Source organism: Eulemur rufifrons, chromosome 1 (genome assembly GCF_041146395.1).
Source record: "Eulemur rufifrons isolate Redbay chromosome 1, OSU_ERuf_1, whole genome shotgun sequence".
NCBI classification, from domain to species: domain Eukaryota; kingdom Metazoa; phylum Chordata; class Mammalia; order Primates; family Lemuridae; genus Eulemur; species Eulemur rufifrons.
Window position 1 is genome coordinate 10,340,443 of NC_090983.1, and position 72,089 is coordinate 10,412,531.

Consider the following 72,089-nt stretch of genomic DNA (forward strand, 5'->3'; position numbering starts at 1 on the left):
GAGCCTGATCCAGATAAAACCTCTTTTGGCTGATCTTGACCTTTGTACAGATAAGCAAACCTGTTCCTTCTCTCATGAACTTTGACCGGAAACTAAACTCACCTAAGCATGAGAATCACCTGGGCACTTATAGAAGTACAGATTCTTGGACCCGGCATCTACTAAGTCAAAATCTGCAAAAAAATTTCTATTTTTAACAAGCAATATGGAAAAACACTATTTCAGGATCATGGCCCCGGATAAAATCTAATTAAGAGATGAAACCAGGTGGCTTGTTAACCACAAGAAGAATTTTTCTCCCAAGGTGCTAATAGAAAAGGTAATCATCTAATTTCTTTTAATGCCACCAGGATTAGCCCATTTTTTTTTTTTTAATTGGAGGAGACAAATAAAGAGGGATGGTATGTGGTACCTTGTTAAAACTGTCCCTGGTGCTTGAGTTTTCTCTGAAATTGAACATTTCTGTCCTCTTAGATTCAAAAATATTTCTCTAGGCATCCTAGAATTTTACTAAATCTAAATATTACATCAACATTTTAGATAGTATTCTCTTCTTGAAGACTTTTTTCTGATTATGAAATTAATATATGTACACAGAACAGAATTGCATAAAAAGAAAAACATGTTAAGAAGAAAACAAAATTTGCCCATTATCCAAAATCCTAGAATTAAGAAAAATTCTTTGATTGATGTTTCCCTTTTAATTTTTTTCTGTGCCTATACATATATATTTTTCTAAAATACTTAAAATCATACTATAAATACTGGTTATGTTGCTTGTAGATTTTCTCTGTATGTATGTATGTATATTCTGAACACATCTGATTAGTATTTTACAGAATAATTTCTTTTACCTTTTATGTATGGAATGTCCTCTGTGTGCAGACACTGTTTTAGGTGCTGGAGATAAGTGGTGGGCAAAGAGGAACAGACATGTGTCTTAGTGAACTTATATTATGGTACTGGGAGATGGTCAGAGGCCAGCTAACCAATATATAAGTGAATAAAATAATTACAGTTAGTGGAAGTATCCAGAATGATAACATCTGTGTGCCTCCTAGGCAACAAAAATGGTTCCAAATATGAACTTATTTAATCTTCATAACAACCTTACAGGACAAGTACTAGAATGACCCCCATTTTTCAAAAGTGAAAACAAAGGAACAAATAAATTGCTTACTAAGGTGTCTAACTACTAACAAGGTGTTATGAAATAAATAACTGGGAGGACCACCTGAGATTAGGTGGCCAGGAAAGTCCTCTCTGTGGCAATGATAATTTTTAGAGAGCTGCAATTTAGAGGACAGGAAGGGGGCAGTAGTATATAGCCTGAGCAGTGTAAAACCACGGATAACAGAGATATTTCCTGTGGCTATGCACAGAATCCTGTCGCTTGGGTTAATGCCCCCTTTAGTATCAGGATTGTAGAAAAATCTGGGTGTTCAGGGAAGGCATGGGGATGGATATTGTAGGTTCAAGGCTGTATAACTTTACTGATCAGTAGAGAAGTATTCCAATAATTTTAACAACCATAGGTGACACCAGCTAAAAAAAAAATGCATGCATATGCTGAGTATGCATGGTTATACAGTCATGTGTATTAAAATTATTCCTCCTGGTTGGATAGTTTGATTGTTCTTTTTAAAAAACTGTTACAAACAAGCAACACTGTCATGAGCATCTTAAGCCATACATATTTACTCTCTTATGCAATTATTTTCTTAGGATAAATTCTCAAGCTCCAGTGTTTGTTGGAAGCCTTCTGCAAGCCCCAGGCAGAACTCATGGCCTTTCCCTTAACTTCTACAGCATTTCTATTCCAGATAGTGCTTTTGTGAGTCTTTGTTTTTTAAAAAAAGTTTCTTCCTCTTTTTCAATTGTAGGTTAAAATTGTAGGATTTTTTGTGACTGAGTTTCTTTATTGTTTTTGGAGGGAGAAGACTTTTACCCACCTTTGTTGTAAAATGGAAAACCCTTCTTCATGGTAACAGACATTTCCACCCAGACGGCCTCATTTGCAGGCAGATGTCACCCTGCGGAGAGTCGGGCTGGTTTTTACGGTGGGGCAGGAAGGAGGGGCAGCCAGTCAAGCCCGGACAAGGGAACGGAGCAGAGTGGTGGCAGCAGGAAGTGAGGGCAAGCCCTGCCCTGGGAGCCCTGAAGGTAGAAACCGAGGAAATGGAATCCTCTCAACAAGTGAAAACCCAACATACCCAATCCAGGGAGCCACAGGAACTGGGTCACTGCCGTTGCCTTAGCTTTGATTTTACTAAAGGAGACAGACACCACGCGACCTTTCTACTTCCACACTCTGCTCCACCTGAGTTTGACAAAATGCCAAGGGCAGGCACAGGGTTAGGCAGAACAGAAAAAAGAGCATGCTGCCTCTCCCGTTAGGGGGATGGGGGAGTGGCGTGGGGGGAGCCAACGACAGCCTTTACGCTTTTCGGGGAGATTCACGTGTGTCAAGCTTCTGCCTTGAGATGTAAATTAATTGCTACCAAATAAATCAAGTGATATGAGACATTCATTAATTAAGAACTTTTGCCAGAACTATTCCACTGGATGAACTTAGGTCCATCCCCAAACCAGGGCTAAGACTGATGTAAGAAAGCTTCTGTAGCAGAAGAATTCATGTGAAGGAACTGATCTTGTGTAAACATGGAGTTTTGGTGGGCGATGTTAGAAGTGAATTTATGAATTCATGTGAGAAATCCCAAAGGACCCAGGATCAGCCTCCATTTGCTCTTCTCGGTCTCTTAAGTCTTTAGGTCCAATGCCTACCTAAGCCTGCCTCTAAATTTCAACACTCAGGAAGGAGCGCTTCTTTTCTTCCCTGGATTTGGGCCTCTGAAGCTCTAAACTCATTATGGCCTGAGTCTGAATGGATCTAAATTCAACACTTTCCTCATCACCTGGAATTTAGGTAAATTTAAGCTTAATATATCTCTGTTAAGATTATTGTTATTCAGGTGGAGGGGGAGGGGAGCAGGAACAAGAAAAATGAAAAAAAAAAATAAAACAAAACGTTTTCACACTAGCCTTTCAAACCTTGTGGCCATTTCCTGCTAGAAATGCCTTGATCATGCCTTGATGCTGATCATGAAAGGATTGGAGACTACATTGCGCCATTCTGGAAAATGGGCTGCGCTTTCTGTAACCACATCATTGGACCAGATTTATTCATGAACATTGCTTATCTGTCTTAGTTGAGTCAGAGCCATAGAAAGAACGTAAATTTGCCAAACCACCAAACCCGATGGATGTCAATGCTGCTGTGTGCTAATGAAATCATCAAATCACAGTTTGGAGACGCATTTGAGTTTTCCTAACTTGAGTGAGCCCCAGTTGGAGGTTGGACACTTGACAAAAAGTCAACCCAGTGAAGAATAGTTTATAATCTCGGGGATTCTAAGTTGTGATCTGCCGTTTCAGTCAGAGAAAACCAAGGTCTAGTCCAACCATCCTCCACAGACCTATGTGATCTCAGAAAACGAAGACCACACTCTCAGGAAGGTTTAATCCGATAGGTCTTTCTTGCCGCATCCAGGTTCCTTTCTCAGCCCAGGGGAAAACATGGATTTTGTTTCTGAGCAAAAGAGAGTAAGAGCCCTGTGACAGGCTCTACACAGATATGGAGAAGTTCTCCATTCCCATCCTATCCCCACTCCCTGTCCCTTTACCCAACTCTATTTTCCTTTCGTGTCATAGGTCCGTTTGGTTACCTGTGCTGTCCGCCCCCCGCCCCAGGCAATAAACCACATGAAAGCAGCAGGTTTATCCTACTTACCCCGGGTGACTGGAACAGTGCCTGACACACAGCAGCTGCTCAATAACTATCTCTTGGTTGAATGAATGAATGAGCAAATGAGTAGCAAATACAACTTGTATTCAATAAGCCACCAACAGATGTAACAAGGAAGAAAAGTGCAACACTGCGGTATGTGTCCGACATGCTGGGAAAGAAGGTGTCTGCATCGCAACAGAAGGTAACTCCTTAAACAAACTTTTTAAATGGAAGCCTTTTCGATACAAAAAAAAGAGTCTAAAATGTTCTAAGACTTTGATGATACCTTCTAAAACAGCCGAGCATACCGAGGGCCGTGAGGACTGCAAGAGCCAGTGTCCAGGTGCAGCTGCCACCACAGGAGCTGCTGTCTTCGTTGACACAGAAACACCCCTAAGCCAGAGGCCTGGTCGGATCCTTGAGACCAACTAGTTCCACGGTGTCACTAAAGACTGTGTAGCCCTGAGTAAGTTTCCTAACTCCCCTGACTCTCACTTTATTTATCCAAAAAAAAAAAAAAAGGGCACAAAAGTGGAGTGCCTACCTCGTGTTTGAATGAGATACATTCATTAGCAACCTTAGCAATGGCGTTAGCACATAAATGTGTAAACGGTCTAGGCGTTATGAATGACATCCCAGCGCTCATCTGCCTCTCATCCTTCCCTCCCAGCTCTGTTTTGTGCCTCCCACTCAGCTCCACCATGTCCCCTCCCCCCCGCCCCCCACCTGCGCTGGCAGCTTTTTTCCATTGTAAAGCAACTCCCTGTCCCTCCTCCATCTCCTTCTTTCCGTTGAATCCTGAGTTTACGGCTGGCCGGAACACTACTTCCCTGGGGTCTTCTCAAGACGAACGGGCTCTTCTCCCCGTCCCTCCCTCCCACCGCGGGGCCGGGAGTGGGTGGAGACCAGCCTGCTCTGCTCGCGTTTCCCTGCTGGCGCTTCGTTCTTCCTGCTCGCCTTCCGGGTCGCCTCCTGTGAAGCACGCGGATGCCATCAGACCACGTACTTCCCTCCCTCCGGCTGTCTGATTGAAGGTCTTGATCAGTTCTTCACAGTCCTGGAGGACTTTGGCACAGGCTCAGCGTGTCCTTTCACTCCTGTTGATGGCGTCAATTCAGGGGACTTTGTACCCGTGTGGCACAACGCCAATTACGCCAATTACGCAGTAGCCCGTCCCTCCGGCCCCCTCGGCACAATTCAATCCGACCCAGCCTCTACTTCCAGGTAGGGCTCAAAGAACATGCTGAATGACACTCACAGGAATGCAACTGACAAAACCCAGAAGGTGGAAAACTACAGAGCAAATTTCCTGGTTTCTCCAAAACAAATTGCAAAGAAAAGGGTGGGGGATGGTGACGAACTTACAGATTAAAAATAAAACAAATACAGTATGTGGACCTTATTTGGACCTTCAATCAAATCAAATCAAATCAAATAAAAAAACTACTATTTTTTTTTAACGAAGAGGCAAATGTGAGCATTGACTGGATATTGGATGATATTAGGAAATTAGTGTTGAATTTTAAATCCATGATAATGAAGTTGTGTGCTTTTAAAAGTTCTTATATATACATGAAATATTAATAGACAAAACAATTTGATGTCTGGGAATAGCGTCAAAGCAATCCAGGGGATATAGGTGGGAAGGAGTGAGCTGGGTGGTATGGAGGAAACAAAATTGACCATTACTTGGTTGCAGCTTGGTGGTGAGTAGATGGGGGTTTCTTATATGATTCTCTGCGCATTTGTATTTTCCCCAGTAAGAAGTGGGGTGGAGGGGGTCAATAGGGGTTATTCATCCACCCTGGGAGCCTTCCAACCCCCTAGTTAGAGCCGCACACCCACAGCCACACCCCTGGACCTTGGCTCCTACAGCTGCTCCAGCCCTTCCAGCCACCCACTGCCCTGCTCTTTGACCACATCCAGGCCTTTTATCCAAGGGCCTTTCTATTTTCTTCCAGTGTCTCAGACACCTCTGGGCTTCATCTCCTGTGTCTGGTGTAGACCCCATGGTTCAGCACTGCAGTCCCTCTCTGGACCCCCATCGCTGACTCTCTTGCCTTCTTGTCCTCGCACTGCAGCTAGATGCAGAGCTTAAGCCCGAATGAGCCTCACTCAGCGCTGCTCTATTCTTACACCCACTGCAGCAGGCTCACGCCAGTGGGAGCCACAGGAGCTTATTCATCCCCAACCTCAGTGTCTCTGTGTCCTTCACTGACTATCCCAAAGCTTCTCCTTGCATCTCAAAGCCCAGCCCTGTCCATTTGCACATCACTCTCAAAGATGTCAAGTCTTTCACCAAGAAAAGCAAGACCACCAGAGTCTCCATCAACTTCCTCCATCCCAAATTGTAGAATGTTCCCCATCTTCTCCCATTTTCTCCTCAGTGTATCTTGTTCCAAAGGAAGAGATACCTCAGTTGACTTGTGTTCTGGAAACAACTTCTCCCACCTCTCAAGAAAAGTTGAGCCACCATTTATCAACCTTTCAGAATCTCCAACTCTCTGTAGTATCTTCAGTCTCTAATCTCTCTTGCTCTCTCTCTCTCTCTCTCTCTCTCTGCTTTTATAATAATTTTCCATCTAAAAAAAGAAAAAAAAACCAGACTTCCCCTCCACTTTTATTTCCACTTACTTTCATCGCCAAGCTACTTGCCACCATTCACTCTCCAACTCGCTGTCATTGGGATTTTCTCTGCTATTGTCTCGCTGAATACTCCTAAAATCGCCCATGACCTACAGACTGCCAGAGCCAAGAGGTTATTCCATCCTTATCTTATTTGACCTCCTAAGGACAACTGACACCAATGAAGGGCACAGGGGAGGCCCCGAAGGATTCGGAGGCCACACTGAGAATACAGAGTGAGAGCCACATGTAGAGGCTATGGCAGTCTTACACAAGAGACTTTTGGAAAAAGTGTGTGACCAAAAACATCAGAAACATTCACATGATCAGAGAGTAATTCCAGGAGACAGGGCTAGACTCTGATAATGAATGAGTGGTGGATGGCTGTGTTCTCAGGAAGACTATACAAAGGGCTACCCGCCCTAAGAGAGCACAAAGGTGTCCTGTGCCCCAGAGAGTCAGGGGGCCTGAAGGAAGTTTAAAGGAGACCTTCACTGTTTCACGCTTGCTTGAATCTAAGAAGGAGAATGAGTTCATGAATTACTCATGCAGTTAAAAATAAGTTAAAAGACGGAAGATTCTAGTCAAAGGAGTCAGATACTGAAGCATGGATTCTGTACAGTTCCATATATGAGAAATGATGAAGGCAAACTAATCTATTGTGAAACAGGTCAGAACACCGGTTACCCTTGGGTTGTACAGATGGAAAGGGGAGGAGGGAGCCTTCCTCAGGGGTGCTAAAAACATTTAATATCTTGAAGGAGGCAAGGTTGTTACACAGGTATGTACATATACAAAAATTCACCAAACTGTACACTTAACATTTGTGTATTTTACTGCATGTAAATCATATCTCAATTAAAAATGAAATACATACACTTTCTAAAGTGAAAAAATAAATGTCTGTGGATTGGGAGTGACATCCCTAATCCAGGAACATGGTTAGTCCAGTGAAACTAGTGCATTAACTATTCAAATTACTAGCTGAGGCCCAGCACTCTGATCCCAGGCTAAACAAACCAGCTTTGTGATGCCAGCTGAATTCCTCAGGTGACTTACTCACCTAAGCTACCCATGTGCTTATGCCCACACGTTTGACACTTGGATGCTTTCATTGCAGATTAATAAATTGGCATTCTGGCCTGGAGAGTTCAGTCTCCAGAAACCCACTTAATAGTTATTAGTAGTCCTGGCCTTAAAAGATTCAGACACCTTCAAAGTGCTAACAAAATTTGCTCCTTTTCTGACTGTACAAGGCTTACCTGGTGGGGCCTTTCAGCAGTCAGCCAAATCTGCTGTCCTGTGACAATGCCTGTCTTTGGCTGTGCTGTTCCAAGAAAGAGTGACTGACTGGTGGAGGTAGCCAGGGGAGGTGTCTAGGATGACCCAGGCTGCACACCCCCAGCTCTTCCACACCTTTCCTTTCCCCATGACTCTAACTGAGGTGTCACCATTTCTCACCTTACTTGTTGCAGCTGTCTCTGGTATCTCTGTGTTCCATCTGCCTCACCTCCCCTTCCTCTGCCATGCAGAGACCACACCTGCTTTGACCCTTGCAGTGGTTCCCCAGTGCTCCCATGGTCAAGCTCAAACCACTACACGTAGTTGAGGTAACAGTTTTACTTAATCTGCAGCTACTCCACCCCCACCCCACCCCTTGCATACTTTCCACTTCATCGGTGTTGCTCAGTGGTGGCGTGACGGGCAGTCTGAGTGGGACAATTCATTGTGCAGACCTATCCTATGCACTCCCGTAGGTTTGACATCCCTGCCTCCTGCCCACTGAATGCCTGCCGTATGCCACCTTCAGACATTGTGACAACTAAACATGCCCCCAGATATTTCCCAACACTCCTTGCTGCCCCTTTTCCAACTGGCTACCTAATCCTGGTCCTCCATACCTCAAGTATTGGGCTCAACCTTAAGAAATTGCCATCTTTTTGGGTCAAGAGTATCAAATATTGGCTAGTTAAAATGGTTCAACTAGGTATTATTTCTTCTGCAAGCCCTCACTAATAATGTCCGATAGCACCCCGTGAGTTTCCTTATTAAAGTTCTTACCGCCATGTGTTGTCATTGCTGGTGTACCTGTCATTCCTCCCTCTTGCAGCATCACTCAGCCTTAATTGTCTAGAAGCAAGCAACCAAGTCTTAAATCACTTTATCTGTCTAGCACTTGGCACTATGCCTGACACATATTAGGTAACTTAACCTATGTTTGATGAATCAACGAACAGGATATTGAGCATACTTTCCCTGATGACTCAATGTTACTATTTGTGGGCACAAGGATGCTTTCGGGGCATGTTGAGCCTCTTACTCTTTTTTGGCTCTACATAAATAACCCATCACTGCCCTGCTTTATGCATTTACTTGTCCAAACTTTGCATCTTCTCATCAGGGTGCCCACCTCCGGAGACCCTTCGGAGAATCTGAGGCAGACTGTCTGCGGTGCTGGATGGAGACACTCTGGGAACTGTGATGCATGAATGTTGTGACAGTGTAACTCCATTGGTTCAGGTTTTTTCATCCTACTGCTGGATTCTTGCTATATTTCACGTTTGAATTCTCCCTTCTGGTTAGAGTGAAGTTGTCAATTTCTAAGAACCCTTTGAGTGGCCATTTTCCTTTTGGAAACTGCTTAAAGATGACTCAGGAGGACTTTAAAGTAGAGAAATGTCCCTATGCTCAGGTACCTGGGACCCTGGCAGTGACAGTGGTGGACTAAGTGATTTCTCAAGGTATTTTCTAAATGTTTATTGTGTCCCTGTAGTGACAAAGTATATTGGGACACTTTCTTATTTTAAAAAAAGTTTTTTTTATCAATAATCACTGTGCTATAGATCTCAGATATAGGATTTTTTTTTTTTTTTAATTTTTGGTTTGGATGACTTTAAACACACACACAAAAACACCCCAAACTTTCCATTACACTTCAGGTGGAATCAAGTTCAGGACCATGAGGGACAGAGATAGAAGGAACAGACAGACAGAAGTAAACAGAGAATGCAATTTTTCAGAAAATTTTTATATTTTCTGTACCTTTAAATGTTTTCAATACACATGACAATAAATGATATATAACTCAATCAACAAACAACTTTTTGGTTCTTTCTTTTATTTTTGATATTTGTTTCATCATCATTTTTCTCTTTTATAAGGTAATTACAACAATGTAAGAGATAAAACTGTATAAACAGAAGAATGTTAAATAGTTTTTTTTAAAAAAATAGCTGTTGCTTGCAAGAAAGCCCCATATGATCTTATCCCCCCAAACATAATTCTATACTTGCACTAAACCAAATAGCTTATAGGAAATTAGTATTAAATAGCTAAACACAGAAGACGTACAGCTATAAATAATTTAACATAAAATAGAGTTTGACTTCAAGGGGATGCTTAAACAAAGCAAACTATGATGCAATATGAATCAACTTCATTAATTGGACAAGTCCAGTAAGGCACAAATCAGATAAGTGCTAAACCCTCAACATTGTGCAAATGAAACCTCCAACCCCAGCTAGGTTCTTCTTCTTCCTGGGCTGTGTCCAATTCCATTCCAGAAGAGCATGAGTGTTTACATCCTCTTGACTCTTTGGCTGTAAAAGTAAAACAGAAGGAAAGCGTAAGCTGAGACAAAGTGACTGGATGGTGGGAATGGCTTTGGTACCTAAAGGTTGCTTCACATGCCCTTAATCTCATCTCCGGAGGCCAAGCAGGTCACTCCATGTGAGGAAATTGAGGTTTGCAGAGGATGGGCCTTGCCCAGCATAACTCAGCTAGTTAATGACAGAGACAGGATATAAACACTTATCTTGTATTTCCAAGTTCAGTGTTTATGGCACACTGGTGTTAGCTGCTTTCTGTTCATTGATAAAATGTTACTCTCTCTTATCATCAATGTAATCAGAACCACTGATCTCTTTTTTAACTAACGTTTATTTTTCAGTTTTTGACAAACAACCAAACATCAGGTAGTCTTTAAATTATGTGAATAGGAGGCATCTTTGCAATAAGAATCAAGCAGCTGATGACTATCTAATGTGTAGGGAAATCTAATACTTCATGTGAAAAATCACTAAAATAAAATAGTAACGATAATGATCTATAAATAGAAAAATATTCATTTTTTATTTTCATGGTCCAATTCAAATTTTTCCTTTAAAAATTCCACAACACTTAGACAAAAAACAAAAAACCTAGCAAGCCTGTGGTCCACCACTGTGCATGCTCTTCTTTCCTCATACATTTGGAGAGAGGTTAATTGATCATCTGTGTTCCATACCTGATGATACGCACAGCTTGTTTCACCCAAATCTTCTTTGGATCTGCACAAACAGCTAATTTTTTCTTTGTGTAAAAACTGAAAAATCAGAAAATTTGATTTGTGTTTAATGAGCTTTTAAATTTTTTTTCACAGAACATGTAATGGAAATTTTATATTCTAGTTAATTGCTCTACATGCTAGACATTTCAGCTAAAGAAGTGAAATAAAATGCAAAAAAAAATACTTCTGATAAAGCTTAATGCAAAATGAAAGTGATTCTCCCTGACTTTCTCTGCAGGATAACAAATGATTGTACAATGGCAGGAAGATAAAGTCCCAGAATTGTCATACAATTTTGCTTCTGGTGGTTACATGAAATATGTATGCATCTAACCAATAACTTATATAATTCTAAAATCTAATATCCTATATGAATCAAGAATATTATATGTGATAGTACAAATTAGTCTGAGATTTTACTGTCAGCCCCAACAATTTTCTGTAGAAGATGCTCATTTCAAAATATATGTCTTCCATATGTTCCTGAGATAGCATTTTGATAGCCTGTAAGTTTGTCTTAGAAAGTGGTTTTTGCCCTATGTTACATTCCTTCTTACAAAAATAACTAAGCTTTTGCATTGTCCCAGTGCTATTTAAAGTGAACTTTGAAGTAAATATGTATTACTAAAACAAAGCTCTCTTTGCCACATCAGTTATTTCTTAATGAAACTCCGAAAATCAAAACATTTTTATACCTGAAATTCCCATGCATTCATGATACAGTTGAATTAAAATCAATTAATAACTTACATGATAGCATTGATGTCACAAGCTTCATTGGCCAGCTGCTGTGTGAAGCCCACAATTAATTTAGGATGAAGGACACGTTCTGTATATCGGAGACAGCAGTCAAAGTTGCTTGCTGCTAAAAGAGAAATGAAAGGTATTGAGTCCATATGAATGAACTTATCCTGTGATCGCTATTACAAAACTAGCAGAAGTTGTGAAAAATCTAGTAAATTTAACCTACATGGTAAATAAAGTACTTAGTGGAAGAGTTTCAATGTCTTTGAAACCTGCATAAGGTCTTTGAGATCCATTTTAACATAGTTTCCAGTTCTCTTAAAAAATAGTTTCTGCGCTGGGAAGTTTTGGTTCAATAACAGTTCATAAACATGTGACTTCTCATAAGTGGAATATCTTTGGTAGGAAACACAAATTGACAATATTTCATTTCAGTTTACTATAATCACTCAAGAATATGGGCATCCCTCCCTCACCACTTAAAGAAACTCTTACAGAAAACCCTCCAATTCAGAAAATGAATAAACTGGCAGATTTTAATTTATTATTTGTCTACTGAGAATTGAGAAGCGGGGTTACAAAGGAAAATGTCATTTATAGGAACTAAAGCACTTTGAAATTGTAATATTAGTTAATGGGAATGTTTAATTTTGTTTGTAAAAGTCCAACATGTGCATTTTCAGGAATGCACCTGTTCCTAAAAGTAATATACTCTTCAGTAACAACACAATGGTTGGACACTCCCCTGAGTTAAATTACAACCTGCTGTAAAGCAAGTGATTAATATTATCTCAAAGTTGGCAAGCAATGTCCCCAAGACCTGGTGAGAATGATGAGGTCAGGTGCCAAACTTTACTAAAACTAATTAGTTGGGAGGTAAGAAAGTTGGAGAAGTGGGACTATCCTCTACATTTCAGAATGACCCCATTTATTGGTAATGTTACACAATTTACATCATGCCCGGAAACAGCATTTTGGCTTTATCCTGAAGTTCAAGGGTCTCTAAGAGCTTGAGACCCAAATCTGTTAGATTGACAGCAGAGCTGATTGGCAGCCTTAACCCTTCTCTCCTCCACTCACCAATGCGCTGACAACTCCCATCAATTCCTCTTGTATACTTTCTTACAGGCTTCCATCCCTTACAGACCCCCAGTTGAGCTCAAGACTTAGAGGAAAATGAAAATTGTTCTTCCTCCTGTGGCAGCTGAAAGAACACCACTTACCATCTGATTTACTGCAGAGGTGGAGCAGCAGCACTGTCATCAAAGCAGCCAGGAGCAAACTCTTGCTACTGCACGTCATTTTCAGCTCGAAGAGTAGATCTGCTCAGTGTTGGGTACCCAGTGCTTTGGGAGTGCTGCTATGTTCTGAGAGCAGCCTAGGAGGCTCTACTTATAGCAAAATTGGGAATGTACACAGAAGGCGTGTTCTCACATGGGGTTTTCCCCATTGATCAACCTGCCCCATCATGTCATCACAAATAAAACCCACAAGGAAAACTTCCTGCCTTTCCCTGATGTTGGGAAGGTGTGAAGGTCAAGGCAGGGGCGGGGGCATTTTGAACGGAAGAATCTTGTTAAATCCTTTGGATTTGGAAAGAGGAAAAGCAGCTCAGCCCTGTGATCCAGAAAAGGATTCTGTCCAATTTTAATTTAATCTCTTTTGTCTCTGAAAATAGTGCATTAACAGTGATACAAAGGTCAGCTCCACACAGGAACATTCCAGCACTCCTATTGTTACCCACTATTTGCTTTCCAGAACCAGTCAGGGAGGGGAAGGATGAGGAGAGATACCAGGCATACTCAAGCACACATTTACAATTGTGTGGCTGATATTCACCTGTCACAAAAAAGACCCTGAATTTCTAGACTAGCATTCAGAGCAAGGAATATAATAATGCTATCGTAGTGTGCCAAATTATAGTGAAAAATACCAACTCTGAAGTATGATTCAAGCTTCAGCTTCACCTTGATTTGATGCCAACTCTTTTAAGATCTTATACATTTACATGGCTGTAATCGATATGGCAGCCCAGAAAATAATCCCAACCTTCCTGTAACTCTTCATAATGATGTACTTACATAACTTAATACAGAGCCTCAGAAGGGTTGAAGAAAAAAAAACCTATCAGTGTTAGTTAATCAGCAAAACAAATGCCAAATAATGATACTAATGTACTATAAATCTCTAACCTAAGGTGGTATAATAAGAACTGTTCACTAGACCCAAAGAAGTAGAAAGCAGAAGGATCAAAAAAGATATACCAAAGGTAAACAAAAGAGAACTGAAGTTTCAATGTCTGTATCAGACAAAATGAATTTTAAAACAAAAAACTGTTATTAGAGATAAAGAGGGACTTTTGTAATTATAAAGAAACAATCTATTAGGAAGATATAAAAATTGTGACCATATATACACCTAACAGCAGCACCCCAAAATACAGAAAGCAAAAACTGACAGAATCAAAGACACGAATATAAAATTCAACAACAGAAATTGAAAGTTTTAATACCACACTTTCAATAACTAATATTAATAGAAAAAATAGACATAAGATTCACAAGAAATAGGAGACTTGAACAACGCTATGAGCTGACTAGACTTAATAAGACATCCATAGAATATTCCACCCAACTACAACAGAGTAGGCATCCTTCTCAAGTGCAAATGCAACAATCTCCAGGATAAATCATATGCTAGGCCATAGAACAAGTCTCAATAAATTCGAAAGGATTGAAATCATATAAAGTATCTTTTTAAACTACAATGAAATTTAATCAGAAATAAATAACAGAAGGGAATTTGGGAACTTCACAAATATGTAGAAATTAAACAACACACTCTTAAATAACCAATGCGTCAAAGAAAAAAATCACTAGGGAAAGTAGGAAAAACTTTGAGATGAATGAAAACAAAAATGCAACATACCAAAACTTACGGGATGCAGCAAAAGCAGTGCTCAGAGGGAAACTTACAGCTATAAACAGAGCTGTAAACACCTTAGAAAAAAGAGAAATATCTCAAATCAATAACTAAACTTCTACCCTAAGAAACCAGAAAAAAAGCAGAGCAAGCTAAACCCAAGGAATGCAGAAGGGAGGAAATAACAAAGATTAGAGCAGGGATAAATGAAATAGAGGATAGCAAAACAATAGAGGAAATCTATGGACCCAAAAGTTGGTCTTTCAAAAAAACAACAAAATTAACAAGCTTTAACTAAACTAACCAAAGGGAAAATAAAAAGAAAAGAAAGGGAAAAAAAACCAAAAACCAAATTCCTCAACTCTGGAATGAAAAAGGAGACATACTGCCAACCTTAAGGAAATAAAAGGAATTATAAGAGAATACTACTAGCAACTATATGCCAATAAATTAGATAACATGGATGAAAGACACAATTATTGACACTGATTCAAGAAGAAAAATAGAAAATTTAAATACATCTATAACATGTAAAGATATCAAATGGATAACTAAAAAATTTTCCACAAAGAAAATCCCAGCACCAGTTCACTTCACTGGTAAATTCTACCAAACATTCAAAGAAGAATTAATGCCAATCCTTCACAAACTGTTCCTAAAAGTAGAAGAGAGAACATTTTTCAACTCATTATTTTTTTTTTCTGCTTATTATGAGGGTACAAAAGTTTAGGTTATGTATATTGCCCCCTGAGTCAGAGCTTCAAGCGTGTCCCTTCCCCAGACAGTGCGCATCTCACTCATTATGTAGGTATACACCCATCCCCTCCCCCTGCCACATCCGCCCGACGCCCAATTGGTGTTATTCCCAAATGTGCACTTAGGTGGATTAGTAAAATGTGGTATATGTATACCATGGAGTATTACTCAGCTATAAGAAATAACGGTGATATAGAATCTCTTATGTTCTCCTGGAAAGAGTTGGAACCCATTCTACTAAGTGAAGTATCCCAAGAATGGAAAAATAAGCACCGCATGTACTCAACAACTCATTCTATAAGGAAAGCATTATACTGATACCAAAATACAATAAAGATATCACATGAAAAGAAAACTACAGACCAATATCCCTTAGAAATACAAACACAAAAATCCTCAAGAAAATGCTAGCAAACTGCATCTAATAGCATATAAAAAGAATCATACACCATAACCAGTGGGATTTATTCCAGGAGCTATAATACAACATATTAATAGATTAAAAATCAAAACCCATATGAAAAGCAATTGAAAAAAATCCAACACCTTCTCATGATAAAAACACTCAACAAACCAGAAATAATAGAGAACTTCCTCAACTGGGTAAAGATTAACTAAGAACACTTCACAGCTAATGTCATACTAAATATTGAAAGACTTAATGTGTTCCCCCTAAGATCAAGAACAAGACAAGGATGGCTGCTTTCACCACTTCTATTCAACATAACTCCTAGTAGAATCCCAGCCAGCTTCTATGCAAAAATGGAAAAGCCAATACTCAAATTCATATGGAATTGCAAGGGACCCTGAATAGTCAAAACAATCTTGACAAGGAACAATAAAGTTGGAGGATTTGATTTCAAAACTTACTATCAAACTACACTAATCAAGACATGTGGTACTGGAATAAGTGTAGACTTATAGATCAATGACATAATTGATTGAGAAATAAACCCCCTTGTCTATGTCTAACTTAATTTTATTAGAGTGGCAAGACCATTCAAAAGGGGAGAGAACATTCTTTGCCAAAAATGATGTTGGAATCACTGTATATTCACATGCAAAAGAATGAAGTTAGACCCTCACCTCACACCACATACAAAAATTAATTCAAAATGGATCATAGACCTAAATATAAGAGTTAAAACTATGATACTCTTAAAATAAAACATGGGAATCGATAATCATGACCTTGGATGGGACAATGATTTTTTAGATACAACACCAAAAGCTCACGCAACAAAATAAAAAATAAACTAGACTATATCAAAACTAAATATTTTTGTGTTTCAGAAGATACTATAAATAATGTGAAAAGCCAACCCACAGGAAGGAAGAAAATACTTGCAAATTATATATCTGATAAGGGACTTTTGCTTGTATCCAGAGTATAAAAAGAGCTCTTACCACTCAATAATAAGATAAATAACCCAATTAAAAATGAAAAAAATAGCTAAATAGACATTTCTTCAAAGAATATATGCAAATGTCCAACAAACACATGCAAAGATGCTCAATATCTTTAGTCATTAGGTAAATACAAATCAAAACCACCATGACATACCAATTCACACCCACTAGGATGGCTATAATCAAAAAGACAAATAATAAGTGTTGGCAATGATGTAGAGAAATTGAAATCCTCATATGTTGTTGATGGGAATTAAAAATGGTGCAGTCACTTTGGAAAACAGTTTAACAAATTTTCTAATGGTTAATCATAGAGCTACCATATGAGGCAGCAATTCTACTCCCAGCTATACACCCAAGAGGAATAAAAATGCATGCCCACATAAAAACTTGTATATGAACATTTATAGCAGCATTATTCATAATAACGAAAAAGTAGAAACAACCCATATGTTTCCAACTGTTGAACAGATAGATAAAATATGGCAAATGGAATATTATTCAGTGGTAAAATGTAATGAAGTACTGATAGAGACTATGAATTGGATGAATCTTGAGAAAACCATGGTAAGTGAAAAAAAAAAAAAACAAGCACAAAGGCCACATATTGTATGATTCTATTTATACAAAATGTTTAGAATTGGCAAATCTATAGAGAGGAGAAATAGAATAGTGATTGTCCGAGGAAGAAACGGGGATGGGGAGTGACGCCTAATAGGCGTGTAGCTTCTTTTTTTAATCTAAAAATAGATACTGGTGATGGTTGTACAACCCTGTGAATACACTAAAACATATTGTATTATGTAAGTTAAAGGGTGAATTTTATGGTATGTCAATTATATTCAATAAAGCTGATAACAACAATAACAAAAGGAACTTTCCATCTACGTAGACCTAACACTCACCCACCCGGATCTTTTTTTTTTTTTTAATCTATTACTGCTCGTGGTAGCTTGCAGTCTATGTTCATTTCTCCTCCTTCCTCCATTTCTGTCATCTCTCCTCTTCTCCTCCCTCTCTTTCTCATATTTTAATCACATATCTCTTTTCTTCTCCCTTTAAAAGCCACAAAAAGGACAGATTTTTTTAATATATTTATATTGATTGAAATTGTATTTCCCTGTGCTTATTTTGATAGATGTATCATTCCCTATTTGTTACTTAAAAACTTTCTAAAATGCAACCTTCAATTGCTCTTTTTTCTTTTTTTTTCTTTTTCCTTTCTTTTTTTTGGTCAGTCAATAGTCAGTGAATGTACTAATAAGGTTAACATAAAAAATTATTTCAAACCTAATCTAATAAAGATTGCTATTTATTGAACAAGGAATTTAAACTGAATCTCAGATCCTTTTCTCATAAATGGGGATAATAAAACATTTTACAGCACATAGTAGGTTGTCAACAAATCTTATTCTTCTCTTCTGCCCTTCCCCCTTTCAAGTCTCAGACTCAACACATTCCTTATGCTTACTTTTAACTATATAAACAGTATCTCCTTTCATTCATCTTAAAACAACAGACTTCAACTTTAAGAGATGTCCTGTAAAAATAGTGTTCCAGTATCCTCTGGAATCATTCCCTGTCTACTTTGAAACAAAACAAATGTGGCTAGAATAATATACACTACGGTTTATGCTTAAGTATATACTGAACCCCAACGCTGAAACACATCGTTACCTCACAGAATTGTGCATATATTAATAGTTTTTATATTTTTTATCTCTAAAATAATGATGACACTGAACAATATTCACTTGTTTTCTGTCTCTGAAAATGCAGCCTTTTGCCAATGCGCATGTTTTATCATCTCTCTCCCTTTTGCCACATTAGTCTTCACGTGTTAATACTTTCTCTCCTTTAGGAGTGAAATCATTCATATGTACACTGTTATTTTTCATATACATATATTTTCCAATTAGTAGAGAGATATACATTTGCTGTGGAAAATACAAAACACACAAAAGAGTAAGAAAAAATGTCCACCAATCCCACCCCACTCCAGGACTTCTCAACCTTGGCACTATTAGCATTTTGTTCTGGATAATTCTGTTGTCAGAGCTGTACCATGCGAGTACCGGGTGTTTAGCAGCATTCCTGGTCTCTATTCTCTAGACCGCAATAGCAACCACTGCCTCCCCGACCCCTGGCAGTGACAAAGAAAAATGTCTCCAGACATTGTCAAATGTCCGATGGAGGACAGAATTGAGAACCACTGTCTCAAAAGAATCACAATTGACACTTTGTTGCATTGCTAGCTAATTATTTTCAAAGATATAGCTTCTTTAAAAACAAAATGTGGATTCTCACAAAACTACTTAAATCAAGTATATCCTATTTGTTTATTAACAATATATTGTGAGCATTTTATCACACATTAAATATTCTTTAAATCAAGGGTCCACAAACCATAGCCAACACAAAAGCCAGATGCAGTTTTATTGGAACACAACCACACTGTCTTGCCACATGTTGTCTGTGGCCACTTCAGCACAACATGATAAAACTAAATAGTTGCGACAGACTATGTGGCCTAAAATGTCTAAAATAGTTACTATTGATATATAGTCTTTTACCAAAAAAGTTTCCCAACCCCTCTTCTAGAATGTGATTACAAATGATTACACAGCATTCCCTTGTTTAGAGAAACTACAGTTTATTCAATTTGTAACATTTAAATTGTTCCTAGTTTTTGCTATGACGAAACAGTTTTTTGATGAGCATGTACCTTTGTGTGTCTTTCATCATTCACACTTTGGGACACATGTATGTCCTCTTTCATTCATGTCAAATACACACTTTTTTGAAAATACTCAAGGGTTTCTCTTGTTCAGAATCTCAAACATAATTTCCTTGACACACATCATTATTTGTTTATACACAAATACGTCCTACCTGCTTCCAGCAGCAACATCCATACCTGTGCGTACGTACATGAGACGGTTAAAAATGACATCATGATAGGACCCAGGTGTATTTCAAAGAAATGTGGGTGCTGTAAGCAATCCCAGAAAAAAAGAGGTCTTATGGCTAGAATACCTCTTTAAATCCCTACCAGAGGTATTTGAAAGCTAATTTCTGCCCTCAGTGTCAGGTGAGGAAAAGACATTTTCCCGTGCAGTGGGAAGACGACGACGCTATCAGATGCTATGCCGAGATAACATAACTTATTGTCCTGATGGTGAAAACGTATGAAAGGTAAAGTTACGTACTACATCCTGCACAAGTTGAAATTCAATGATTTTCAAGTCATTAGTGAGGACTGGTTATCAGTTTGACCTGGGCAAATTCAGAGGCAACAAATCTGTAAACTCACACACTAGAAAAACGTAAAGTAAATGTCTCGGAGAGTATCAGGACACAGAAACCAACAAGGTTAAAATCTTTAGAATATATAAGGTATTGTACCTGAGATTATATCAGAAACATGAGCTTCATCATTAACTATAAAAAATTCTCCAGATTCTTCAATAAAACTATGCTTATATATAATTATAATTTTTTAAAAATTTTAATTCAGTAGGGATTCCATATAATAAACATATTTTTAAAGCCACCTTCAATTTCAAATATCCATCTGTTACACACTGGAGACAAAGGCTCAATGAGTGTCTTTAATTAAATTTTTAAAAGCCTGGGGTAAGAGTTTACATAAACTAGCACACTGCTACTATTCTCACAGGATTATTTTTTCTATTACTTTAATAAATGTAGAAACAGGGTATCTCTGGCCTATTATCATGGCTGTTTCCATATATCATTTATTCCAATAACTCTCCAATACATTTTTTGTTATATTCCTAACCCAACATTAATGCATTTTATTGTCTTTCCCATGTTTTCTGAAGAGTGACAAATTATACAATTCCTAAAATAGAAAAGCCTGGAAACCACCTAGTTCAATATCTTAATTTTAAAGATGAGGACACTGAAGCCAGAGAGACGTAGCCAGTATCAAACCATGAGGACTGGAGTGAAATCAGGCCTCCTCCCTACGTCACTGTATCCTTCCTCGTTTCCTCCTCAAGAGTTTATTGTCTAATTATTGAATGGATTACATCACATATCAGCAGCCTACACTCTTTAGTGTCTTTCAGATAGTAATACAAGCTGTAGCTGCCATCCAGGCTTAATCATACTGGGATATTGTAGAGATTCACTAAAAATTAATAATAATAATAAACCACAACTTTGATGGAGGATAGCAACAGTATGGATTCTCACAAAACTACCTAAATCAAGCATCTTGTTTCTTAGCATCTTACTTTGGTTCCTCTGAAAGCAGATCCTCAAATGTAGATAGTTTATTCATGAGATAATCTCAGGAGCCAGGAATGAGGCAGGGAGGTAGAGGGAGGGATAGTTTTAAAGGTCATTCCGTGGGCAATGGGAAATTGATTCCACTAGCACTGCCTGAGAAACCAACAGTTATGTTCCAGAATTATCCACCCAAAGGATGAGACAGAGAGCATGTATCAGCTGACTTACATCTCTCATTAGTTGAAGAGTATCCACAGGGACATTAATCCCCTCTAGCTTTGTGCTGTGTTTGGGCTGGTGAGAGTGGCCCAACATTCTCCTGCAGTTCCAGAAGGCCCTGAGCAGAAAGATGAGCAGAGCATGCAAGTGCGTTGTTGCCAGTGTGACGCAATCTAAGCTTGCTTGGAACTGTCCAGGACAGCTAGGGCTGATATCCAGGGATGGAAAGGGGGTGAAAGAAGGTGACATGGGTTTCCAGAGATACCTGCTACAGCTTAAGGAGGCTATTTTAGAAACAGCAGTTTTAAGTAGGCAATTAAGAAAATAACCATCATGTATGCTAAGGCCAGATGATTCTCCCACATACTCAAGGAGGACAACTCAATTCTTTGGTTTTGTAAAAAGTCTTCTCCAGAGCACACTGCATATCCACAGGACTTTCTTTGTGTGTGTGTGTGTGTGTGTGTGTGTGTGTCTCTAATTCTCTCCAGGCAGGCACTTGGCACCATATCCCCCCCAGGATAAGGGGGGACTAGGTATGCTGGTCTTCTTTCTCTCTCCTCCAGACACACCTTAAAGGAGCTGGTTTCCTACAGTGGAGTCTGCCATTATGCTCAAGCCCAATTCCTGAATGGTTTTGTTAATGTGTGTTTTGTTTTTGTTTTTCTTTTGCCTAACTGTTCATATTTGTAAGCAGGCAAAAGGCTGCTAAAAATTGTAAGTTTTCTCTTACCGTCAAAGTTCCCGTCACTATATTATCTTGCACTACATAACCTGAGATACTTTTGAAGTTGGCAGGTTGAAGGGTTCCATTTAGCACAACATCTACAGAGAGACCACAGGGATCCTTCCTTGCAGCCCAGATGCCCAGCAAGGTGGATTTGCCTCCACCAGAGGTCACAGGATAGCATTAAGACCAGGTTTATCACTCACCGACATCTTTCAATATCTCCTTCTCAGCTGTTTTTGACCAACTAGGAAGCCAGTCTTCACCTTCACTTGATGGTGAATATTATGAAAACTTAACACAAGTCCACCAGATAATGTTTCTAAGTCTTTGGTGGGGGGGCCCATCAGGTAAACTATTGGACCTTGTTTTTGACATTGTGAAAATGGAAACATTCTTTGGGATGTCTAGAAAATGTTTTTTTCTCCACTGTGCTACCATGGGATGAAAATAATCTTTCACATGGAATTCTAAATGGAACTCTGATTTATGAAACTGTTTGAGCCACTTCTTTTCGGCTGTGGAAAATCTCTGCCTAGTCTTGAATTTTGAAACATGTACATGCATACACTCACACACAAATACACACACGTACATATACAAGGAACAAAATAAGGAGAGGACAGATAAAGGACATGAATTATTATCACCCAAATGATGATTCATTTACATGGACTCTACTGTTCACTGAAGGGGAAAGATAGACATTCCCTCATTAATTTAACAAAGATTTATTGTGCACCTAATTTGTGCTTGAGACTGTTTTGGGCACCAAAAATAAAGTGGTAAGTAAAACAAAGTCTCTACCCTCATGCAACATAGATTGTAGTAGATGAGACAAAAATAAATTAATTAACATATAAATAATTTAATACTAGGTAGTGAAAGTGTTATGAAGTAAAATTAAGCAGGATATTGGGAAGAGAGTGTCCATAGGTACCATTTTAATTAAGGTGATCAGGAAAACATCTCTATGGAGAAGACGCTGAATGGAGACCTGAATGAAGTAAAAGAGTGAGCCATGAAGGTATCTAGGGGAAGAGCATCCAAAGTGGAGGGGACAGCAAATACAGTGTCCTTGAGACAGGAAAGTGCCTGGGAGGCTTGAAGGACAGTAAGGCCAGTGTGCTGGAGTAGATGGGGTGAGGGGAGGAGTGGTAGGAAATGAATGAAGCCAAGGACAGCAGGTTAGGTAGGGCCCATGCACCTTGGTGGGGAGTTTGCTTACTGCTCTAAGTGCGAGGGGATAGGCTAGCACTAGGCGAATGTGTGTAGGGGAACAATGTGCCCCGATTTCAGATTTTAAAAGGATCCCTAAATGCTATGAGAGGAGCAGAAGAGAAGCAGGGAGAGCAGTGAGGAGGCCTGTTTAGCCTAGAGTGGAACTGATGGCGATGGTCAGAAGTAGTGGAATTGGGAATGTATTACATTAATATTTTAAAGTTAAAAACAGTAATTTTATATGAATTGGATATTGGCTATAAAAAAAGAAGAGCTGGGAATAACTCAGATGTTTGGTTTGAATAACTGAGGGAATGGCGTGCAATTGAATCAGCCAGGGAGTACTCAAGGAGGAGAAGATCATCTGGGGAAGAAGAGAACCAAAGTCCCGTGTAAAGCACACCATGTCTATAACGCCTAAGGCACGTCCCAGTGAAGAGATTCCTCTGTCCCCCAGATGCCAGTCTAAACTTGATTCTGATCTTCATCGCTCAGGTACAGCTGAAACCAGACACAATCTTAAGGACCACCAATATTTGTTTGAAATCCCATGTAAAATCACTTTAGAGACCACTCAGCCATTTTTTAACATTATATTTAGTTCAGCTAAAAATCAAACATACTAACAAAAACCTGACCCTAAATGTAAGTGGGTCAGATGATTTTGTTTCATGTTTTTCTATTAACACACATAACAGAATCTTCACTGTTAGCATCACACAGTTTATTACTTGGATAGGAAAAAGAATAGAAAAAAAATGAAAAACATTCCAGAGGTAAATGTTTTATATAATTCAAAACTAGTTTTTGAAACCCCAGTTTTTTCAAGATATAAAAGAGTCAGAGTCATTGCTTAATTCCTTCTTTATGCCAGAAATAAAATATGACATATTTACAAGAAACGGAAACTACAAAAAGTCTTATTGGAAAGGCAATGCTACCCTGGGGGAGATGTGTTACAGCCATATAATATAACATAAAATTTCTCTTACACGCGTGAAAGTAAGCCACATTATTTCAAAATACTTTAAAATGCAACTTCATCTTTCTTTTATTTTACTTTTCAGGTTCAGCCTTTTTGTTTGTTATTATTAGATACTATAAAATAAAAAGAGATTATTCCTGATTATTCCAGATTACTGCTTCTAACGCACGAGGAAGTCAGGCACTTGGCTGCCTCTCAAAGAACCTTTCATCATGGTGAAAGCAATCCTAATTAACAGTATACATGAGGGCTCAAAGGTTTTAGTAGGAATTTCCCAAGATAAATTTGGAAGCCAATTAGTCTTCCTTACCACTTCAAAATAATTTGCATAATGAAGCCAGTCAATTCCCTGTCACTAAATTTCCCTTGGAATAAAAAAATTGGCCCCGCTGAGACAACTTTATCCCTTCAAGATAACTGATTTTTTTAAAAAATTTTTCAAGTCTTTTAGGAAATATGAGCTTTTCAAGTTTTAGTATTATCCAACCAACTCTGCGTTTCTTTGCTCAATCATATTTGAGAGTACCCCAAGGCCAGCTGGTTCAACCAAGATCTGTGCCTTGAAATCTAGGCACAGATGGGTTGAAGAAGGGTTAAAATTCTAAATAAAACATCATGGGATTAAAATTCCCCTAAGAAACAAGATAAGTGCTGTAGAAGATCCTGAAACATTCATTGGCCATGCTGGATGTCGGTATGTGTGCATGAGGAGAAGACATCTAGATTTTCTAGGTGTACACTGTTAACACCTGTACACTGACTGATTTGTTGTACCTCAGAAACATTCTTGATGTTCTCTATTTGCAACATTGAGTTTAAAATTCTTCACACTAAAATTAGGTTTTACTTTTTTCTTTAAATATTTTGAAGCATTCATTATATTTTTCTTAAAGGGAAACACTATCCTCCTTGGTTTAGAAGAGCTTCCTTATAACAGTATTCCATGGAAAATGCAAAAAATACTCTTTAACAATTTTCTAATTGATTTTAGTATGATAATTTCCTGTGGTGGCAAAGAGATACCGACTTTTTACGAAATGTTGTGTTGAGAAGGATTCTGAGGCTAAGCGCGGGACATTGAGGAAAGAGTGGAATGGCTGCTTTGAGGCAGGGAGAATGATGTCATGAGGGTCTCATGTTTGTAGACCCTAGAATCATATCTGCTCCTGAATATTTTCAATGGTTTTAATGTAATTATTGATATTTAGTCTTTTCCTTACAAGGAGATTTTATCACAAAGACAAAATGTGGAGCATAAATCTTCTCTTGAAGTTTGAAGAAACTCCATGAGGCACATAACAGAAAGAACAGAGTTTTAAATCTCCTTCTACACTTTTTAAAAAAATTACCATAATACATACTCTATTGAAAGAATAAAATAAGTCAAAAGAGGAACACAAAGATTAATCATAAACTCACCATCTACAGAATTACAGTGTTAAATTTTTGATAACTTCAAGACTTACTTCTATTCACACATTTAACATACATAAGATCATAGAGTACATTTTTTAAACTTGCCCTTTTCATTTAAGGATGTGGATGCAGTCTTCTGTCCATCTAAAAAAATGCACTTTCTGTGTCTTCCTTTTAAATAGTTGTACAGTTTTCTATTGCGTGGTTATTCATCATTTAATTCCCTAGGTTGGTTCCAACTCTTCAACTATTGTAAATAGTACTATGAAGAACAGTTATGAATCAATCTTTGTACATATTCCTAATTGCTTTCTTAAAATAAATTCAAGAAATGAAATTTTGAATATTTTGTATATTTTTAATAGTTTTGAAATTATAAAACTACCTTCCAGAAATCTCGGATTGGGCAAACCCATTTCCCTGTACATTTCACAATGATCAAAAATAGATGAATTTACTTAGGGCTTTGTGAAAGCATCTACACCTTCTCATAAATATCAGTCTAAAATGTGACAAATGCCTCAGCATTATTGGTTGATGTGCTTGGTCCTAGCTTCTACTTCAATAACCACTAGTGAATTTTATCATTTTTCCTGGCACAAAGAGAACATGCCCTATAAAGTATATACGCCACACCCTGAACTCTTAAAGTAAATATTTTGCCAGGGAAATCGAAGAACTGGAAGAAGAGAACCAGTAGAAGGGGGAGGGCAGTCCCTATCACTCCCGTACTTTCCAAAGGAGCCTCTGAGTATTGAGTATATTTGTTTAACAGACCAAAGGTTTTAAATATGTAACTGAGTTATTGCTCTGGTGATGAAATCTTGGTAGCTCCCTATTGTAAGTCTGAAAATTCCCCTGCATGTTTTCTCAAAGTTGGCATGAAGAAGCCAGCTATAATAATCATCTGACTAGGTGGAGAGTAATTTGCTAAGGAATGCTGCTCGGCCAAGGCACAGATCCGAAGTGAGGCCCGTGTTCCTTCTGGGCATACAGCTTCAGGTTAGAGCCAAGAATTCCCCTTTAGCCCTTAAGAATGGCATCAGCTAAAAGGCCAGCATGTTGGCATGTTCCAAGCTCCAATGTGTGATGCATGAATACTCCAATTTTACATACATTTAAGTTGACTATGCTTCTATAGAAAAGGGTTCAACTATTTGTTATATGTTTCCACAGTTATTCTAGGACAGTCTAAGTCTAATCATTCATTTAAATCAATCTGTATCTATTAAGAAAATCATCAGAAATGTATGCAAAAATTACATACAAAACTGTTCATTGCATCACAACTGGAATAGGAAAGAAACTGAAAAATACACAAATATTTAATAATAGAGTAGTGATTAAAATTATTGTAGGATATCCACAGGGTTAAATAGTATACTGCCATTTCATAATTTTTTAAGTATTTTATGCAAGAGATAAATACTAATGACATAATGAGAATGAGACTATTAGGACATGAAATTATAAATGGTGTATTAACTCATTATGGGAAATTGTGTATATTTAAATTCATGCACTTTTTAAAAGACTAGAAGGAAATTCACCAAAATGAAAATAAAAATGATCTCTGATAGTGGGAGGCTCTCTGTTTTATTTTCACATCTTTTTAATTTATCAATTTTTTACAATAAACACATATTGCTTATAATAAAAAAAGAACAAACTATTTCTAAAACCACATATAGAAAGAATCCCAGTTCCTAGCATATGAAGTAAGCTGAACTTGGAAATATGACTTTAAAGAGTGACTTTTATTTATAGATTTCATACTATCCAGTAAAAATTTCCACTGGAAGAGAAAGAGGGACCTTATTTCTTGTAATACCCCATGCCAGGCTTCCAAAAGAATGTTACAGTAAGACTTGCGAAATTTCCACTGTCTTCCTAACTTTGTGGATGGCTCTAGAAAAACGATAACTCTGCCAGGAAAACATCAATAAGATATTATATCTGGTATTAGGAAATTTACAGAATAAAATAAGTGAAAGCTAACTGGAAACAATGTACATGGCAAGTAAGCTTTTTTGGGAACTTAATTGTGAAGTTGCTTTATCAGATTAGAAAACTCTGTCCATAGGACAGTTGTAGAAGCACAGAGCATTTGTCTCATGACGGCTAACATATGACTAATTAACCAAATCCATAACTCGCTGTGTGATTGGGCAGGCTATGGTGTTCTCTGGGCCTGAGCATCTCCATCATAAAATGAACAGTGTGCAGATACCTTTGCTCTCTGAATTTTTTTCAGGAAGTAATATCATATGATTCAATGATATAAAAGAATTCTTTCAGAGACCTTATCAATCAGCTTCATTTCCACTCAGTAAGAAAAAATGACTGTAAACTCTTGCAGGATTATAGCTTTATGATTTTAATCAGCTTATAACAAGCCAGTTTTAAAAGGGGGCTTATAAACACTTTCTTGACTTTCACCATGGTCTGGCCCTAAGCAAGCATTCCTTTTGGACCTTGTTACATCATCTTAGTTATCCTTTCCTCTCATGGTAGATGTTAGACAAATCCTGAGCCACCTTGTCACTTCCAAACACATACCTTACCATTTGTGGCACGTTTCTTCAGGGCTTACAGGTGCCCATTGGGAGTGAACCCAACGACAGAGCCAGATAAGCAACTGGAATGTTCCACCATGATCCAGCTCAAGCCAAGAGCCACCAATCTGCTTGAAGGCTATATGACAGTTCAGGAAGATTAAATGAATCATTGGCTCAGTTCCAAAGATGTTTCAACTGTTACCAGAACTAGGTGGACTGATACAGTGACTAGCCAGGGAATGACGCTAATAAGACCAAAGCTTTGGAACCATTACTGAATAGAATCATTGATTTGTCTCTGTCCTACGGCCTTGATCCAAGCTTTCCATATGTAAGTGGGCTTGAGTGAGTGATGAGCTGGAACCAAATGTGGTCTCTGCTAGAATAAAAATCATTACAGCACCTCCAGAACAAATCCAAAAACTTTTATGAAGATCAACCAATTGGATACACCCTTCATGGTTGAGTGTAAGCATCTTCTGAAATGTTTCCACCCTTTTTGAGGACTACTGACTTCCCTCGGTAGACTCTCAAATGGAAACTCTCAAATCATTTCAAACATTTGTGTCCTGCAGACTAAGTTTTCCAGGAAGGAATCTGCTCCCAGATATGAATCAAATCCAGGTGATAATTTTTACCCAAGCTGAAGGATGAGCAGGACCGTTAGAGAAATAAAAAGTTAACAAAAGCTATAATGTGATTCTATGAAATTGTGTTTCCCTCCATGAAAGTCACTGGAGACTTTTCCACCATAAACTACTTACTATTAATGAATACTTATTAAGAATAACTTTTATAAAGGTAATTACAATAATGAGAACAGGCAACTCAAAACACCACTGGGCCTGGGTCACACATGAAGCACCTCCATATAGGTCTCCTTCGTTTACTTCTCTTATTCTCAGCTTATTTTGTTTCAATATAACTTCTGCTTTCCTTGGGGATTTAAGTTTATTTTTTTTCACCTTCTTCATTTTCCTTTTCTCTCTTTCTTCCCTCCTCTCTCTTCCCACTTATTCTTTCTTACTCCTTTTGAATAGGCCATCAGTTTGTGTGCATAAAGTATAAGATATATTTTCCATCCCTTTTACCACTCTTTTTTCTTCTTCCTTGATTTCTGTGCCAAATAATGGTTTCTGAGAGTAGAATTTTGCTTAGCCAGCTCTAGAAAAATGTGCTGGTCCTTTTACTTATTGATAAAAATATATATATTTACTTCCAAACTCTACCCCCAATAGAAAAAACATTAATGAGTTCTTCCATGGAATTTTGGGAATTTGGAATAAGTTTGTAGTATGAACACATAATTCTAGTCATTACAAATGAGAAAGCCTTTGTTTCAGCATGAAGGCAACTAAGAAAATCATTCAGGCACAAGGGTCTTCATCTCTCCAACTCCAAGGAAGTCTGACCCTTGCTGAATGTCACAATAAATAACTTCAGTAAGAAGCTAAGTCCAGGAATGCAGAGAATTATTTTGAGCACCTGGAAAGCTAAATCTAATAAGAACTTTCACTGAAGGAGGAGAGAGGAGGACAGAGAGATTGAATGTGTTGCTTTCTATAATTTATAGCAATAAAACACATTAGAAAGACTGAGGAATTTCATCTTTTAGCAATTTTAATCATGCCAAAATATATCAATGAGAAATGAACACTGAAGGTAACCAGGGCCGTATTGCTCTATGGAATGTGAAAGAAGCACCTTGGAGAAACACAGGCACACACACAAACATTTGTTGAACATCTGCCATGTGGTTGCATTGCCTGGGAAGAAACAGCTCTGCACCAGGAATCAGAAGGATTAGGTTCTAGTGTCACCTGGGTCACATACTAGCCATGTGGCTCTGACCAAGCCACTAAGTTTTAGCCTCAGTTTCTGCATCTGGAAAGTAGGAATAAACATGTATCGTAGAATCCTCAAGAGGATTGGTAAGGCAATCTAAGTGAAAGCATTTCTTATGGTGTAAAGTATAAATCAAATGCAAACTATTATCATTGATACTGTTTCTACTGCACTAAGCAATGTGGTCAAGACAAAGATATAAAACAGACAGTCCTGTGATTGAGAAGATTATGATTTAGTTAGAAAGACAGAACGTAAGGCCATGAACAAGTCGTAACAACAGCAAGCACTTATACAGCACCTTATGGCAGGCACTTTTATAACTACTTTATGTATATTAATTTGTTTAATCATTACTATATAGTATAAGATAAATATTATTACTACATATTATCTATTGTATATATTATAATGACTATTATAAATCCCATTTAACAAATGAGGAATCGGCAACAATGAAATATGAAGTAACTTGCCCAGAATCATAGGTAGTAAGTGACAGAAAGGAGATTTGAACCCAGTAGCAGAAAGGGAGACAAGGATAGAGAAGGAGGAGGAGTAATGGAAAGAGAAGAATAAGGAGAAGGAAAATAAATAGTAAGAAGAAAATAAGGTTCTAAATTCTGTGTTTTACATTTTATGTTATTAAAGGAGACTTATTATTCAAGTAACCAACAACCTATTGAAAACCTACTCTGATGAATATTCTCAGGGAAACAAAGAGGTATAAAAACTACTCCTCTCTGCCTTTAGAGAATGTGGTGGATTATGAAGACATTAAACATAAGGTGGTAGAGTAGGGGAATCTGACACAGGACATTTTATACAAAAGACGAAATGAAGTTGTTCATTTTTTTCCACTCACTATTATCTCGAGACTTCTCTGAGACATAACCATGATCTAAGGTTTCTTTGACTAAGAGGGTAAAATATATTCTAGAAATGGAAAGGGAGACAATGTTATGAATAAATAAATAATATTCTCAAGTGATATTAGTGCAAAAAACCTTGAAAGTGCCTTGATGTGGTAATATCACCTCCTGGCACCTGTAGACATTTCTCATGTGCAATGCAAAAAAAAAAAAAAAAAGTCACACCCACTTCTATTTTATCATCACAAAAAAATTTGCAATCCACCCACAGTGTGCATGACACCAGCCTGCAAAATTTTCCAGGGCATGTGTGCCATTTGGCCTAGAGAGCTGACAAGCATTCCACCGGCTTCCTCCTTTGCCTCAATTCCTGCAGTTTGATGACTGCTGACTTCTCAGTCTTGCCTTTCTTGTGACCTATTTACAATTTCCGGTGTACAGGAAGAGACTTGACTTTGGAGTAGAAAGTAACCTGTCAGCATTGAGTCTCAGTAAATGATTTACAACCTGAACCAAATCCAGTTCCTGGGAGTGACTAACTGCAGCTTAGCAGGATCACATATGAGCCGTCTGATCACCTTCTCCAGGGCCATGAGAATATGCTCACAGAGACATTCAAACAGGGATTCAAGATGAGCTTCTTAAAACCAATAACCCACCAGAGGTATGATCAAGATACAGGAGGGACAGTTGGTGTGATTCAAAATGAGGATTCGGAGATGAGGCGAGTGGGAAGACATTGCTTAGGAAAGTAAATGCAGAACACATGTCAGCTCAGACATAAGACAAAGCCAAGAGTGGAGGGGAAAGCGACTGATTGAGTTTTTCTCCTGGGGATTCTTAAATCCACCTTTCTTAGAGCCAGGCCATCAGATTCTTACCACCACGAAGGCAACTGGAGTGGACAACATTCACCGTACATATCCTCAGGCTTGGGGAAAACCCTCAGAAGATGGGAGGGTCCTCACTCTCTGGAGCTCTGTCCATGCCTCCTGATGAGCAGTTCTATCACCCCAAAACGTCTTTGGAAAAATCTAAGAACCCCTCTTGTCTTATCTCTCACCCACCATAATGGACGAACCGATCCAAGTGTCTTTATTTAATATCTTCTCTCATTCCTGGGGTAACTCTGACCCATCATTGTTATTAGATATCCACATCCTTCTTATCATTCAAGATCTAATTTAAAGGCTACTTTTCCAAGGCAATTTCTATAATTGGATGAAATAATTCTTTACTTCCAATTCCCAGGGGGCTTTGTTCTTCACACCACACGATCACTTGTGTCATCCTGTCCTTGTCTGCTTAGCACCTTACAGAAGGTGCTTAGAGGTTCAAGAATGTGCAGCAGATGAATGAAACATGAGAAGTCACCTTTGATTACTCCCACTCTCATTGCCCACATCTACTACTCACTAATTCTTTTCCACACTTTGCCTCCAGCTCATTTTCTTCTCTCCCACGTCGGCTGGTCTCCGGTCTCCGGTCTCAGAACTCCAGGTCTGCATTAATGCAGTAGTTTGCGGAAGGGGCCCTTTCAGCCCAGTCACAGAATCAAAGACTAATAGGATAATAATATCAAGTAACGTTCTCTGTTGTTTTAGTCAGTTGGTCCCCAGGAGAGGAAAAAAAAAAAAATGTTGGTAGACCAGTCCAACTTCCCAGGGGGCTGTTTTTGACACAGGCAAGACCATTTCGTAGGAGCTAGATCTGAACAGAAGGAGTAAATAGGAACGAAGAGTAATGATGAAGGGATTTCATAAGGAGAATGAAGTAAAGAGAATTTTTTTTGGCGGCAACCATGAGTTTGAAATTTTAGAGACAGGAAAAAGTGTCTAAAGGGAGTCATTTTGAAAGTTTTTGCTAAATGATGCACTGTGGGGAAAACTTGCACTTGCCTCTACAAGAAATCCTTCAGTAAAATGAAATTTATTTATGAGGATTTTGTATTTGGATTAGTGAATTTTTCAATGTCATGTTCAACAAAAACTAGATCACAAAATATCCTGGCCTTATACTGACTACCGTGAAACTTCAGGATCATAGATTCTTCATATATAGAAAGAAAATTATCTGGCATACCCTCCCAAATATAAATAAGAAAACTGAAGTCCACAAAACTTAAGTGACCTATGCAAAAGTATATCACAAATCATTCACAGAGCCTAGCAACCCAGAAATTACCCTGCCCAACCAATTAATCTTGCTTGATTATCTGAAGAATCTTCTAAAATTCAGTCTTTTCCTATTACTCCCATTCTTAACCCATTATCTACCAAAAGAAATTCTAACATCTTAAATAGGAAGTCATGTAACAAGACAAACAAAAATATTAATCGAAGAAAGTTTACCAAAAAATGGACAGAGCTTAGTATTCTTTGATATTTATAATTTAGCATTCTGTCCTTCGTAGATCTGCTGGTTTCTCTCAAGATATACCTTCCACTGAAGTTAAACTGGCCTCCTTTGTCATAATAAAGGCTATTGATTATTGAGAGTTCTCTATGTAACATTTTATTTATATGTTCATCATTCTCTGAGTACATATTTCTACACCTCTCTTAGAGATGAGAGACTTAGAAAATTGAGTAACTTGCCCAGAGTCATCCAACTATTATAATAATATCAGAGCTGGGATTTGAACCCACATCAGTCCAGACCCACAATCCACACTGGTTCTCCTCCATCACCTGCTTCCTCTATATTGGCCATCAAAGGAGAAAGATGAAGGCTACCACTGGAACCACTGGATTTCAAGCATCATGGTAAGTGCCCAAGTTTTACATGGTTAGACTGTAGCAGAATTGGAAATTCAATACTGACCAACCTTCTTCCAGAACCCAAGCTTCTTCAACTGTTTAGCTTTGATTTCCAGCTGTGCAACCTTGCTTCCATCTGTTGCCCTGTAACTTTTCCAAATCTTCCATGGCATTGCTAGAGGTAACTCTGTCTTCCATGAAGCCTTTCCTCACTATCCTTGCTTCATATTTATTTATCACTTACTGCAGTTTGGTATAATACTTCCAAACTGAAGGGTTATTAACTGCAGATTTTTAGGATCCCTAGATACTGTGATGGGTGAATTTCAAGATGCTTACCAAACTTCAGAAATTGTACATAAAATACTGGGTCTATTAGTGTGGGTATATTTTTCTTGAGAGGCAGCCCACAGTTTTCATCCGAGCCACCAAGGAATCCATAACTTCAAAAAGCTGAAGAATCGCTACTTTGTAGCACTTCTGCAAATCCTTGGGTTTGCTCTGGAAAAAAAAAAAAAAAATCTGTGTTTCTTCCTTTCAAACCATTTCCCTGAGCCCAACATGCAAAGGCATTTCAACTACCCAGTCATTTCTGTAACACAAAATGGGCTCCAAATTGCTCTAGTTGTTTCCTGTGGTCAGAATTACAGGATTCTTATCACTTGGGATGGTAATTTCCCAGCCTTGGTACTTCCCTCCTTCTTTCCTTTTCCTTGTTCAGATAATCATACTGTGCATTTCTGTGCTACTTGATTAATTCTCCTTTGAAAATCTAACTGATAAACAAACCGTTCCCAGGCCCTTTGTCTCACGCTTTCCCAACTCTGCACGACTGAGCAGGTAGTTTCCTGATGCTGGGACCACAGCCAATCAGTTCTCTTTTTCAAAAAATTCCCTGAAAGAAAATCCCAAGCCCATTGAGAAATGTAAAGAATGCAGAATCATTTTATCTCTGCAGTCTATTTTTATCCATTCAGAGCAAGTTAGAAATGTAAAATTGGTTTGGAGGGAGAAGAGCAAAATGTTGGATTCCATAGTAAGATTTCAGTGCTGTGGCCGGGCGCGGTGGCTCACGCCTGTAATCCTAGCACTCTGGGAGGCCGAGGCGGGTGGATCGCTCGAGGTCAGGAGTTCGAGACCAGCCTGAGCAAGAGTGAGACCCCGTCTCTACTAAAAATAGAAAGAAATTATATGGACAACTAAAATATATATATACAAAAAATTAGCCGGGCATGGTGGCGCATGCCTGTAGTCCCAGCTACTCGGGAGGCTGAGGCAGGAGGATCGCTTGAGCCCAGGAGTTTGAGGTTGCTGTGAGCTAGACTGACGCCACGGCACTCACTCTAGCCCGGGCACCAGAGTGAGACTCTGTCTCAAAAAAAAAAAAAAAAAAAAAAAAAAAAGATTTCAGTGCTGTGAGTGGCTTTAGAATTCACTCACCCAAATCAACAAATAAGTCAACAAAACACCCAAGAATTTCATCAAAATCTTAAAACTAGTTAGTTGCGGAGTCAAGAGTTTTTTTTTTCCCCCGAAATCATTCTTTGTCACCAACCCCAAGACACACACGCATGCTCTTTACTTCCTTGAACCAGCATTTTTCTAATTTTACATACCAAAGCTTCCTAGCCACAAAAACAGGAACATGTGGACCCACATTGCATGGGAGCAATTTTCCTAAATATAAGACTAAACTAAACTGGATAATACAGATCAGATATGCAGACTTGACTATGTAGCACTCAATCTGAAAATATTTTTGCTTATACAAAAGAAAAAAGTAAATAATAACCAAAGTTGTGGTCACGTTTAACCAGCACAAAACTGAAGGTTTGCCAACAGGCTTAATGATACAAGATCTAGTAACTGACTACTTCCTGGCTTCAGCAATAGGATCCTAGCCCCTTGCTAAAATATTAAATCTGCAATGCGAGCTCTCTTGCAGAAGGCTGGCAGCAGCTTCTACTCGTTATGAGGTTCAGCAGCCCTGCAAAGGCAGGGCAGAGGCTCTTTGTTCGGCAGCTCACTATCGTCATTTTCTTTCCAATCAGAAGCAATTCATCTCGAAGGTCCTAGCAATCCCACCAAACCTCTCCACTGCCCACCTGCAGCTCTCCCAGGAGAAATGAAAAGGAGAAACTGCTTTTAGTCTTTGGAGGGCACCATGGAATCCATGTTTGGGAAAATGCAGACACAAAACACACTTCTTAGGTTTTGGAGGTTCTCTCTCGTGTTATGTGAATCTGGGAAAATGAAGTGAGGGACAGGAGATAAGGAAAATGTCACAATGCTGCCATTGAAGTTGAGTGGACAAGGGGGATAGTCTAGTGAGACAGGCAGGGGTCTTCAAGATAGCACTCACGATAGTGCTTACTCTAAGTGAATGTGTGAAGAAATCACTACATGGTTTGAGAACCAGAACTAGGCTTGATATCCACTTAGTTTTTCTTTGCTTTGGGTGAGGGAATTCCTTTAAAAGCACAATGAAACTTCACCTCTCAGCCAGCATAGTGACCAACTCTTCATTCTGTCTGGCGTTCTGGTTATCTTTTGGGGTCCAGTGTTACCATGGTGGAACCCAAAGTGGGGCATTTCGTCCAACTCCTGGTATGGCTAACAACCTCCTATAAGTGGTTTTTCTAATTTCTTCTTTTTGAAACCTCAACCAATGGCTCATAGATCCTTACTACCTAGAAAAAAGAAGAAAAGGAACTTGCTTTCTTAAACAAACACTTATATAACACTGGCATGCCTTAAATACTAAGTAATTTTCAAATATTAACTTATAACGTACAAAAATTCCATGCTAGGGGCTTTTTGTATCTATTATTTACTCCCCTGTCTCTGAAAATGACATTTGGAAACTATTCATACCGGAATCACAGGATTCTTGTTAACAGTGAAAGTGTCTAAACCAATTCTAAATCAATCCTTACAACAACTGTGAGAGGGAAATGTATTAACACCCATTTTACTTTACAGATGAGGAAACCAAGGCTCAGAGAAATTTATATCCTGCATATAGGCCACATAGCTATTTCAATCCCAGAGCCAAGACGGAAACTTGAATCTGCCCGACTCCAAAGCTCATGCTCCGTCAGCAACAACATGGCACAGGATTAAACAACAAGCACATTGATGCTGCCCTGCTACAATAGTAGCAAAGAGTCATGAGCATTTCGTGTACACAAGACACTCCTGAGGGATACTGCTGTGTCTTGGTGTATAACACCTCAGGCTCAGTAAACTACCATGGAACTGGGAAGACTGGGGGACTGAGACCAGGACCTCCTGTGGGTCAGGAACTACAGAAGTTGGGAGTTGTGCGAGTTCAGCTGTGGATCGATCATCCACACAGAAGAGCATGATGTCAGGACACTTAACAGGAAAGAAACTAGAGTGTCCCAAGAGATGACAAGCAGTCTACGAAGAAGCCTATTCAACTAAGTGTGCAAGGATGCAGAAAACAAGAGAGACAGAACAGAACGTAACAGAGCCTCCAGTCCCTGGGCTGAGTTCTCAAGGCAGACTGGGGTCCCCGGGGTGAGACGAAAATGACTTCAAGAATAAGCCAGTGCAGTCTCCAGGACTGAGGTCTGGCCTTACCCCCAGCAATCAGGGTCAAAGTCCAGAAGTCACATTGTCAGGCCAAGCCAGGGACAAGGGGGCCGAGTCCTAGAGTACAGCCCATAAGAAGCATTTTTTCCCTATAAACTGTGAAATGTAATCTTGAGGGGCCCTGGGCTAAGCACAGGTCACCAAATACTTCACTGATGTTTTTGTGGAGGCATTTGTATACTCAAATTCATTTTGATAGCTCCAAAAAGGGAACATCAGTCATTTCCCAAACATATCTGATCACAGAATTCCTTTTCTATTTATTAGATAATAATAAATCATCTACTGTTAACTGTTATCTTCTGGACCATCAAAATACTATTTAGTTAACAGTGAGGTAGAATACACTCTCTACCCCCCAAATTGAAAATAGGTCCTTAAAGTGGAGCAAAGTTGGGCCAGCAGGTGAGAATCCAGGTGTGTCAGCCTCGCAGAGGAGGCTGCCGAGCTGGAGACCAGACAGGGCCGGACAGAGACAAGGAGAGTGATCCATGGAAACGCGATTCCTGCTTTCAAACGTTTGCACGCTGTGGCAATCCAGTCTTTTCAAAGAGGCTGCCACATCTTCCCTCCCATTTCACCCAGGCCACAACCGTCATTTTCATGACAGCTCTGCCGTATTCTCCTCCCCTTTCCATGGGGTCAGTCATTAAAAATAAAGTGTGGGCCGGGCGCGGTGGCTCACGCCTGTAATCCTAGCACTCTGGGAGGCCGAGGCGGGTGGATTGCTCAAGGTCAGAAGTTCGAGACCAGCTTGAGCGAGACCCCGTCTCTACTAAAAATAGAAAGACATTATATGGACAACTAAAAATCTATATAGAAAAAATTAGCCGGGCATAGTGGCGCATGCCTGTAGTCCCAGCTACTCGGGAGGCTGAGGCAGTAGGATCGCTTAAGCCGAGGAGTCTGAGGTTGCTGTGAGCTAAGCTGACGCCACGGCACTCACTCTAGCCTGGGCAACAAAGTGAGACTCTGTCTCAACAAAAAAAAAAATAAATAAAGTGTGGTATATGCATACAATGGAATATTGACTGGCAAAAAAAAACCCAGAAAGTACCGACACATGATACAACATAGATGGACCCCAAGAACTTCACGCTGAGTGAAAGAAGCCGGGCACAAAAGACCACCTGTTGTATGATTCCCATTTGTACGAAATGTCCAGAACAGGCAAATTCACAGAAACATAAGTTAGACTGGTGGTTGCAGGGGCCAGAGGTGGGGAAGGAAGGGGGATGACTGCTAACGCACATGGGGTTTCTTCTGGGAGGCACGAAAATGCTCTAAAACTAGATCATGATGACAGTTGCACAATCCTGTGAATTTACTAAAAAGTGTTGAATTGCACACTTTAAACTGTTAATAAGGCTGGTTTTCTAAAAGGGTGACTGGGAAGCTCCTGCAAGCCTGGCTTACCCCGGGAGAAGAGGCTTCTGCCCCCCACGCCGGAGGCAAGGAGCCCTCCTCCTTTTCTTCCCACCAGACGTCACCTCTTTCTCCTGGTGGCACAAATCCTCTGTGGAAGGCAACCTTTTTCTGTCACTTACTTCCCTGCTGACACATGCATAGCACCCCGGTTAGTTCACAAAAGGATTCCCAGATCTCCCCAAGTCCCTTAGCCCAGGGTTTGAAGAAATTGTCTCCTCTTTTCTGTCTAGATCACCAAAACTCTGAATGGGGAAAAACATCCCCCTTCCAGGTCTTCCCTGGTAACATTACTCTTGATCAAATAACGTGATTTGTGACCCATTCTCCTAGAACTCAGCTGTCTTCTCTGAGACACATCCTACCATGTTTACCGTGGTCCAATGTTGGCCCAATAGGTAACATCACGGCAAGTGATGACAGACACCACCGTTCGCCAGGTATTCACTGGACCATTTCTTAAAAAACAAAAAATGACTTCTGAAAAGTAATAATTAAATAATAGAATGCAAACAGTGAAAAGTTTTGACTTCCCAAAACAATCAAGCTCATGAAAACTAAGGAAAGACTGAGACACTGTCACAGATCAGAGGAGACTAAGGAGACACGGCGACTAAACGCAACCCGGTCTCCTCGAGGGATCCTCAAAGAGAGAAAGGACGTTAGTAGAAAAGTAGTGAAATCCAAATAAGGGCTTAGTTCACAGGAGTGAGCCCGGGTGATCCCCTCCGCTTTGGTCAATGTGTCACGGTTAGGTCACTTGCCCCCATGAGCGGCAGCCAGGGGAAGGGCACATGGGAACCCTCCCTGCCATCTCTGTAATGTTCCTGTAAGTCTCAAACTGTTCCAGAATAAAAGTGCAAAATTTAAAATAAATAAAATGTCTATGCACAAACATGAGTCCATTCAAGGCAGACTGTTTTATTATTATCTTTGTAGCTGAATCTTGTCATTTCTCCTGTTTTTCATGCATTAATTTGGTTCCCATAAGGCTTTCTCTACAGTCAGATGCAAGAACCAGTTCTTCCTCCTGCTGCTTCCTCCTGCCTCTCTGCAGCCTTGTCCTGCTCTTTTTCTCTCTATTTAGTGAAAGAAGATTTCATTTCTTCCCCTCTTCCTTGCAGATTTTTCACTGAAAGAATCCAGAGAAAACCGAGACGCAGTGAGACTGTGGGCATTAGCTTTCCTTTGAGTCAGGATCTGATTACCAGGTGACTTCTTTTCACTTCTAACTTTACCACTTACTCCTACACACACACACACACACACACACACGCACATACACCCCTTCATGTAAAAATTATATAATACTGCAAACACTGTAGAATCCCATCTGCTTTTTACCAGACTTGTCTTAAAGGTCAAACCACCCCCTAGCAACCTAAAACCTTGGGGCAGAAACCATGAGTTTACAGGGCATATTCTTGCACTTTTTTCTTCTTAAGCAAATGGCTCATTTGCAGTGATGCAAAGTAAAGAACAAGTAGAAAATGAATCACATGGATTGAGACTGCACCTGTCAGCACATAGGCAGGAAGAAAAAGTTGAACCCAAACAAGCAAATGTCAGCATTTGTCTTTTCGTTACAAGAAAGACCTTTATTTACAGTTAGCCTCACTTTTCATACCAGTTCTCAAAGTGTGGGAGAGAATTTTTTTCCAGTTTTTATGAGAGCAGGCAAAACACTACAGCACTGAAGATAAAAAGTTAGCATCGATATTTCCGGGAAATCAGTGCTGATGGCCTTGGTACATCTTCACCAGAACATAAGAAAGTTTAAGAACATAAAAAACTCCTCTAATTCCAGGTGTAATAAAAATGTAAGATTGTAAATCACTGAGAGATATGAGAGGCCCAATGCCCTTTTCACGATTAATGGGAATTCTGATAGATGATACCAGGACTTTGATTTTAAAATATTCTCTTTCTATATTGTTTAGGAGAGGGAATGATGAGTGTACTGTTAAAACGGGCTTGCCTAGATTTGAAGACAGTCTTTCTAAAGTCAATTTAAGTGTGGAAAAGTCTACCATGAAAGGTGACCCACTTAGAATTGAGTGATAGTTTCATAGAAGCTTTAGATGTTCCCTCTCGCAGCCTCTCGTGTTTCATATAATGTGATGGGACCCAGATCTCTTGAGTGGCTTTACCAGGGTGAGCTACCTAGTGAGTGGAGAACCGGGACTCCAATCCAGGTCTCCCAACACTAGATCTGATAATCTTTCGACTAACCCACAAACTTGTTTTTTGCCTATTTCACTTTGGGTGAAAAAGGGAAAATGTTAGAATATGGAGAAAGGGTAAAGTAATTCATTACTATTTTCAAAGCAAAGGCATTCATGAACACAAGAAGAAGGTCAAAAGAGAAACTAGAGATAATAGTTATCTGTTATTGAAAAGCTACTATTCACTTATTATATTAAAAAGTATTTATTTTGCACTATTTGGTTCTGAGTAAAGCCATTCTTTCAAAGCAAGATTGTATTCAAGCCCTAGATCCTCTTCCCCTTAGCAACACCCTCTCCCTGTCCTTTAGGGTTATAGGATAGCTAAGTATGCAGAGAATAAGTATGTCATTATTTTAACATTGGATGCCAGATATACTCAGAGAAGGAACTGTTTTTGTAAGAAACATGTCACAATAAGTGGTTAAAATCACCACCAGCAAGGATAAGGAAATAAAAAAGAGAGCTAAGCTGCATTGCATTGTTTAGCAACAGAAACTTGGGTATTAGGAGAGAGTAGGGGAAGGAGAGAAAGGTGACCATATAAATGCACCCCAGCCGATGGCATCCCTGACACTGCCAGAGCCCTTGGGGAAGAAGGACAGCAGAACTAGTAGAGCCCCACTTAACATACTGTTTGAGTGAGAGCCTGAGGCACAAAGCAACCCCGGCTCATGCCATACACACCATACACACCATACACACGTGCACCACGGCACGTGGGCAGTGAAAGGTGGCTCCCTATTTGGCTGACAGGAAGGACTGTGCGGTTTCCAGCACTTGGGCAGCTGACTGACAAGTATGAGCTTCATTTACACACTGTGAGCTGCCCCCTTTTGTCACATGAACCAAGGAGCCAATAAATAGGATGCCTACAGCTTTCAAATTCTCTCTTCCTTTGTTTTCCAGTTTCATGTGTTTGCTTCCCACTTTGAGTGTTATTGCTACTCTGGAGGCCTCAAGGAGGAAACTACTGAGAGGGGGGCCTCAAGAATGACCCCAAAGGCCCACAAAGGCCTTCACCAAACAGTGGAGAAACTTTTAAAAGTAGACTTCCGGCGTGGGAGAGAAGGAAGGGAACTTGCAGATAACCTAGCGTAATTCTTCACTTTATAATGAAGATTCAAAGGCCAATGTCCAGCTCCACGTAAGTCAGCTGGTTCACGTTTGAGCCAGATCTTCTGCTACTCACGTCAGGGCTGGAGAAAATTAAATTTACACATTTTAAAACATGCCTTTGCTGCATTAGATATTCAACCACATTCTCTAGGACATTAACTGTTTGCAACATGGAGGAAGTGAAGTACTCCTCAAAATCCTGCAATATTTTCCCTCAGCAGAATCAGGTTCCCTGTACCAGCACTTGTGGACAAAGCAGAACTTCGACACAGCCCAAAACCCAGAGGATACATGATCAGTTAAAGAGAGGAAAGGAAGTCCCAGCAATGAGGGAACTCTAAGGGAAACACCTCTAATACAATCCTGGGGAAAATTAGAGGAAGTCATCATGACAATGTTCATTGTAATAACACATAAAATTAAAATATGAATTATAATAAAAAGCTGCCATTCAAATAAGATGTATTTTTAGCAAATAAAAGCTTTATTTCCTAACAGGTTGAATTCCCCAAGAATTCTAAAAGTTAGCATTTGCTTTCACCAAATAACACTCCCTAAATCTAAAACATTTGCTTTTCGGGTAGTTACGTCAGCCTTATGTTTTGCAAGTATTTTCTGATCTTATAAGGTTTTGCCCCAGACTAAACATGATCCTCTGAGTCATCTAGTTACTGTCAAATGAAAAGGTGCCGTGGTTGGCTGAATAATGGACCCCAAAGATATCTCGGTTCGAATTCCTGGAACCACTGAATGTTACCTTACATGGCAAAAGGGACTTTGCAGATGAGATTAAGGATTCTGAGATGGGAAGATTATCCTAGATTATCAGAGTGAGCCCTAAATGTAATCATAAGAGTCCTTATAAGATGGAGACAGATGAAGATTTGACTGCAGAAGAGGAAGTAGCCGATGTGACAATGGAAGCAAAGGTTGGAGTGATTTGGGGAAGGGGTTGTGAGTCAAGAAATGGGCAGGGCTTCCAGAAACTAGAAACAGCAAGGAAGTGGATTCTCCCCTCAGGATCCAGAGGGAACCAGCCCTGCTGACGCCTTGACTGTAGCCTGGGAGACTGATGATTCTGGACTTCTGGCCTCTGGAACTGTGAGAAAACAAATGTGTGTTGTTTTAAGCCACTGAGCTTGTGGTTGTTTGATACAGCAGCAAGATGAAACCAATACAGGTGGTAAATGTGACTAATTTCCACATGCCAAGCCAAGGCATGTTTTCATTTAAAGACAAAGGAGTGAAGACAAACTCTTATCATGTACAAACCATCAGAGTAGGTACAGCACGCAGGGCGAGCCTTTCACCTCTAGTTTGTCCCCTGAAGCTTCACTTGGAATCCGGTCGCACATGATCCAGGACATACGTCTCACATCGCTTTTCTAGGTGCCCTACAAATGCTTCTGGGGCCTAAAGAATTTGCAGATTAATAAATGAGCCTAGAGTATAATGTTGTTGATAAACAATAAATCATATAAGAACAATTTCCAAGCAGCTTCTTTTAGATACTCTATTTATGGTTTTATTTATTTTTAATTGACAAGTAAAAATTATATAATTTATGGTGTACAATGTGGTGGTTTGATGTATATATGAACACACATTGTGAAATGACTAAATCAGCTATTAAACGCATGCATTACCTCACATACTTAATTTTTAGTAGTGAGAACACTTAAAATATACTCTTTTAGCAATTTTCAAATATACAATGTATTATTAACTGTAGTCGCCATGATATACAATAGATCTCTTGAACTTATTCCTCCTGCCTAACTGAAATTTTGTATCTTTTAACCAACATAGATGCTCTTTTAAATCATGAACAAATTAAAAACTCACAGTGGATAACAGACTTAAACCTGAGGCATGAAACTATAAGAATTCTAAAAGAAAATGTTGGAAAAACTCTTATAGACATTGGCCTGGGCAAAGAATTTATGAAGACCCCAAAGATAATCACAGCAACAACAAAATAAATAGATGTGACCTGATCAAATTAAAATGCTTCTGCACAGCCAAGGAAACTATCACGAGAGCAGAGAGACAACCTACAGAATGGGAGAAAATATTTAAATGCTATACAACCAATAAAGGGCTAATAACTAGAATCTATATAGATCTCAGGAAAATCAGCAAGAAAAAAAATCAAACAAGCCTATCAAAAAGTGGACAAAGGACATGAACAGAAACTTTTCAAAAGAAGATAGACTAATGGCCAACAAACCTACAAACAAATACTCAATATCTCTAATCATCAAGGAAATGCAAATCAAAACCACAGTGAGATATTAGTTATCTCCAGTGAGAATTGCCTTTGTCAAAAAGTCCCAAAATAATAAATGTTGGCATGGATGTGGAGAGACAGGAACATTCATACACTGCTGGTGGGACTGCAGACTAGTACAGCCTTTGTGGAAAGCAATATGGAGATACCTCAGAGAGCTGCAAGTAGAACTACCATTTGATCCAACAATCCCATTACTGGGTATCTACCCAAAGGAAAAAAAGTCATTCTATGAAAAAGACATTTGCACTAGAATGTTTATAGCAGCACAATTCACAATTGCAAAGATGTGGAAACAACCCAAGTGCCCATCAATACATGAGTGGATTAATAAAATGTGGTATATGTATGCCATGGAGTTCTCAGCCACAAAAAACAATGATGATCTAGCACCTCTTGTATTATCCTGGATAGAGCTGGAACCCGTTCTACTAAGTGAAGTATCCCAAGAATGGAAAAATAAGCACCATATATACTCACCATCAAATTGGTATTAACTGATCAACACTTAAATGCACATATAGTAATAACATTCATCAACCCCGTCGTTCCCGCCGCGAGCCAGGCCAGCTCGCCCCACCTCACATCCACTCACCACGTCCTGACAACTTTGCCCCTAAATATCCCTTGAATCCACGTTCCTCCCCTGCGCATCTGTCCCCTCGACTGACTCTCCATCAGTCACTAGGAAATGTATTAATAGGTAAAATGCAAATCTCCCCCACGGCACAGCTGTGACAACGAACAGCTTTTCGGTGGCTTCCCATCAGCCCCAGAATAAAGTCCCAGCCCCTTACCAGGTCCACGAGGTCCACCACAGGCTGGTCCCCCACTGACCTCGCCACTTAATTTTCTGTCACGTTCCAATTTCTTCTTGTTCCCCAAACGCATATTGTAGTAACTGTTGTCTTCTTGCCTTGACACGTGCTGGGCCTCTGCCTGGAATGTCTTCCAGACCAACATTGCTAATTTCTGCTTCCAGTTCACATCCTCCAAGGAGCCACGTCTAGAGTCCCCACGCTGGCCTGGGCACTCCTCCCTTGTGGCGCTTACCACGTTTGGGCACCAGGTGGCAGAAGAGGGCAGTGTTTAAGAGCGTCAGCTCAGGAGCCCAGCTGCCCAAATGCAAACGCCAGTTCTGCCAACAGCTAGACAAACGACCCTGGAGGTGGGACCCCTAACGCCTCTGTGTGCCTCATTCTCTATAGCTGTAAAATGGAGACAGTTACAGAACCTACTTCATAGAATTTTTGTGTAGCTTTTACGAGCTAATGTATGAAAAGTGCTCAGACGTCATAAAAGCTCATTACAAGTTACCTGTTGTTATACCTTAATTTTCTAAGTATCTGTCTCTTCCAGCAGACTGATTAATCTTTCATGTTTAAACATAAATAACAGAGTTCACTTCGCAGGAGTCTCCTAATACTATCCTTAAGGTTTCACATTTTCCACATTATTTGAAAAGCTTCCTGGCCATGTGTAGTACCTGCTCTGTGAGTTGTTTGTTCAATCCCTTCGCGTTTTTACTCCTCCATCAGAATGAACTGTCTAGAGCTCAGTTCTGATCACACCACTCCTCTGCTCCAAAGCCCAGTCTGGTGCACAGTTGCCTGGAGGTAAAGTCTGAATACCTCCACCCAGCTTGCAGAAGTCCGCCCCAGCTTCAGGGTCAACTCTAGACCGTCTGTCTCTACCATCCAGCCTGCCCAACTGCACGACCTTCCCGACACCACATGCCTTTCTCATGCTGACCTCTCCACTTAATCTCCCGTCATGTTCCACTGTCCTCTTATTTCCCACACGCATGTTACGGTAACTATTGTCTTCTTCCCTTGACATGTGCTGGGCCTCTGCCTGGAATGTCTTCCAGACCAACATTCCTAATTTCGATTTCAAGTTGTGTTCCATTGTGGTTTCCACCTGGAAGACACTCCCTTTTCTGACTGGCAAACTCCTACCCTTTCTTCAAAACCCAGCTCATGATTGCTCATTGATGGAGTTTTTCTTCTCATCACATCTCCCTCAATACCCCCAAATTATCTTTTCTCTGTTTCCATTGCATGTTGTATATATCAGCATAATAGAAATTGTAGAGGTATTAATATATTGTACAAAACGGTGACTATAGTTAATAACAACATATTGCATTCTTGAAAAAAAAGAAAAGAAATTGTCATAGTCTCATAATTATAGGTATTGGTATCTAACTTTTATGAAAGGATTTTCATATAGTTGGTACAAGTTGATTCATTTTCCAGTAAAGATAGCCTTCAGTTTTATGTACATAAATGCATCTTTTTTTTTCCCCTCCATTAAAACAACTATGTCAGGAGGCAGGAATAAAAAGAGATTTGACTTTAAAAGCTTAGGAAATTATGTTGAGTTATAAAAAAAGAATCTAAGCATAGTTCAATGTGGTGAATTAAAGATGACCATGAATTTCTTTTCACTCCTTTTCCAAGAAAGGCAATGGTCACATGAAGTGAGGCCCGACACTACAGGGAGAGAAAGAGAGGCCAGACCCTATCCCATGTGGAACCTCAAGGACCCGAGCCCCGAGTGACATCTGAGTGCCACCAAATGAGATGGGTGGAAGAACCACCAAGCTGAGCCCCGTCAGCCCACAGAACTACAAGGGATAATAAAATAGCTGTTGTTTTAAGCCACCAAGTTTTAGGTGCTTTGTGACGCAAATATATATAATGGAAAAACTTATTCCTAATGGCATGAGTAATTAATTAATTCCATTAATTACTTCCTAATTTCATTAATTAATTTCTAATAATTTCATTAATTACTAATGGGGTTTCCAAAACATCCCACCTTTGCCTCACGTGACTAGTTGAATTTTGACTGAACGGGGCTGCCCCATCCTGATCTGTGGTCAGTACATGGGGGAAAGTAGAATTTTTAGCAGACTCAACATGTTTAGATGTGACAAAAGACTGAGATTCTCCAAGACGAGGACAGGCAAGCCTCATCCTCTGAACTCAGGGCATGGGAAACAATCAGTGCCTGTTAGATAGCTTGACCTAAGTTGAACCTAAGTCCCTTGAAATTTGATTTTGGGTCCCTCCCATTTCTATTTCCCATGGAAGTGGAGAAAAAATTGGTAGCCTAATGATATGTTTATATTTAAAAATGTATTAAATTTCCCTTAGAAATTTATTGGCTATGGGAAAAGTATAGCATTCATTTGATTAGGCAGACTAACAATTTTTTTGAAATAAAAATGTTCAAGAAATATCTGGGTACTTAAAATCTAAATTTGAGGCTGGGCGCGGTGGCTCACGCCTGTAATCCTAGCACTCTGGGAGGCCGAGGTGGGCGGATCGTTTGAGCTCAGGAGTTCGAGACCAGCCTGAGCAAGAGCGAGACCCGACCTCTACTAAAAATAGAAAGAAATTATATGGACAGCTAAAAATATATATAGAAAAAATTAGCTGGGCATGGTTGTGCATGCCTGTAGTCCCAGCTATTCGGGAGGCTGAGACAGGAGGATCGCTTGAGCCCAGGAGTTTGAGGTTGCTGTGAGCTAGGCTGACGCCACAGCACTCACTCTAGCCTGGGCAACAGAGTGAGACTCTGTCTCAAAAAAAAAAAAAAAAAAAAAATCTAAATTTGAAATTTTAGTTACAGCTGAAATATAAATGTATGACTGACCACTTAATAAGCTGCTATATAGTTTAAATACTTGTCCCCTCCAGAAACCCATGTTGAAATTTAATCTCCAATGTGGCAGTATCGAGAGGTGGGGTCTTTTAGAGGGGATTGGCCCTGCCCTCATGAATACATTAACTCATTCGTGGATTAATGGGTTATCATGGGATGGGAACTTGTGGCTTTATAAGAAGAGGAAGAGAGACCTAAGCTAGCAAGCTCAGTCCCCTCACCATGTGATGCCCTGCACCACCTCCGGACTCTGCAGAGAGTCCCCACCAGTGAGAAGGCTCTCACCAGATGCACCCCCACCAACCTTGAACTTCTCAGCCTCCATAACTGTAAGAAATAAATGTCTTTTCTCTATAAATTTCTCAGTTTCTGGTATTCTGTTATAAGCAACAGAAAATGGAGTAAGACGAGCTATGGTTGATCATAAGAAAGAAAGGGAACACATCAGTTTGCCACTTTTGGGGGCCACAGGCTGGATGGTATAGTCAGACTGGATGTCCAGATCTGGTCAGGGACACTGCAAGCGTCACCTACATCTCTGAGAACTCTGGCATTTTGATCCCAGCCATTCCTTACATTAGAGAAGCAATCAAGTCAAAACCAAATGAACATAGTCATCAATCACTCATTCATTTTTTTCATTTATTCAATAAATCCTTATTGATCACTTTCTATGTCCCAGGCCCTGGGCTAGCTCTGGGGATACAACGTTAACAACCATCGTTGCCCATTTAACTAACGACAAGTCAATCTCCAGAGAGATGTTTACACCTGCTTTATTAGTTTCCTATTGCTATTGTAACAAACTTAGTGGCTTCAAATACAAGTGTATTATTTTACTGTCCTGGAGGTCCAAAATCTACAATGGATTTCATTAGGAGAAGGTCAAGGTGTCAGCAAGGCCACACTCTCCTTCAAGGCTGTGGGAGAGAATGTGTTCCCCTGCCTTCTCTAGCTGCAAGAGGCAACCCGCATTCCTCGGCCCGTGGCCCCTTTCCAACAGCCACATCGCTCTGACCTCTGCTTCTGTCATCCTGTCTCCTCTGCCTCTGACCCTCCACCCTCCAAGCCAGGTATTCCAGGATAATCTTCCCATCTCAAGATGTTTAATCACATCTGCAAAGTCTTTTTTGCCACACAAGGTTCCAGGTTCTTCCTTCCTAGGTTCTAGGGGTTATAAAGTGGATATCGTTGGGGGCCATTACTCTGTCTAGCACACCTGCCAAATGCACAATACATCCAAGCACAAAGGAGACCCCAGAAACATTTATAGATTTAGAAAAGTCAGGCAGGATGAGACATACCGTCATCTCTTGTTGAATATGAAGACTCCTGGAACCATCATTCTGGGAATTCTGATCACTTAAATCTAGAGCAGATCCCAGGAATCTGCATTTTAACTAGACTCTGAGGTAATTCCAGGGCAAGAGGCCAATATTCCACACCGTAGAAATATCACTGTAGATATTAACAAAGTCTATGAAATATTGCATATATTGAATCCTTTATATTGACTATATTTAAATGTCTAAGGATCTTCATCTAATGAGAATTTACATTACTGCTTTGAATATAAGCGAAAGTTGTCTAATCGATCTATTTTGAATATAATGATATCAGTTTACCTTTCAGGGCATATACTCATTCACTTATGGCTGTGAAAGGATTTGTCTAAAGCATAAAGAGATGTATAAATACTAGATACTACTTGGCTGCACTGCTGCAGCTGAAGACAGATTATAGTGTATCTCCCTAAAGTCAAGGTAACAGGATTGAAGGTAAGCTTGTTTGTAGCAGTTCTGAATTTAGGCATAAGAAAAAAAAGCTTAACAAGCAATTTGGAATATATAAACAAAAAATTAATCTCACATGACCATTGCTCTTCCATACATTTTACTATTTACGGAAAGCATGTTGTCCTATTACTTGAAGTAGATAAATCAGCAGCTATGTTTTTTGTTTTTTGTTTTTTGTTTTTTGTTTTTTTTTTTCCTGCTAGCAGAAATAACATATTGAGTAGGGAACAGATTATAGACCAGAGAATGATGTTATCATTTCATGCATTTTTTTATTCTTTCCAGTCAAAACCAATAATGTTAGAAGAGGAAATCACTGAGATAACTTAAAACCATATGCTGCAGGTTTTGGGGAGATACTTCTCGGTGGTATAAAGTCCTACAGACCCATATTTATGACACTGGGGCAGTGCTTTCACTGACAAATACTACAAAAAAAAAAAAAATAGCCAAGTCCTTTCTTTAAGGGTAGTTTCTGATAGAATCTATATATCTATATGTTCAAGGATACTCATTGCAACATTGTTTAAAATACAGAAAAATCAGACAGAAACTAAATGCTCATTATCGGTGACATAGTTAAATAAATTGTGGTAAACCTACAAAGTGGAAAACTTTGCAAGAATTATTTAAATAATATTCATAGACTATAGAAGTGACAGGCAATACTCATAAGTGAAAAAAGCAAGTTGCACAAAAGCATATATTTTAGGTTATTATGAAATGTTCAATTTCCTTAAGTACTAAGTTTGACAGTTGATATCTCTGACATTTCACTTTGGCACTTCTTGTTTTATTTTTATTGTGAAGGTACATCCTCAGTCTTTCAAATGCATGGTTTGGCTTGTGATTATCTTTCAAATTTTTTAGAGCAATTTTAATGAAACCATGGATAAGTCAAAAATTCATGTTATTTTCAAATATGAATTCCATTATGGAACAAATGCAGCACAGACAGTTCAAAATGTCAATGAAGTGTTTGGGAAGGGTGTGGCTAATGAATGCACAGTACGTTGATAGTTTGAGAAGTTCCATTCCAGTGATTTTAATCTTAAAAATGAGCGACATGGGTGACCTGAGACCAAGGTGGATAATGATGAGTTGAAAGCTGTAGTGGAAGCAAATCCACCTCAACCTACCCATGAAGTAGCAGCAAGGTTTGACGTTACTATTCCAACAATATTGGACCATTTGAAACAACTTGGCAAGGTAAAGAAGCTGGATAGATGGGTTCCTCATGAATTAAATGAGCATCAGAAGAGAAATCATCTCAAAGCTTGCTTTTCTTTGCTGTCATACCATAAAAGCAAACCATTTCTACACCGTATGATGAAAAATCCGTGTGATGAAAAATCAATTCTTTCTGACAATCACAAGTGTTGAGTACAATGGTTGGATAAAGATGAGGTGCTGAAACACAGTCCAAAACTGAATATTCATCAGAAAAAGCTACTGGTGATTGTTTGGTGTCCAGCGCTGGTATTATCTACTACAGCTTCATGAAACCTGGTCAGTCAATTACAGCGGATGTCAACTGCAACCAATTGGACGAAGTGATGAGGATGCTTGCGATTAAGCAGCTGAGAATGGTCAATAGAGACAGGCCAATCCTCTTGTAAAACAATGCTGGACCACATGTCACACAAACGCTGCTCAAACTACAGAGGCTGGACTTGGAAACCCTCTGTCATCCACCATATTCACCAGACCTTGCACCAACTGACTACCACTTCTTGCAGGCTTTGGACCACTTCTTGCAAGGAAAAACATTCAATTCTCAACAAGCTGTGGAAAACACCTTTCACAATTTCATTGCCACTCGCTCTCCAAGCTTCTTCACTGCTGGCACAGACAAGCTACCATTAAGATGGCAAAACTGTGTCGATAGTTTAGGCGCATACTTTGATTAATTGTACTGCTGCTTGTTTGAGATATAATAAACTACACTTTTGGTTCTAAATTGGACATTTCATATTTAATGACCTAATAGTATAGAGACCATAAGTCTCACTTTGAAAATATTGAGTACATTTGTATATGCATAGAAAAATCTTGAAGGTGTAGCCACCAAATGTAAAAGTCGTTACCTTAAGTGATGAGATTCACCATGGGCTTTTGCTTTCTAACTTGTCCAGTTCTGGACTGTTTTAATGTCTCCATTACCATGATCTGTTTTTACAATATAAAATTAATGTAAGCTTAGACAGAGTGGTAGATAGACAGATGTGTGCATCTTTTATAAAGCTGTGCTGCTTCGTGGTCCAGCTCAGCACAAAATCACAGTTATCCCAGAAAAAAATAACAAGCAATATGAATCTTCACTGCAATCTCTTAGCAAAGTTTAAAATGGGGGGCAAATTATAGCAGCCAGAAGAGGGAGTCTTAAATATCTACACCCCTTGGTCTCTCAACTGTTCCTCCCACCAGAGCATGGCAGAGGTCCTAACCTCATCTAGTCTCTTCCCAGGCTCTCAGAACTACCCCCGCATTCCCAAAGAACTCACTCTTGGCTTTCTTCTCTCAGGATCCCACTTTTTTTGTTGTTGTTGTTATTATCTAATTCTTCTCTGTCTATCCTAATATAAATTGATTTTGTCTTTCAATCAGTTCTCCACTCTGAGATCTGGTAGGTCAACTCAAAAACTATGGGGTGGAAGGAAGGTATGCATATTTATGCATGGATAGCATTTATCTGTATAATGTGTGCTATGTCTTATATAAGGCATGGCCACGCTACCCTGGATGTGCCTGATCTCCTCTGATCCCAAAGCTAAGCAGGGTCAGGACTGGTCAGTGCCTGGATGGGAGGTGCTCTGTACCCATATATGTATGTTCTGAGAATGATCCCAGTTCACAGTTTTCCCTAGAAATAAGTGAGATGAAGAGGGCTAAGCGTGAGAAAAGAAAACCAGGAAACTTCTATGATATTTGTTAATGCTTGATTTAAGAGGCACAAACACACACACATGCACACATAGTCACAAAACACCATGTGCTCTTTTGAAGACAAAGAGCAGTAGTTATCAACTGTGTTAATCATTTAAGCCGCCATTCTCCTCACCGTAAAAACAAAGTCTAGAAGAATGGCTATAAAGATGTGTTGTAGCCAATTATTAAACTTTGCCCTTTCCTGGATCTAGCGCACTTTATTCTCCTGTGCTATGTGCCAAAGGGTTAGTGCAGAAGTGACGGCTGACTACCTGGTGTGCCATTAACCTTTAGCTTGCGTAATTATCATTCAAGTGGGTTGACATTGTTCGTGCTATTCATTAAGCCGGCTTTCCTTCCCATATCAAGACTTGTACAGCACATCACCAAAATGCTCCTGCCCCAACTAGTAACTGTGGCTGACAATCCTTCAAAGGCAAACAGTCCCCAATTAAGAGTAAAATGTTAAATGAAAATTTGTCTGGCACCTCTCACCTTAAATATATTTACATAGCTTTTAATAACCGACTTCTGCTATCAAAAAATTCCTGGGAGCAAGTTTTGAAAAAGAAAAAGAACAGATGAGCCACTGAACCCAGGGGAAGGCATCCACCTTCCACTCAGTCACCCACCTAAGTCACAGAATGGGGACAGTGGCAAGGACACCAAGGCCAGCCCTGATCTTCACCAATCGCTTCATGCTCACCCTGCAAGGGCTCTTTCCTGGACTCCAACGGACTCATACGACAGCATCCCGAGGCTGCACAGCATCAGTGCACAGCTACACACCTGGAGACGTCCCCAGCCCATGCCGCGGAGGCCTGACATGGTGGTAGCAGCAAGTGCGTTCCAGGTAGAGAAACAAACAGCAGCACCTAAAAAGCAGAAATGGTGGAGGAAAATGTGTGAATTAATATAAACATGGTTTGAATGAAGGGAAATTTTAAAAATTGAGTTCAGAAAAAAAGGGTGGCATTCGATTGGGCAGGCCTTGAAGGCCCCACCAGGGCATTGGTACCCGAGAGATGGAAAAATGGCACTGCTGACCCAGTCTCTAGGGACATTAGGCCATCCTTTTTCCGTTTTGCATTCTGCTAATTTGTACTGACTACCACAGACCAGGCCCAGCCCTGGGGATATAGCACTCAACCAGACAGACTTTTATGACATTTGCACAGACTGTGGAGGAAAACAGATCATAAAAGGCGAATACGTACAATGTCAATATATGAGAAGTGCCATGGTGACAGTAAAACGGAGCAGAACGCATCTGTGAGGAATTAAATTTTGAACTGAGACCTGACTGAACGATGATTAGGGGCCAGAATGCAAAATCTGGGGAAAATGTGCTTTAAGCTGATGGAACAGTACGTGCAAAGGCCCTGGGGTAGAGAGGATTAAGAACAGGCCAACTGGAGCCTGGTGTTGGGGGACACGCTAGAAGCTGGTAGTTAAGGACTAGGTCACAAAAGGACTTGCAGGCCATGCTCAGGAGAATCACAGAAGTCTTTGAATGACCATGAATTTCAAAGGAGAAATGCCGATATCTACATTAAAACCATCAACCTACTCCTAATCACCCATGTCAAAGTTAAAGAAATATGGAACAAGGGAAGAATGCAAACACACCGGCAAAGCTGATGGTGCCTGCACCTTAGATCTGCCTGGAAACTCAGCTGGGCTGGAGGGAGGCCCAGAGGCATCTGGGCCTCAAACAGTGACTCAGGCTGCCAAACCCAAACAAGGCAGTTAGACCAGAAGTGATCGATTTCTTTAAAAATAAATAAATAATTTCCAAAGCAGGCCAACTCTTAAATCCTCTGACCAGGGTATCCTCTTAAAAGCAATTACTTAATTATTTAGTTAATTCAAATGAACTGTACAAGGAGACCCAATGATCATGAAAGCTTCCCTTGGCCAGCACTGGATTAGAAGAAATGGAGTTATTTGTACAATCTTAATGTCTGCAAGCACTGAGCCAGATGGATCCAGATTTATTATAGAGATGTACCTGGCAGAGGGACCACAGAGTCAGTGCCACCTGTCAGTGTGATGGCATCCTGCCAAATTGTTGCCCCTCAAACTCTGCTCTCAATGATGCCATGCAGACCCCCCCTCCCTTTAATCAGCACGTAGTAACAGTGGTACACACCACGTACAGAGCACTTCCCCTGGGCCGGGCATTATACTAAAATCCCTACAAGTGGAATACACAGTTTTCTTTCCAGAACAAAGTTGTTGGAAGATACTGTTGTCCCCATTCTACAAACGATGAAAGTAAGGTGGAAAGGTCTGATAACTTCCCTAAAACATATGAACAAGCAGTTGCAAGACAGAGAAACAGTGGTGGTGAACAAACATGAGGAAATGTGCCTGGGATCACGGCACTCAAGTAAATGCCCCAGGCACCTTTCAGATTGCAAAAGTAGTACCCAGTGTTAACGAGAGTGGGGGCAGGCATTTCAGATGCCGTTAATAGGAGCTCAAATTGTAGCAACTTAGGTAAGTCTATCAAAATTTAAATTTCAACCCAGGAATGCCGTTTTTAGGCAAAGAGAAATAGTTAGCATTTGCATCAAGAATACACAGCCTAAATGTTTATCAATATGAAACAGATTTTTAAAAATCATACATATATATATGTATATATATTGCCCACCAAGGTACTATTGGCATCAGTGGTAAAGGCCAGGGATGCTGTGAAACATCCTGCAAAGCACAGGACAGTGTCCTACAACAAAAAATTATCTAGCCCACAATGTTAATAATGCAAAAATTAAGAAATTCTGGTATAAAGACAGAGAGAAAAACAGGTAATAGTTAAAAGCATAAGGTAGAGCTCTAAAACATAATGCTAATTGAAAAAATATCAGTTTTCCGAAAAATAAATACATTTTGATTCCACTGCTATACTAAAAAAAAATAATAATAATAAAGACCAATAAGATACTTTTCTGAATATGCAAATATCTGTATCTAAATGACAAGGGTGACAAAGACAGACATTTGTAGGGACAGAAATGAGATTGGGGGTAGATGAATAGAAATCTTGCTTTATATTCCATATACTTCTTTATTTGAATTTTTCCATGCTTGTATTCATATATTATCTGTGTCATTTTTAAAAAAAGAAGTTTATCTAAGGCCATGAAAGTTCATTTTAGTTAGTTCTTCAAAACAGCACCACTTTTAAGTTCTTTAGCTGTAAACTCATTGAGGTCATGCCTTCCTGAGGTGATACCCACATCCACTTGTTCAGATTTATGGAATTCCTGAAGCTCCTTAATCATACACTTCCAGGCAGTTTCTTGGGTTGGGTGATTTCTGCATGGACTGATGTCATCGTGACTTTTTTTCCTCTGAAAAAATTGTACAAATTGTTAAATGTACAAAAAGGGCAAACAGTAAACTTCTCTCCTCTCCTGTCCTTCAGCCACCAAGTCCCCTCCCTTGCCATTGTCTCCAGTGTTTTTTAAAGATATTCTATGCAGATACAGGCACCTATGACAGCATAGTATCCCATTCTGTCTCTCAACCTGATATTGTCATTAATATGACCCAGAAATAACACATACACAGCTCATCCATTGCTATATTTCATTTCTTTTCATACAGGTACCATAACCTAAGTCTTCCTTTGATGGATCATTAGGTCATTTCCAATTTTTTTTCTTTTACAGATAATACAATAAATATTCTTACTCACACATCATTTTTGCCATGTAGGAGTATATGATAGGATGTATAAATTATATTTCAACTTTTCCTAATTTTATTCTTAGAGGTTAATTTCAATTTTAGTTTGGGGCTCCTTTAATAGTATGTGTTTTGTTCAAACTACTCCACCTTTGTGAGTTTATAGTAATGACATGTGTTATGGACTGAATTGTGATAACTCCTCCCTCAAAATTTACAGGTTGAAGCCTTAACCCCTAATGTGACTGTATTTGGAGACAGGGGCCTTTAGGAGGTAATTCGATTAAATGGGGCCATAATGGTGGGGATCTAATTCAATATGGCCAGTGTTCTTATAAGAAGAGAGAGACACCAGAGATGAGTGTACACAGAGAAAAGACCTTGTGAGGACTCCCCCCTACCAAAAAAAAAAAAAATCCATCTGCAAGCCAAGGAGAGAAGACTCAGGAGAAAACAACCCGGCTGGCACCTTGATCTTATACATCCAGCCTCCAGAATTGTGAGAAAGTAAATTTTTGTTGTTTAAGCCACCCAACGGCTACCAATACAATAATGATGCCCTTGGTAGATGACGTACTTACAAAAAGTTTCAAAATCATTTAGTATGTTATAGTATATTTCTTAGTAATTGACCTTTGAAATTCATCTAATATAAATAAAAACCAAATATTAAAATACTATATGTTTATCAGAGGAGGTTTAGATCAGTATCACCTAATTCTAGTTCAATTAGTCTAACAAAAATAAAAGCAGCAATCATTACTTGAATCAACTGAAAATGTAGGATAGACTTAAGGCACCATGCTATTCTTGCCAAGGTCTAAAGACACCCTCATGTTGAGAGAACTTGAACTGCTGAAAAGCCAGAAAGTCAATAAGGCTGTACTTCAACTTTGGGCATCTTTGCTAAACTGGTCATTTTACCTTTAAAAACAAAGAGAGAGAGGTGTCAAGTCCAAAGAAAAATCAGTATAGGCCAAATCTCATCTTTCCAACATCCAAGGGCAAACCAGTCCTCATTTGTCCACTACCCACCTTCCCGCACCACACACCCACCCTTCTCACCCGTACCTGCCTGCCGCCTCCCAAGACAGCCAGCACAAACATGCAATTCAAGGACATTCTTTATCTAAGTACATACAGAAGATCTGTACATCTTTGCTTTGGCTGGATAGAAGTGCCTAAAGGAAGTTGGGGTGGTTATACTCTAACCTGTGAGAACCTGGATAGTGGAAGCCACAGAGAACGAGGTAAACACAGGGTGAAGCCCCAAGAATAACAGTTGACCCAAAGATAAGGAAGGAAGAGACACAATGAAGTGGAGGCAAGCCTTCACAACATATGTTCCACAAATTACTAGATTTTACAAAATCATGTGTTGAGTCATGAAGTTCAGACTCTGAGAACACACATGTGTATTTTACTTACATACACATAACACATACATATATGCATAAAACATATATGGGTTATAAATATTGTATGTAACATATATAACATGTCTATAACCTGATACATAGGTATCTGTTTTACATATAAATAACAGATGCATAGCCTATATGTACAAATATATAAGTATACTATAATGAATATGCATAATATATATAAACATATATAACCTGTATAACTTATGTTTATATATATATTGCATATATAATATACATACCATTTGCACATGGTAACAATATGTATTGGCAAACTATAATGTGTTTTGAGCCCTGTGATCCATATAAAGTATGTTTTTGATCTACAATCTGCATCTAAATGTTCTCCCTAAAGAGAATGAAAAGATCAAATTTAGATAAGTAGACCAAAAAAAACAATATTTTCAAGCCTAGATCTTTTTAGGTCAGGCCAATATTGCAAATCAAGCAGACCTGCCTCTTCTGAAAATAACCATGTCAGGCTGCATATGCAATCGAATACACCATGAGCAAGATCAGAGTGATTTATGAGGCAGTTACCATGTACATTCATTAGACAGTGCATTTATGTTACAAATTTCCTTTCCCTCCACTCCTTACAGAGTGAAATAGTGTTAAAAGGAAATGGTCAGTTCTTTGCCTAGTTGTCCACCACATTTAATATAAATTTTAAAATGGGCAACCATGTGTAATTTCCCAAATGTCTAAGAAAAGAAGAATAGAAGTCATTATGTATCGTTAGATCACCAGTGTCATCTTTCCTGTTTGGTAATTGCAGATGCTGCCCTTATTTCTTGGGTTTCTATTATGCTCTTAACTCCCACGGATACACTGCCATTCCCACTTTGCTATTGTCTCAGGCCCTCATTGCTTTTCCTAGGATTCCTGACGCAGCTTCCATTCTAACCATGGCAGGATTAATTCTGCCCATTGTGCACAGGGAAGTGTCCCCTCTCAAAATCCTTCACTGGCCTACAGCATTGCTGCATGTCACAGCTCCACCAGCAGCAACTGTGCACATTGAGCAAGTTACTCAATGACCTCTCTGTGTCGCTCCCCTCTCTGTGCAATAATAATACTGCTTCTATTAAAACATGGTAATGACACATGAAAGTAGTTAGAAGAATGCCTGGATTTTAATGACAACATGAATGCTAGTTGCTGTTGCGGTTGTTGTTGCTACTTTTTTTTTTTTTTTTTTTGAGACAGAGTCTCACTCTGTTGCCCAGGCTAGAGTGAGTGCCGTGGCGTCAGCCTAGCTCACAGCAACCTCAAACTCCTGAGCTGAAGGGATCCTCCTGTCTCAGCCTCCCGAGTAGCTGGGACTACAGGCATGTGCCACCATGCCCGGCTAATTTTTTCTACATATATTTTTAGCTGTCTATATAATTTCTTTCTATTTTTAGTAGAGATGGGGTCTCGCTCTTGCTCAGGCTGGTCTCGAACTCCTGAGCTCAAATGATCCGCCCACCTCGGCCTCCCAGAGTGCTAGGATTACAGGCGTGAGCCACCGCGCCCGGACGCTGCTACTTTTATTCTTTCTTTTTTTATTTCAAAATATTACAGGGGTACAAATGTTTGTGGTTACAAGGATTGCTTTTGTAATTCCTAAGTCAGTGTTATAAGTCTGCTTGTCACCCAGATAGTGTTCATTGTACCCATTAGGTAGGTTTTCACCCATCACCTCCTCCCCCCTCAATGGATCGCTTTCCATTGAGTTTTACTTCCCTCTATGCAAATGTGTGCTTATCGATTAATTCAAATTTAATGATGAGTACATGTGCTGTTTGTTTTTCCATTATTTAGTTACTTCACTTAGGGTAATGGCCTCCAGTTCCATCCATATTATTGCAAAAGGCATTAAGTCATCCTTCTTCATGCCTGAGTAGTATTCTATGGTATACATATACCACATTTTGTTAATCCACTCGTGAACTGATGGGTATTTGAGTTGATTCCACATATTTGCAATTGTGAATTGTGCCACAATAAACATTTGGGTTCAAGTATCTTTTTCATAAAATGAATTATTTTCCTTTGGGTAAATACCCAGTAATGGGAATGCTGGATTGAATGGTAGGTCTACATTTAATTCTTTGAGGAACTCCATACTGTTTTCCATAGAGGTTGTACTAATTTGTAGTCCCACTAACAGTGTATAAGCATTCTTTTCTCTCTGCATCCATGGCAGCATGTATTATTTTTGAACTTTTTAATAAAAGCCATTCTAACTGGGGTAAGGTGATATCACATAGTGGTTTTAATTTGTTTTCCCTGATTGTTAGTGATGTTGAGCATTTTTTCATATGTTTATTGGCCATTTGTCTATCTTCTTTTGAAAAACTTATCTTCATGCCTTTTGCACACTTTTTAATGGGGTTGTTTGATTTTTTCTTGCTGATTTGCTTGAATTCTTTATGGATCCTGGTTATTAGCCCTTTATTGGATGTATAACTTGTGAATATTTTTTCCCATTCTGTAGATTGCTTATTTGTTCTGTTGATTATTTCCTCAGCTGTGCAGAAGCTTTTTTTTTTTTTTTTTTTTTTTTTGAGACAAAGTCTCACTCTGTTGCCCAGGCTAGAGTGAGTGCCGTGGCGTCAGCCTAGCTCACAGCAACCTCAAACTCCTGAGCTCAAGGGATCCTCCTGTCTCAGCCTCCCGAGTAGCTGGGACTACAGGCATGTGCCACCATGCCCAGCTAATTTTTTCTATATTTTTTTAGCTGTCTATGTAATTTCTTTCTATTTTAGTAGAGATGGGGTCTCGCTCTTGCTCAGGCTGGTCTCGAACTCCTGAGCTCAAACGATCCGCCCACCTCGGCCTCCCAGAGTGTTAGGATTACAGGCGTGAGCCACCATGCCCGGCCCAGAAGCTTTTTAATTTAATGAAGTCTCATTTATTTATTTTTGTTGTTGCTGTGATTGCCATTAGGGTCTTCTTAATAAATTCTTTGCCTAGGCCAATAGCTAGAAGAGTTTTTCCAACATTTTCTTCCCAGAGTTCTTATGGTTTCATACGTTACATTTAAATCTTTTATCCATTTTGAATTAATGTTTTATGAGTGGTGAGAGATGTGGATACTGTTTCATTCTTCTGCGGGTGGCTAACCAGTTGTCTCAGCACCATTTATTGAATAGGGATTCTTTTCCTCAGTGTAAAGTGTTGTCTGATTTGTTAGAGATCAGTTGGCTTTATGAGGATGGTTTTATGTCTGGGTTTTCTGTTCTTTTCCATTGGTCTATGTCTCTAGTTTTGTGCCAATACCATACTGCTTTGGTTACTGTAACCCCGTAGTTTAGTTTGAAGTCTGGTAATGTGATGCCTCCACATTCGTTCCTTTATGCTTAAGATTGCTTTGGCTATTGGGGCTCTTTCCTCGTTCCAAGCAAAGCATAGAATTATTTTTCCTAGATCTGTGAAATATGATGTTGGTATTTTTTTCAAGATTGCATTAAATCTGTAAATTGCTTTGGGTAGTATGGACATTTTAAGAATGTTGATTCTACCATTCTATGAGCATGATATGTTTTTCCATTTCATTGCATCATCAGTGATTTCTTTCCTCAGTGTTTCATAGTTCTTTTTGTAGAGATCTTTCACCTCCTTGATTAAGTATATTCCTAGGTATTTTATTTTATTTGTAGCTACTGTGAATGGTATTGAGTCTTTGAGAAACAAGATTGAAAGCAGAAATAAAAAATCTTCCAACAAAAAAAAGCCCAGGACCTGGTAGATTCACAGCTTAATTTTACCAGACTGACAAAGAAGAATTGGTACCCATACTGCAGAAATTATTCTGTAATATCAAGAAGGAGAGAATCCTCTTTAACTCATTCTTTGAAGCCAGTATCAACTTGATACCAAAGCCAGGAAAGGGCACAACAAAAAAAGAAAACTACAGAAGACTAATTTCCTTATCAATATAGATGCAAAAATCCTCAATAAAATATAAGCAAATGGAATTCAACAGCACATGAAAAAATAATCCACCATGACCAAGTGGGCTTCATCCCAGGAATGCAAGGATGGCTCAATATACATAAATCAGTAAATGTGATTCACCAAATAAAGAGAAGCAAAAACAAAGGTCATCTCAATAGATGCAGAAAAAGCATTCAACAAAATGTAGCTCCCTTTCATGTAAAAACCTTCGACAAACTTGGCATAGAAGAAACATATCTTAAAATTATAAAAGCCATATATGACAAACCCACAGCCAGCATCATACTGAATAGGGAAAAGTTGAAATCTTTCCCATTAAGAACTGGAAAACAAGGATGTCCATTATCACCACTGCTATTCAACATATTGCTGGAAGTCCTAGCCAGAGCAATCAGTCAAGAGAAAGAAATTAAGGGTATCCAAATCGGGAAAGAGGAGGTCAAAATATTACTTTCTGCTGATTATATGATCTTATACCTAGAAAACCCCAGATTCCATCAAGAGATTCCTGGAATTGATAAATAAATTAAGCAAAGTATCATGTCACAAAATCAATATGCAGAAATCAGTAGCATTCCTATAATAATCAAGCTGCTGCTGTTATGCTTAAACTCTCAGCCTTGCAAATTGTAGGTATAGTCTTCCTTTCATTGCTGATTTCTAACAATCTATATTCATATTCTCATGAATTACTAGTGCCTGTGTATGTCTCAAATTTTCTTTTCTTTCTTTTTTTTTTTTTTTTTTTTGAGACAGAGTCTCACTCTGTTGCCCAGGCTAGAGTGAGTGCTGTGGCGTCAGCCTAGCTCACAGCAACCTCAAACTCCTGGGCTCAAGCGATCCTCCTGTCTCAGCCTCCCGAATAGCTGGGACTACAGGCATGCACCACCATGCCCGGCTAATTTTTTCTATATATATTTTTAGCTGTCCATATAATTTCTTTCTATTTTTAGTAGAGATGGGGTCTCGCTCTTGCTCAGGCTGGTCTCGAACTCCTGAGCTCAAACGATCCGCCCACCTCGGCCTCCCAGAGTGCTAGGATTACAGGCATGAGCCACCGCGCCCAGACTCAAATTTTCTATTCACACTTTTTTTGCCCTTCCTCTTGGAATATCTGCCCCCAACCATCTTCACTTGTCAAAACATTACTAATTCTTCAAAACCCACTCCCCATCCAACAATGTTGAGTCCCTCCTTACCATGACATGCCACATTGATGTAGACCTTTTAAAATGTTTGTTATTATCCTACCTTGTGTTGGTGGTTATTTGTATATGAATGGATTGTAAATCACACAAAGGCATAATTATGTGTGTATTCTTGATGGCCTCAACCCATGAGAAATCATAATTAATGGTAGTTTAATGAAAAATATAAAGATAAAATTAAGGGAAACTGTTCAGAGTTTATTTCTGAATTTTATTAAGAAATTTTTAGATGAAGAGAGATTGATTAATGGGTACAAAAATACACTTAGATAGAAGAAATAAGACCTAGTATTCTATAAATCAGCAGAGTGAAATAGTAAACAATAACCAATTACATTTTTCAAAACAGCTAGTAAACAATAATTTGAATGTTCCCAGTATAAAGGAAAAAATAAATGTTTAAGGTGATAGAGATCCCAATTACCCTATTTGACTATTACACAGTATATGAATTTATCGGAATGTTACATGTATCTCCAAATTGCATACATCCATTATGTCTCAATTTTTTTTAAGTAAAAGAAAAATGGTGAGTTACTATTAATACAAAAGGTAAAAAAGATTTTTTGGTTAATGTAATCAAAATTAAGGCACTAAAATAAAGACCATGCATTAGTAAAAGTCAAAAAAAATAATTTGTAAGAAAGCATCTATGGCCACAGAAAGGACAGATCATATGCGGTACAGACAAGAAGACCTAATCATAGATTTTAAAAAATTCAAAGAAAAAATTGCAGGAAAAACTATTATACCATTTTGTTGAGCTCAATAATCAAGATGTCCTCCACCTTTGTTCTTGGATGACATTGTATGAGATGTCCATGTGACTACCTTAAAAATAGAAACAATTACTTAAACTACAGAGCATGAGAACCAAGGAGGAATTTGCCATAAAGTCCAAGTGACAGGGAGAAAGCAGGAGTAGACAGGATGGGATGGAGGAAAGACTTGGCAAGGGGCCCAAGGTGCCTTCCCCCAGCACTTGCAGGCGGCAGGCTTACCGACAGCACAGATGCCCGCAGCACCTGCCCAGAGCCAGGCCGGCCCGCCTAGCAGCAGCACTGCTTCTTGCAGCCGCAGCTCTGCTGGCAGCAGCACTTCTGCTGGCAACAGCCCTTCCCGCAGCCACCGCCGCAGCCACACGAGCTGCAGGAGCGGCGGCAGCAGCAGATCACGGGCGTGCTGCAGCACCCCCCACAGCAGCCGCGGCAGCAGGGGCAGCAGCTGGAGCAGCAGCCCACCCGGTAGCACCTGCAGCTGGTGCAGCTGCCACAGCCGCCACCGCAGCCGCCACCGCAGCCACCACCGCAGCCACCACAGCCACCACCGCAGCCACCGCAGCCACTGCGGCCACCGCAGCCACCACAACCTCCACAGCCACAGCAACCCATGGTGTCAGTAGAGAGGACTCAGGCGAAGTGAGGAGAGAGGACTCAGGAGAGGTGAGGGAGGACTGATGCCTCCTTCTGCCGGGGGAGGCCCTTATATACCAACTCCAGCAAGCCAGGCCCAGAATAGACGGCACATTCCTTGTTATTGTTTATCCCAATTCCCATAAAAGATCTCACGAGTTGTCTTATGTCCTTTCTTGTTAACATCTTGACAGTTAATATTGCTAAATTTAACCTTTGCTACTCTCTTAAATCTATTAATATATTTGGATTACACTACACCTTTAAGAGGTTTGTGTTCATAAGAACTTAAATGTGTATATATTTTTTGCTCCACAATTAAAATAAAAGCTGACACATTGTATTAAATAAGTATTCAATAGGTATCTATTGAATTAGATACCTAAAATATTTAGGAATAATCTTCATATTTTTATAACCATAATAATCTGAACGCAGAGCCAGGTAAAAGCCCTCTTGATTCCGATTGTACTCTTAGTTGGCACAGGTTAGAAAAAACATTGTTTTCTTCCCTTTTGGGATTCATCACATATCCTTAAGTTAAGAAAAACTTCTTGAAACAATGAGTGAAAACACAGCATCAAAAAAAAAAAAACAGAGAGTAGGAATTTTTAAATGTATTACCTTTCACATTGTATCTCAGCTTAAAACCTGTGTTTTCTTTCAGTAGTTCCCTGGGATTTTTCATCCACCAGAAGAATCCCTTGATCATTAAAAATTACCCAGAAAAAAACAATCATGCAGCCTCCAATGCTAAACATGCAATTACGTGGGGCCTACTCCTAAGTCATCTGCCAGGAGTGAGGTTTCTGTCTATTGTCTGTCTGTGAAATAACTGGGAGAACAAAAGTAAGAAAGGCTCCATCCAGGGGCTGGCCTTCCCTTGTGCCTCTCTGGCATCTCAGGCCCAGGCGCTAATGGCATGTTTAGGTGGAATGAGCCCTCTGAGTCCACTGACTGCACCTGCCAGGCCTCCATTTCCTGCCCAGGAAGCCTGGGGTGTGACCCATAGGGCTATAGGCTTGCTTGACTGTCTTCAGGCTGCAAGGCCTGCCCAGCTCATCCCTGTCCCAGGCAACTCACCCAAGAGGCCCAGGGACCTGCTGTAAGGAGCCCTCCCCACCTTTCAGAATTATGCTGCAGGTTCCAGATCGGGTAGACCTGGCTTTGCAGTGGCTGCACGTCCCTCAGAATGTTGGTGTCCCTTGGTTTCCAATTGGCATCTATTTTATTAGCCAACTTTTTAAAAGCACGAGAAGGAAGCCTCAAAATGCCCTCCCTTGATGTCCTTCTCGCCAACCAGAAGGCGGTAAGGACTCTTCCTGCTCCCACTGCAGTTGCCTCCCGCCCTGGCGACGTTCTGCTGCAGGCAGGAGACACTCAGGAAACGTCTGTGATGGCCCATGTTGGAGACACAGGCATCATTTCCAGGCCCTGAACTACTTTTTCTTATATTTTCGGGCAATCGTTTTCATACTTCGGCAGTAAAGATACAACACATAGTTATTTCATTTATAGCACAATACTCAAAGGCTTTCTAAGGAGACTGCTGTGCTATAATTAGCAACGTGATCATGTGAAGGGTATTCAAGAAGGGAGTAAATAAAAGGTCTTGTGAGATTCTCCCATGGATATTGGGCTAAAAATAAAGTGGGGGAGCAGCATATAAGGGCCTCCTCCAGCAGAAGGAGGCATCAGTCCTCCCTCACCTCTCCTGAGTCCTCCCTCCTCACTTCGCCTGAGTCCTCTCTACTGACACCATGGGTTGCTGTGGCTGTGGAGGTTGTGGTGGCTGCGGTGGTGGCTGTGGTGGTGGCTGTGGTGGCGGCTGCAGTGGTGGCTGTGGTGGCGGCTGCGGTGGTGGCTGTGGTGGTGGCTGCGGTGGCAGCTGCGGTGGCTGCGGCGGCGGCTGTGGCAGCAGCTGCACCAGCTGCAGGTGCTACCGGGTGGGCTGCTGCTCCAGCTGCTGCCCCTGCTGCCGCGGCTGCTGTGGGGGGTGCTGCAGCACGCCCGTGATCTGCTGCTGCCGCCGCTCCTGCAGCTCGTGTGGCTGCGGCGGTGGCTGCGGGAAGGGCTGTTGCCAGCAGAAGTGCTGCTGCCAGCAGAGCTGCGGCTGCAAGAAGCAGTGCTGCTGCTAGGCGGGCCGGCCCGGCTCTGGGCAGGAGCTGTGGGCATCCATGCTGTCGGTAAGACTTTCCTCCATCCCATCCTGTCCACTCCCTGCTCTCTCCCTATTGCTTGGAGTTTATGGCATGTTTCTGCTTGGTTTTCATGCTCTGTATTTTAAGTAATTTCCATTTTTAAGGTATCAGGGGCATCTCATACAGTGTCATCCAAGCACAAAGATGGGAAACCTTCGATTACTCCTCTGTTGGGTGCTGGCTCTGGTGGCCACAGCAGCTGGCAGATGCTGCTAGTTCTGCTGTCCTGGGGAAAGCAGGCCTGGCCTCCACTCTGGGCAGTTATTGTGGGGCCAGAGTCCCTCGATCCGTTGCTGTCCACTGCTTCCTGCCCTACCTGCCCTGCTGTGTGAGATTGATCTCATCGGGTGCTGTCTTGAGACCTTGTTTTTCTGTTCTTCTCTTTTTGTTGGGTAGCACAAGCCTTCATGGTTGAATTGTGTCTAAACCAACAGGAATAAATTCCAGGGTGTGAGTGCCTCTTGGCTCCTGAATAGCAGCCCACAGCCCTGATCTCAGACCAGTGGGATGGAGATGCTCAAAATTTTATCCCTAACGTATGGTCATTGCTGTTGTACACCAATGTCCAGTCTATGAGTACAATGGATTCCTGAGTTCTCCAACGCTGCTTTGTATTTGTAGTTATTACACAGCAACCTTCTAAATGTCTAATAAACTATACTAAATTATCCTTAAAATATTGACTCATAACATCTTCTTATTTGGTGGTTACCTCTGAGGGTGGGTGAATGGGCAGTATTTAGTAGGGAGGAAAGAGACCTCCCTGCATTGCTTCAATTTATTGTGAGCGAGAGCTACTTCTGTAATGGAAGATCTATGTTAATCAGCATTAAAATTTTTAGGGTTTTATCTGTTTTGAATCTATATTGTGACCTGAAATATTAACATTTTTTCAAGAAAGGCGTTAAGTAAACTGACAATAATATCTAAGCACACTCACGTGCACACACATGCACACACACACACACACGAGGCTGGACAAAAATCTACCTTGGGCATCAGAATTTCTGGCTTTGCTATCCACCTAAATTTCTGTCATTGGGGCCAGATTAAATGATATATCCATACAACACAGCACTTCATAGATGCCAAAAAGACTGAAATATCCTGGAATAACATGGGAGAGTCAAAAAAAGATGTAGAAGAAGAAGGAAGAGTGAGATAGACCTCTACGAACTGAGAAGGAATGATTTGAGAGCTATTAAATGTTCAAAAAGCAAGGTAGAGTAGGGTGTGTAAATCATTTGTGTAAGCAGAAATTTACCTCCAAAACTTATAACATGAAGTCAAGGGAAACTTGCTGTCAGTGAGGCACACATGAGGTGTTGTGTGGGGTGCCTGTGGGAAAATTGAAAGGGATCAGGGTAGATTTCATGAAGAAAGAAGACCTGACCTGCTGGAAATCCTACAGGTTTCTGGAAGACACAACCGTCGCCATGCGTTGTAGTGTTCTTGTGACATGGCAGCTGAGAACTAGTAATGCTCCAGAAGCCCTTAACCAGGGAGAGCAGTGCTCCAAATTCCATGTCAGTGGGCCCCGTGTGTCTCTTCAAGCACACGCCACAGCTGTAGGGCTGGGCCGAGGCACTCCAGGCAGAAATAGTGGCAGTGACAGTGTGACAGTGCTGCCTTCCCTGCTGTGTGGGGTGCAGATGTCTCTGATCTTCAGTTGGCCAAAGACCACAATGTCTCAGGGTCCCCATGGGCTGAAAGTGAAGCAATTTGGGGGAAAATCAATGGATTATTATATTCAAGTTAGCTCAACCTATAGGCTTTATTAAATAATTCTGTCTAACCTTATTCTGTTCAGGCTTTCGGAGTCTTACAGGCCCTGGCCAGAGTGTCTTCTCTGGTCAGGGAAGTAGACTTCATCTACAACCATTGCTCAGCTTCCCAAGGAAACACCGATGAGACTTATCCCAAAATATACGTTCACAGCAGAGGTGAGGATTGCTCCGGAATGCACGCTATGAATGGTAAAAGCACTTCCCCAAACACTCCGGGAGGTGCCACACCTAGATACCAACAGCTGCCTTTACCTCTTTCCTGAGTCCACCTGCTGTCACTTCACATTATGGAAATTGACATGGAACACTAGAAGAGAAAAATGGGGAAAACACAGTGGTTTTTCCCTCCTGTACATTTTTTTTTTCTGAATTTAAAATAACGTAAGTTCATCGTAAATAATTTTAAAATATACAAAAGTATAAAAGAGAAAATTAATAGCACCTATAATAACCACTTTTACCATTGTGTTGCATTTCCTTCCATCATTTTCCTATGCTTTATTTTTTCCCAATATTTTTATTTTGGAAAATCTCAACCCCCCAGGAAAGTTGCAAGAATATTACAATAAGATCCTGTATACCGTTTATTTAAGTTTACCAGTAGTTGACATTTTGCTATACATTCTGTTTTAGTTGGCTACTCCTGTGTCAGGCATGATGAATGATTTGCAGGCTGTCTGGCTCCAGACCTGGGCTCTTGCCCTCATCCGTGGAAGGGGATACTGTGTTGCCCTCAAAAAGAATGAGAAAGCACTTGGTGTATTGATGAGGGGGTATCTCCCAGTTATGTTACTGTGAACCAAGCAAGGTATGAAACTTTTTTCTCCCCATTTAAGTTGCAGAAATGATACATTGCCCCTAAAATGTTTAGCATGTGCCTCCCAAAAGGGATACTATCCTTCAGACTACAATAAAATGATCACATTGAAGAAATTTAAAAGTGACAAGAGCCAATTATGTGCATAAATTCTGTGATTACCTTATATCCACCACTGAGATACCTAAGCTTAGACATTTAGCTAACAACTTGGAAAAATATACTTGGACACCAAGCACCAAAAAAAAAAAAAAAAAAATGTTTTTTTCCTTATTTTGAAGTTATTATAGACTTCTGATTGCAAAAATAGTATAGAGAGGTCTCACTCTTAATCCATCGTCCCCCAATGGTAACATCTTACACAACTGCAGCACAATATAAGATGATTTTTTTTAAGTAAAACCCTTGCATCACATCAAATCCCCATAAATTCCAGATAGATTGAGTATTGAAATATAAAAAGTAAAACCATAAGGGTAGTATTAAAATATGGGAGAATAGTTTTATATTCCTGGGCTGTGGAACACCTTGATTAATATGGGACCAAAACCAAAAGTCATAAAGGACAAAATGGATAGATATAGCTTATAAAATGTTTAAACTTCTGACAAAAACACAAAGCTTCAAAATTTCTAAAATGGGGAGATATATACATATTCATAGGATGAAAGATTAGTATCTCCATATATAAAGAGCTTTTATAAATCCATATGCAGAAAAATGTGCAAAGGACAGAATTGGGTATTTTTAAAAGAAATGTAACCAGAGCTCCTTGAAAAAGGAATGATTCCAGGTTTGGGGCATAAAATGCAAAAGATGAGCCTTGAATATCTTGTCACACCAGAAAACAAAGAAGCTACCAATCAGTAATGGGATCATATTAGCAGGACAATTTAAGCATCAAAAAGAATAATAGCTATAATGAACTGAAACATGTAAAATATTTTTAAATCTATGAGCTCTTAATAATAGCAAATTTTTTAAAAATTCTCACTAGTCATCTTTAGAATATGCTGGAAAATTAATGTATTATTTTGAATTGACTTTTAAAAATGGTGAGAGGAGAATCAGGCATTTATCCTGCCTTTCCCAAATAAACTATACCTCAGAGTAAGCAAAGAGTTGAGGAGGGGACATTTCTCTCTGTAGAAGTATTCCAGCTAATAAATAAGGAAAAAAATAGAATTCCAACCACATTTCACAAGCCTAATGAATTAATGGATGTAGGCAATGACTACCAGTGGATGCCAGTATCACACAAGAAAGATAAATAGAATTATGTGCCTCCTGTTGGAAGAACCCAACACCACCCATAAAGCATTCTTGTCCAAAAACAGAAACTGAATTGTAGTAAGCCTCTAGATCTAATTTCCAACTTATTGGAAATACAGGGTGTTAAATGCAATTGTCAAAATCCAAAATTTGACGATGGAAAACTCTATAGGAAGAACAAAGTTGAAGGATAGCGAAAGAAAGAGAGAGCTGGAAGGGGAACTACAGTTGACGAGACTTTAAGAGACATTTCTACCAATTGCAGTGACACACAGACCTTAGAATTCTAACTCAAGGTAACTTTTTAAAATGAGTTAATTGAGGAAATTTGAGCATGATTAATTATTAAAAGATATTACAAATACTCTTAATTTTTAGGCATGACAATGGTATTGTGGTCATATTTTAATTTAAGTCTTTATCTTTTTTATATACATACTAAAATATGTGTATCTTACAAATTTGCTTCAAAGTAATTGGTCAAGAATTACTCATTGTCGAAGCTTTATACATGGGAGCTTATTATATATGTTTAAAGTTTTTTCTCAATAAACAATTTAAAAATACAAAAGATCAATGAATACTGTATAATTAGAAATAGATTACTAATAGTAAAAAATACTAATTTTTCACCTGCTGTATTAACAAAATATTATTTTAATCGCATTCAGTGTCAGTTATAGAGTATAAAGCAAGCATTGTACACTGTGGGTGGGAATAGCTGATATAAATTTTATAGAAGGCAATTTGATAACTTTTATCACTATTCAAAATATTTGATCTAGTAATTCCACCTCTAGAAACTTGTCTTAAGGAAATAATCAGACAAGAAAAAAGATGTAACATACAGCTAATATAAGAGCTCTTATTTTGTGCCAGTCACTGATTAATTAACCTGCATAATAATTTTATGAGTTAGGTATTATTATTGATTCTATTTTAGGAAAAGGACATCAGAGAGGTTAAGTCATTGCACAAATTCGTAAGAATTGGATCTAGGATTTAAACCTTGTAACTCTGACCCTAGGCCTGGGTGTATTGTTTGGGCATTCATTACAACATTATTTATAAAAGCAAAATATAAGAAATAACCTAAAAACCCATGTATAGGGGTTTGGCCCAATAAATTGTGTTATATGCAATTGATAGTTATCATATAAGCATGCTGCATATTTTATTCTCAGAAATACAGTATCTGTACATATATGCATACAAGGCTAATTTTCGCCCATAAAATAGTTGTGCAGTATATTCCAAACAAGGACAAACTGTAGTGACATGCTACCCTTCAGGTCACCCAAATGTCCAGCCCTCTGATTAGAGTAGGGTCACATTTCTATTAAATTCCCTAGTGATTGTGGCTGAATCCACCCTCAGCTTTTGCTGGAATTTAATCCCTCTAGTGGTCACTGCTGCCCCACGTACCCTCCTACCTCAGCTTGTCCCGAGGGTTCCCTGGGGTACTGGTCACATACCCAGATGCTGCGCTGCCCACCTCACTGCATCCTACGCTATACCACACTCATCCACTTCTGGCTTCTTCATCAGCTGAGCAAACTCTACTGGTGTCCACTACTTTTATGCCATTCAAGCAAAGCTCCCCTTCTCCACCCTCCCCTGCAAGGGTGGAGCAGGGTCTTCCTTTAATTCTCCACAACCTTTCAGATCCCAGATTACAATTGCTGGCACATCTCTACCCAAGGTTCAAAGACAACAGAGAGTAATTTAAAATCATGGCCAAATACAGCCTCTGGGTGCCTCTTGGGAGGGCTCAGACCTTTGTCCCATGCTTCCTGCCAGGTGGCACCAGCCAGCTCCCTCCTG

At 39.6% G+C, this 72,089-nt stretch overlaps 1 protein-coding gene across 2 annotated transcripts; it reads right to left on the reverse strand.

Moving 5' to 3' along the window:
- Positions 1-9,510: 9,510 nt before the first annotated feature.
- CCL20 (C-C motif chemokine ligand 20) lies at positions 9,511-12,852 on the reverse strand. Of its 2 annotated transcripts, none has more exons than XM_069466428.1 (4): positions 12,707-12,852; positions 11,490-11,601; positions 10,698-10,775; positions 9,511-10,011 (listed from the first exon to the last, which is right to left on the reverse strand). In XM_069466428.1, the coding sequence occupies exons 1-4, from the start codon at positions 12,783-12,785 to the stop codon at positions 9,990-9,992; spliced, it is 291 nt and encodes a 96-aa protein (XP_069322529.1). In that variant the 5' UTR covers positions 12,786-12,852; the 3' UTR covers positions 9,511-9,989. The 2 variants fall into 2 exon arrangements, with proteins under 2 accessions (XP_069322529.1, XP_069322520.1); XM_069466419.1 differs by having other exon boundaries at positions 11,490-11,604.
- Between the last annotated feature and the right edge of the window lie 59,237 nt (positions 12,853-72,089).

What these genes read in the sequence shown, in the direction of transcription:
- CCL20 (XM_069466419.1), bottom strand. Translation starts at nt 12,785, where the DNA reads ATGACGTGCAGTAGCAAGAGTTTGCTCCTGGCTGCTTTGATGACAGTG. An exon ending in CCTCTGCAGTAAATCAGATG is followed by an intron (nt 11,605 to 12,706) that starts GTAAGTGGTGTT and finishes TTTCTCTTTTAG; the next exon opens with CAGCAAGCAACTTTGACTGC. An exon ending in CAAGCTGTGCGTATCATCAG is followed by an intron (nt 10,012 to 10,697) that starts GTATGGAACACA and finishes TTACTTTTACAG; the next exon opens with CCAAAGAGTCAAGAGGATGT.